This window comes from Schistocerca nitens, chromosome 11 (genome assembly GCF_023898315.1).
Source record: "Schistocerca nitens isolate TAMUIC-IGC-003100 chromosome 11, iqSchNite1.1, whole genome shotgun sequence".
Taxonomy (NCBI): domain Eukaryota; kingdom Metazoa; phylum Arthropoda; class Insecta; order Orthoptera; family Acrididae; genus Schistocerca; species Schistocerca nitens.
The window spans coordinates 60,967,952-61,040,040 of record NC_064624.1 but is presented as its reverse complement, the minus strand read 5'-3'; the positions used below and the strand labels follow the sequence as shown (position 1 = coordinate 61,040,040).

General features: G+C 43.5%; 1 non-coding gene across 1 annotated transcript; it reads left to right on the top strand.

The window, feature by feature from the left end:
* Positions 1-47,017: 47,017 nt before the first annotated feature.
* On the top strand, positions 47,018-47,092 carry Trnas-cga (transfer RNA serine (anticodon CGA)). The gene has a single exon. It is a non-coding gene; the product is annotated as a tRNA-Ser (tRNA).
* Positions 47,093-72,089: the final 24,997 nt, after the last annotated feature.

Here is a 72,089-nt window from a genome sequence, read left to right as displayed (position 1 = left end):
TACTACTATTGTTGGTGTAGCTGTGTACTGTCCATTCTTTGAGTATTGCCATGTATGGTATCACTCCATTTGTTGATTCCACGTTCTATTATTTTTCATGATTTTTATTGGCTGTTAGTTATTTCGTCAAGGGTTTAACTTTTTCGCATCGCTTGCTATGCTCTTGCAAGCACGAAAAACATTACTAGCTTTGGAATCGACAAGTACACTTAACCTAGCGTATATCAGACAATAAATAAGTAAATAATCCTAGAAGAAACAACAAACACTTTTGAAAAACCACGAAAAATAACGAACCGAGGGATGGAGAACTAGAATTGACCTATGTAACTGTCGTCTTTGGTTGCTGCCAGACCTCACCCTCGGCAATCGTGGCACATTCGGAAAAAAACGGCCAAATATTTGTGAGAAGCAAGATTATAGATGCAACTGAGGATCGCCTCACACGCAGCAATTTCTGTTACACTCTTTAAATTCCTGTCTAACCCCGCCTTCGGAAATCATACCGTATTAGGAAAAAATAGCCATATATATTTACGAGAATACGATTATAAATACGATTACTACTTGATTGACACGCAGCAACTTAAGATGTGCACTTAGGTTCTTGACTAACCACAACCTGGTAAATAGAGATATGTTTATAATAAACAGCGTAGTTTACGTCAGACACAAAGACAACCACAGATAAAATTTAATTACAAGCCACTTGAACATCGTAAACTCATGGCGCCCTTCACTCGGGATGTCATTGGTCAAAGCTGACAGGTAGAAACGGACACTAGATTTGTTTCAACATAGAACTTAATGCCTGAAATTCATTTAAAATGTGTGTTTCATGGCAGCACGGTGATGTACTGAACACGTCACGTTGTCTACGCGAGCGAATACAGCAGGCACTTCGGATGGGCATCCTCGTGGCACCATGTACAATTTGTAGTAATTCAGAGCTTACTCTAATTACAAGATTTATTAAGTTAACGGTTCTCCAACACAAACTGCTTTAGACGAACCGTAATAAAAAGTCTGGACGCCTGTTTTGCAAAACTAAATTACCTCGAATATAACTGCTGTGTCGCAGACCGTATTTACCCAACATACGTGATGTGAGAAGTAATGTTATGCGTCCGCGGAATGTTGGAGCGATTTAACGCCTGTGCTTTGGCTGCCAAGGATTGGCGGAAAACAGATGCTGGTTCAAGACTTACCAGAGACGGCTATTGGCGTTGCCCGTGCCGCTACAGCATTTCACGGTTTTTTAAGGTTTTGCTGAATGCGGACAGAACCATTCGTGATGCTCGCCATTCGACTCGTCTCAGACTGTTGCTAAGACACGACACGGGACGTCGAAGAGATTCCTGTATTGTTGAAAACTGCATCACGTCGCGATTGCTGTTGTTTACTCTAAGAGGGTATGAGGACAATTATCGCCATATAATTACAGGAGGCGTATATGGGCTGTGGTTTCCGGGGCAATTTCGCCGAAAACAACGCCCGCACAGCCTTACTTCCTGCCCCGTCTAACACTTTCCGAACATCACAGAACCTCTCCTGCGAAACATGCAAGACCGGCAGTCCTGAAAGAAAGGATATTGCGGAGACACGGCATAGCTCCAGGCTGAAGCCAAGCAACGCCTCCGCAAGTTTCTTTCTTCCAGGAGCGCCGGTCTTGCACGTTTCGCAGGAGAGCCTCTGTGAAGTTTGGAAGGTAGGAGCCGAGGTACTGGCGGAAGTAAGGCTGTGAGGGCGGGGCGTGAGTCCTACTTGGGTAGCTCAGCTGGTAGACCACTCGCCCGCAAACGGGAAAGGTGCCGAGTTCGATTCTCGGTCTGGCACACAGTTTTAATCTGTCAGGAATTTCACATCAACGCTCGCTCTGCTCAGAGTGAAAATTTCATTCTGGCAAGTAGTTTATTTTTTTTTTATTTTTATTTTACACGTCTAGTTCATTAGGACCAAATTTACGAGGAAATGTCCGTGCTCATGGAACGAGACAGTACATGAAATTAACATCAGAAACGTAGACAACAGATAACATCTACACGAAGATGAGCAAAAAGTTGCATAATCAACATTATAACACACGAATTTTCTTTCTTTTATCCGGGAACTCGCTGACACACTAGAAGGAGTGTGCTATTTTCTTCGCGGCAGCTTACTGAAAGTGGATGCACCGGAGTACAGCAGTAAATGAGGTGCGGGCCAAGTGCAGACTGGATTCCTGCCTGGTATTAACCGAGCGGAAAGCTGCTGCTTCTCGGGGGTAGGCTCATGTTGTTAACAGCGAACGGAACTGAAGGAAATGCCTGTTGAGAGGCCAGTGTCAGAATCCCAGGGGTCCACAAGAGGTTCGCGATCGTGTACCACATTTTGCTCGAACTGCCCATTTCTGAGTCAAAAATACGCTTTGAGAACGGGAAGAGTTACCCCAGAGAAAGTGATATTACATGCCATAAATGAATGAAAATAAACAAAGTAGACTAATTTCCACGTTCGACTACCACTTACTGCAGATACTGTGCTAATAGTAAATAAAGCAGCATCATGTTTTTGAACACGGGCTTTCCATGACCGCTTAGTTCTTAGGAATTTGGAGTGTTCAGATTCACTTATTATTTGCCCACGCTGTGTAGTCAGAACGACAGTTTTTATTGAACTGTGTGATAGAAAGTGTAAAATTTGAGTCTTATTGTGATTTAGCATCAGTTTTGTTTCTACAAGCTATGAACTTAATTCTTCAACTGCACCATTTCATATGTTGCTTATGTTGCACTCGACATCCTTCTCTATGAAGTTAGTGTCATCAGTAAACAGAAATATCTCATAATCACCTGTGATATGAACATATATCATTCACATATATAAGAAACAGGAATGGTCCCAGCACCGACCTCTCAGCCCCCCCCCCCCCTCCCCCACCGCCCCTGCTTTACATAACCGTCTCCCAGTCAGAGTCCATGTTATGCCCGTTCTTATTACTGTGGACACATCATCTTTCGCTGTATGTTCTTAAGATATGAGTAGAACCAGTTATGTGTTACTCATCTTATTCCATAATGGCCCAACTTCTGTAATAACATTTTGTGACCAACACAATCAATCACCTTAGTTAAATCAAAGAACATCCCTGGTGTTCGCGAATTTTTTTTTATTGCGTTAAGTGAGTCACAGAGAGAAAAGAATACAGCATTTTTTGTTGTTAAAGCACTTCTAAAATAAAGCTGATCGCTTGACAGAAAATTATGTGAACTAAAATGATCAGTTAAGCTTATATGTACAGTCTTTCCGACAACTTCAACAAACATCGATGTCATAGAAAAAGGTCTCAAATTGTCGACAGTATCCCATTCTCCTTCTTTATAAAGTGGTCTCACTTCTGAGTACTTAAATCGTTCAGGAAACTGACCATTACTAAAGGAAATATTACTAGTACAACATACGCATCACAGTGCTTTAGTATTCCGCAACGTACCACGTCATATCTACGAGAGCCCTTAGTCTGCAGCGATCTAAGTATTGACTCAGTGCCCCCTCTGTCAGTATTACTGAAGCGTGTTTCAGAAAGCAGTCTCGAAAAGCCGTTTTCTGTGAGAATTATGTGATTCCCCCTACAAACTAAATTTTTCTTTACTTCACCTTCTACATTGCTCAAATGGTTTTAATTTTATGCAGAGGATTAGGTATTGTATTTGCATATCACGCTTTTTGCCTCCATAATAACACTTTTAAGCAGTGTACAGTTCTGCTCGTAACGGGCTATTGCAACTCGATTGTGGCTGTTTCTAACATTACAAATTCCCACTAGTCAGCCACCTAGATTGCCTGTTAGTGCTAGTATCCTGTTTTCAGTGTTCTAATGGAAAGCGACTTCCAAACGCCATGAGAAATGTGATAAGGAAAGCGTTTATTTGTCAGTCGCCTATGTTACCAGCAGTGTAAAGGTCCTGCCACTCTTCTTCTTTAATGAGGTTCGAAAAAACGTCTGTTGGCGCTGGGTTAACTTTTCTAAATAGTTTGCAATTATATTTAACATTTGTGTACGCACAGATTCTTTTACCATTAACATTTGTGTGTCATGTTTTGAAGACAATTCAGCCTTTCACAAACAGAATGCCTGTCTAGCAATGAAGAATGAACCAGAATGTTGTCCTTGGTTGTGCTACCGTTCCCCTGCACTCTTGTCACAAAGAATATATCTGCATTAGATAATGTGAATTTAGGATATCTTTCAGCATTCTTTTTATTGCACAGTCACTTGTAAAATTAATATTAAAGTCACGACGCAAACTACAAGGTGTACAACTTTTGTTTCCGCCGTCTTTTTCCCCAACATTTGAGGCTTTCATCAAACAAATTAGTCACGCAAGTATCATTCAAAGTATTTTCCATCGCTGGCCACTACTTTCTCCCATCTTTCGGGCAGTGTACGAATCCCACGTTGAAAAAAATTGTTCATCTTTTGAAGCGATCCACGAACGGATCCAGTTTGTGACTTCTTCACGAGACCGGAAGTGTTGGTCAGCCAGGCCATGGGCCATTGATCTAAACAGGTGATAGTCAGAGGGAGCAATGACTGGAGAATACGGCGGCTGGGGTAGGACTTCCGATTTTAACGTTTCCAAGTACGTTTTGACTTCTTTTACAACGTGGGGTCGAGCGTTGTCCTGCTGCAAAATCACCTTATCGTGCCTCTCGCTGTATTGCGGCCGTTTGTCTTTTAATGCTCTGCTCAAACACATTGATTGCGTTCGATATCGAGCACCTGTCATTGTTTCACTTGGTTTTGAAACCTCACAGTACACTACGCCGAGCTGGTGCCACCAAATGCAGGGCATGATCTTGGAGCCGTGAATATTCGGTTTGGCCGTCGACGTGGAAGCATGGCCGGGATATGCCCATGTTTTTTTGCCTTTGGTGTATCGTAATCAACCCATTTTTCGTTCCCGGTCACAATGCGATGCCGGCCGAAGTGGCCGTGCGGTTCTAGGCGCTACAGTCTGGAGCCGAGCGACCGCTACGGTCGCAGGTTCGAATCCTGCCTCGGGCATGGATGTGTGTGATGTCCTTAGGTTAGTTAGGTTTAATTAGTTCTCAGTTCTAGGCGACTGATGACCTCAGAAGTTAAGTCGCATAGTGCTCAGAGCCACAATGCGATGCAGAAATCCCTTCCGTTTTTGCCTCTCAAGCAACTGTTCACAAACACACAAACGCCGTTCAACGTCTCTCGGTTTCACCTCACACGGGACCAAACTTCCTTCTTTCTGGATCATGTCCATAGCTTTGAGACGTTTTGAAATGGCTTGCTGTGTCACTCCCACTAATTGTGCCAATTCCTCTTGAGTTTGACGTGAGTCTTCACTCAGCAATGTTCCCAATTCTGCATCTTCGAAAACATTCTCTCTTCCATCACTATGCCGGTCTACGACGTTAAAATCGCCCTTCTTGAACCGTTGAAACCACTCACGACACTTTCTTTCACTAATAGCGTCTCTCCCAGACGTACTTGAGACCAGTCGATGAGACTCAGCCGCTGTTTTCTTCATACTTAAACAAAACAGTAACGCCTCTCGCAAATGACGATGATTATGCTGGTAAACTGACATTTTCAATCGGGAACAACTTTATGATGCAGACACAAATAGACTAATGTTTGAATGAGGCTGTGCTGGCCGAGGTCCAAGCTAACTGCCTGGCGTCTGCGATCTGTTTCTTTCGACCGCTACTTACCGTTGTAGCCACCTATCGGCAAACGGCGGAAGCAAAGTTGTACACGTTGTAATTTTTAGTGCTTTCTGTAAAGAGAACCAAGAGCTCTTCTTAGCTGGAACGAAAATGTCCTAAAATCAGAGTTAGGGGACCCATCAATAACTGTAATTAAAACTTAAATTTCACTAAATTCGACTGCTTCAGCAGAACACTCGTTGACATAATACGGTGCAGTGCTTTGCTGTGTTAACAGACTGAAATGGAATACCATTTTTCACGTACATGTCCATACCCCACTCTAAGAAGAGCTCCTTGAAAACTAGCCAGCTAATCTGTAAACTGGCAAAGGACGCCTATGAACTTTCATATTATTTAAGTGATGCTCTGATATTCCAGCAATGGCACTATCAACATCTATATGCATTTCACTTATTTTAACCCTATTACTTCTTATATTTGATGAAATGTGCTAATTCCTTCATTACGTAGATATCTCACTTTTTCTAAAGGTGAATTCTTGATTAGAGAGACTTCCCTTAAGCAGAGATACCTATCAGCCGACTTCAAAAATGGTTCAAATGGCTCTGAGCGCTATGGGACTTAACGACTAAGGTTATCAGTCCTCAAGAACTTAGAACTACGTAAACCTAACTAACCTAAGGACATCACACACATCCACGCCCGAGGCAGGATTCGAACCTGCGACCGTAGCAGTCGCGCGGTTCCAGACTGAAGCGCCTAGAACCGCTCGGCCACCCCAGCAGGCCAGCCGACTTCAATCCAAAAAAGGCACAGCTCTAGCACCAACAACTACGGAAATTTTCCCATAAGCGATCCCACCCTCCCCCACTACACTGTCACCTATAAGCTTTGCCAACTCCTCATCCCATACCTATCGACACGCAGGCTGTGCCTAGCAAAACCCGATCTATCGGTAGATTAGATTTGATGAGATTAACTTTCATTCCAATTAATCCGTAGTGAGGAGGTCCTCTAGGAAGTAGAACATCTCAGAAAAGCAATAACCAATGACAAATATTTACAACTAAAACAAATAAGCTAGTATACCTTCCACAGGTCCCAAGTGGAATGATTGTCATTTTATTTTTAATTTTTTTTTTTTTTTAGAAATGAATCTATATGAAACGAGCATTTTACAACACTCATTTACTAAGATCGCATTAATGCACTGAATTTAAAATTAAAAAAATTTTTATATATAAGTTAATTAACATACACTCCTGGAAATGGAAAAAAGAACACGTTGACACCGGTGTGTCAGACCCACCATACATGCTCCGGACACTGCGAGAGGGCTGTACAAGCAATGATCACACGCACGGCACAGCGGACACACCAGGAACCGCGGTGTTGGCCGTCGAATGGTGCTAGCTGCGCAGCATTTGTGCACCGCCGCCGTCAGTGTCAGCCAGTTTGCCGTGGCATACGGAGCTCCATCGCAGTCTTTAACACTGGTAGCATGCCGCGACAGCGTGGACGTGAACCGTATGTGCAGTTGACGGACTTTGAGCGAGGGCGTATAGTGGGCATGCGGGAGGCCGGGTGGACGTACCCCCGAATTGCTCAACACGTGGGGCGTGAGGTCTCCACAGTACATCGATGTTGTCGCCAGTGGTCGGCGGAAGGTGCACGTGGCCGTCGACCTGGGGCCGGACCGCAGCGACGCACGGATGCACGCCAAGACCGTAGGATCCTACGCAGTGCCGTAGGGGACCGCACCGCCACTTCCCAGCAAATTAGGGACACTGTAGCTCCTGGGGTATCGGCGAGGACCATTCGCAACCGTCTCCATGAAGCTGGGCTACGGTCCCGCACACCGTTAGGCCGTCTTCCGCTCACGCCCCAACATCGTGCAGCCCGCCTCCAGTGGTGTCGCGACAGGCGTGAATGGAGGGACGAATGGAGACGTGTCGTCTTCAGCGATGAGAGTCGCTTCTGCCTTGGTGCCAATGATGGTCGTATGCGTGTTTGGCGCCGTGCAGGTGAGCGCCACAATCAGGACTGCATACGACCGAGGCACACAGGGCCAACACCCGGCATCATGGTGTGGGGAGCGATCTCCTACACTGGCCGTACACCACTGGTGATCGTCGAGGGGACACTGAATAGTGCACGGTACATCCAAACCGTCATCGAACCCATCGTTCTACCATTCCTAGACCGGCAAGGGAACTTGCTCTTCCAACAGGACAATGCACGTCCGCATGTATCCCGTGCCACCCAACGTGCTCTAGAAGGTGTAAGTCAACTACCCTGGCCAGCAAGATCTCCGGATCTGTCCCCCATTGAGCATGTTTGGGACAGGATGAAGCGTCGTCTCACGCGGTCTGCACGTCCAGCACGAACGCTGGTCCAACTGAGGCGCCAGGTGGAAATGGCATGGCAAGCCGTTCCACAGGACTACATCCAGCATCTCTACGATCGTCTCCATGGGAGAATAGCAGCCTGCATTGTTGCGAAAGGTGGATATACACTGTACTAGTGCCGACATTGTGCATGCTCTGTTGCGTGTGTCTATGTGCCTGTGGTTCTGTCAGTGTCATCATGTGATGTATCTGACCCCAGGAATGTGTCAATAAAGTTTCCCCTTCCTGGGACAATGAATTCACGGTGTTCTTATTTCAATTTCCAGGAGTGTATAATAGAACTACAACAATACTTATTTACAGTGAACACATTACTCCACCAAAATGATGCAGAAGTTAGATTGTACTTACATATATACACTCAACTGGCAGCATTGTTTTGGAAATCTCTCAGCTGTTAAGGGGACCACATCCGGCCTATCTAATCCATGTTAATTTCTGCAGGTATTTGACCCATTTATGAAAAAACTGATTTCTGCAGGACCTTAATATTTTAACTGTATGTTACATGATTCTAATAGAGTCAACAGTACTAAAATCTACTATATCCATTTTATAGTTTTTAAGAAATACTTTTTTAAATTTATTAACAAAAATATTAAGTTTTTTCTGCAGAAAATATCTTTTTGTTAACTTCCTAATGGGGGAATATTAATGAATGTAATACCAGAGGTGGCTTTTTATGTTATGCAGAGTCTCTGAAAACTTCATTCATTTATCTATGATAGTTTCTGATATAATGCGGCATATGTGCTGAAAATTTTAGTTTGTGGGAAATTGACTTTAAAGAAAAAACTTTTGAAATATGTTACTTACAGTTAATTAAAACTGTCCTGCTGCATATGATGGTCCTTCTTTGGCCTCTAGCAGGTCTTCCAGCTTCTTTATCACCTTGCTGGATGTCTGTCTAGCTTTCTTGGCCATATTAGATGCAGACCTGTCTGCATCGGGTGTCCTCATTTTATCGCAATGTTGCAGCCCAGTGATCATATTTTCACCAGGACTAATTCCCAGCATTTTCAGTACCCAACACTTTCCAATATTAAAACAACTGAATGTAATAACAGCGTTATGAACTCCTAGTTTCATTTTATGTATGCCTACAAATACAGTTTTAGGAAGGCAGTTTCAAATTATGCTGTTGAAACATTCATTTGGGTTCTGTGTCTGTTCCTGCAGACATTTCGTTAGAAGGTCAGGATGAGCCAAGTCTCTGAAAATAAGTTTGATTGCTGTAATAACAGCAGCAGGAAGAGAATGCTGGTGAGAATAAGATTCTCCAGTTGCCTGAGCCCTATTGTATTTGTGCCACAAATTTTCTCCTGATGAACACAATCCATGACGTGGCCTATCATCAGTAGAGGACTTATGGAAGAATATAGCCCAAACATCTCTCTTCATTGCCTCCAGATTTTTTTTGTTTCTCCTAATTGCCTGCCCATAGTATACCTGCAAGTTTTCTATTTCAGTTTTAGTTAACCAACCCTGTCCAGTGAACAGCTTTACAAACAATTTTACGAACTGCAGAAACAAAAGAATACCGGCCGTTGCATTCCAAGGGTAGCAAACACACTTGGGAGTAAAAAAAATCCCCAACGTGCAATGCAGGGGATATAAAGATCTGAAATATATGCAGAAAAGTGGGTGACAGGGAAGTGGGCGTGGCTCATAAACACACGTGGTAGAAAAATGCTCTTTAAATGATGGGAAAAAAAAATTCCAGAGTACTTGAATAAAACCGTGATTATCGAAATATGATGAAAACCGAAAATCGATTTTTTTCTACTTGAACCACGGTGTGGTGTCCTTAAGATAGCAGAATCATTTACCTCTATTAGCCAGGTCTGAAACCGATCTCGGACATCAGTTCATTGGATATATAGAACGAAAGGCGTCCAGACGTGGGCAAGTGTTTTGGCCAACACAATGATGATGATGTTTGGTTTGTGGGGCTCTCAAGCGCGAGGTCATCAGCGCCCGTACGAAGTCCCATTTTTACACAATCCATTTTTTTACGCAGTCCAATCTAGCCGCTGTCACGAATGATGATGATGAGGACGAAATGATGAAGACAGCACAAACAGCTAGACCTCGGGCAGAGAAAATCCCCAACCCGGCCGGGAATCGAACCCGCGATCCACATTCAGCAACGCTAGTGACTAGACAACGAGTTGCGGACTGGCCAACACTATAACGGAACATTTATCATGAGTGGTGTAGAATATCTACAAATTTTTTGGTCTAAACGTGATACAGAGACGAGAAACAATGTATGGGCGACGTTTTATTTAGTCGGCATTGGGGTGGACAAGCAGGAGACAGAGGGGTACTCACTGTGGGTATTCACACCACGGTCCTCTAGACTGTACGTAGTTACGCTCCTGTAGCAGGTCCAATCTTTTTTGAAATAGTTGTGTTTTTCACTATCAGGTATCAGCATTGTTCAGGCACCACCTATCCCAGTATAGTGTAGCGATTAAGCGTTTCTTACCACATTTCCGTTTTTATGTATTTCTTTTACTGCAATATGAAACTGTGCTAGTTTTCCAATTAATAGTAATAATAATAATAATAATAATGGCAAACCGAAAAAATCCTGGATGACTGGAAGATTGCTCTATTCATCCACTACATAAGAAAGTAATAAATCATATGTAAACAACTATAGGCGAATCTCTCTATTACCAGTCACCTACAAAATTCTATCAGCTTGTCTCTTGAATACAACACAACAGCAAATAGAACCCTAAGTAGCAGAATATCAAGCAGAATTCAGACTGAACAGATCATGTCTGGACAAATTTTCAACCTCAAAACCACACTCAAAATGCGAGCTCCTAGACAAAAACGGGTGTAGTATGCACATTTGTAGATTTCAAAAAATCATACGATTCAATAGACAGGCCCTCACTATTCCAAATTTTAGAAGAGAGGGGATTATATCCCAAAACACGAGAAATAATAAAACAAACACTAATTGGCACGAAATCCGAATAAAAATTTATGGGAGTCGTCTCAGAATCCTTCAACATTCAAACAGGTGTGAGACAAGGTGATGGAATCTCTCCTATTCTGTTCAACGTAGTTCTAGACAAAGTCATGGAAGAATGGGGGAAAGAGCTCAAGAAATGTGGGTTTTGGGAGTCAATCCGACTGGGCGTTGCCAAAAACAACCTCTACATACCATATCTTGCATTTGCGGACGGCCTGGCGATACTAACAGAGTATGAGCAGACTGCACTCAAACAGCTGGAAATACTCAAATCATGTGCAGAAAAAGTAGGTTTACAAACTTCATTTGAGAAGACAGAATTTATTTGTTCAAAAACAGAAATTGCAAGCTTGAAAACAAAATATAGTAAACTTAACAGGATCCCATAGTTTAAATACGTTGCAGAATTCATCGAACCGACAGGTATTGAAGACATCTCAGAATAACGCCTCCAAAAAATTAAAAAACGATTATGGTTAACGCAAAACCTCTACAACAAAATGTCAGTGTGAAGAGGGGCAAAAATTCGACACTACAATACTGTCATCAAACCAGCAATCCTCTATGCAAGTGAAACACTAACCCCTAACAGAAAACAATAACTTGAAGACATCAAAAAATAAGAGATAAAGATCATCAGGAAAAATCTAGGAGGAAGACATACCCAAGACGGCTATAGGCTACAATCAATTAAAACAACAGAAAAGTTTTCAAACATCGAAAGTGATATTAGGAAAAGGAGAATTAGATTCCTTGGGCATCTCAGCCGATTACCAGAAAATCGATTGACGATGAGAATAGTAGATTATGTAACCGAAGAGAATAATAGATTATGTAACCTCACTTAAGAATTCCACACTTGGCTAGATGAAATTCGAAAGGACATAAATAATGCAAACATAAGACCAGCCGACATTCTAGAAAGAGACACCTTCAGACACAAAGTAGACGAATGGAAAGTTATATCAGAACAACCAAAAGAAAAACAGTACAGACCTAAGTGGTAGGATGAGCCTAAACAAGCATTTTCGGAAAGAATGGAAGCCTATTGGAATAATAAGAAGAACTCACAGAAACATTGATCGAGTTATTTGCTTAACGTCAGCCATTTCTGGGGAGAATTCGTCAATAATAATAATAATAATAATAATAATGCTCACGATCGGAAGTGAACTCTTGGTTTACAAATTACCAACCATCATTGCTAATATATGGGAAAACAGCATAATACCAGCTTTGGAAAACTGCTTTGATCCAGACACTACACACAAAGGCGTGTGATACAGATCCAAACATTTACCGAGGTATTTCACTTCTACCAATTGTTTCACATGCTCTGCTTACCAGACTGGAGCAGCAGACAGACCATTTGACAGGCAGGCTTCCAACCTGGCCGACCAGATGCGCAACAGATCTGGAACCGCAAGACGATACTGCAAACTGCAAAGTTTCTACTTTTATAGACTTCAAAACAGCGTTGCGTTTCATTCGACCGAATCACCCTGTTTAATGTACTTCCTGAATGCGGTGTGCATAACGAGACGACTATGTTAATCGAACAGGCCCTGACAGGTACAGCTCTAAAGTAACATTAATGGGCGAAATCTCCGAAACTTTTCAAATTAGATCTGGACTATCCCCATGTCTATTCAACAGCAGTCAATAAGATCACCAAACTCGGGAGAAATAAATACCTGCGATAAGTATGGGAACGGAAGGTAAACGAATGAACATCGAGTGCCTTGCTTTTGCTGACGATCTAGCAAGGAAGCCAGCCACGCCACGAGACTGCCATCAACACGGGATTCCAAATCTCTTACGAAAAGACGCAATACGTAGACTGCAAGAGCCCAAAATTCTCCCCACTTGCAACCAAATGTGGTAACACCACACAAGTAGAACACTTGAAGTACCTAGAGGAAACTGCTGGAAACACTAGCAACGAAAGAGTAGCTTACAAAACACGTGTACAGAAACTGCGCAAGCCTGCGCAATTACGTGGTATGTGTACAACAAGAAGTCGCTGCCCATCAGGGCCAACCTTTGTCACCACCACACAGTCGGCCTCACAGAAGTGCTCCACGCGACGGAGGGGCCTACCGATGTCAAAGACACGGAGAAAATAGAACGGCAAAACAGAAAATATTTAGACCCAAAATTCAAATGATATCTGGGAGCGCAAACGCTCGGAAGAACTATATTCGCTGACGGAGTGGTTCACCTCACTTGCACGGAAAAGGCGCATGGAATTCTACGGTCATATAGCAAGAGTGGACGACTCTCGCTTGATCAAGAAAATCCTCCACATCGTCAACAGAATCCGACTGTCTAAAATACGTTGCCTAGTAGACACCCGAAGTGATTTTACAGGAAATCGGTATTGACCTACTGACAATTACTTGTGCAATATACAAGAAGAAAATCAGTGCACATAACTTCATGCCCAAGAACTCAATAGGAATGAATTTGAAATTTAAAAACATATGGACGCAAGGAAGAAGACAAGTCCAAAGTGAAAAGATGAGGAACTTTTAATAATTATAACCTACACAAGTCCAAGGGGTGAATAATAGAGCTTTTTTTATTTTATCAAACAGTTTTGCTGCAAATGGCTGTGAAAAAATTGCCGTACGAGTAGATTCTCGACCGACTCTTTTGTGACGACGAAAGTGACGCTGGAGGACGAGACGAATGTGGATGCAACGAAGCAGACCAAGCTGACTGTAATTGTACAATCGCATTCGCAATTTGCAACTGCATTTCATTAATATTTAATTATTAACTGTTCCCCAGTTCAGGAGGATTGCGCATAAGTGTAGAACTGCACGGTTAAACAGTCTTGTTTGTATTAATGTTTGTCGGTCAGCTTTTGAGCCCCCTCTCTACGAGCGCCCTTGGTGGGTGCTTATCTCACCCCCCCTCCCCCCCTCCCTCCGCCCATCCCCACGCCACAGGTCCCAACGCATCCATATTGGGGTCGAAAACTGAATGATACAGCTGTCCAGTGTTTCGAACTTGTCATTCCTGGATTTTCCCTTTTTTTGACACATTTTATTTGCAGTTCTTAGTAATATTAAAACACAACTAGCTCTTTACTCGCATGAAGTGCTGAGTGCTATTGACAAGGGATTTCAAATTGATATCGTATTTCTGGATTTCCAGAAGGCTTTTGACACTGCGTGCTTGTGGAATATCGTCTTAGTAATGTGACTGGATTCGTGATTTCCTGTCAGAGAGGTCACAGTTCCTAGTAATTGACAGAAAATGATTGAGTAAATCAGAAGTGATTTCTGGCATTCCCCAAGGTAGTGTGACAGGCCATTTGCTGTTCCTTATACGTAAAAAGGATTTGGGAGACAATATGAGCAGCTGTCTTAGGTTGTTTTCAGATGACGCTGTCGTTTATCGACTAGTAAAGTCATCAGAAGATCAAAATAAATTGCAAAACGATTTAGAAAAGGTATTTGTATGGTGCGAAAATTGGCAATTGACCATAAATAATGAAAAGTGTGAGGTCATCCACATGAGTGGTAAAAGGAATCTGTTAAACTTCGGTTACATGATAAATCAGTCGAATCTAAAGGTCATAAGTTCAACCAAATACCTAGTAATTAGTTACAAACAACTTAAATTGGAACACGTATAAAATACTGTGGGGAAGGCTAACGAAATGTAACAGATCTACTAAAGAGACTGCCTACAGTACGCTTGTCTGTCCCGTTTTAGAATACTGTTGCGCGGTGTGGGATCCTTACCAAATAGGACCGTCGGAGTACATCGAAAAAGTTCAAAGGAGGGCAGCACGTTTTGTATTATCCCGAAACAGGGGAGAGAGTGTCACTCAAATCATACAGGATTTGGGCGTTTTCGTTGTGGCGGAATCTTCTCACGAAATTTCAATCACCAACTTCCTCCTCCGAATGCTACATAGGGAGAAACAATCACCATAATAAAATAAGGGGAATCAGAGCTCATACGGAAAGAAATGGGTGTTCGTTCTTTCCGCACGGTATATGAGATTGGAATAATAGAGAATTGTGAAGGTGGGTCGATGAATCAAATGGCTCTGAGCACTATGGGACTCAACTGCTGTGGTCATCAGTCCCCTAGAACTTAGAACTACTTAAACCTAACTAACCTAAGGACATCACACACATCCATGCCCGAGGCAGGATTCGAACCTGCGACCGTAGCAGTCGCACGGTTCCGGACTGCGCGCCTAGAACCGCGAGACCACCGCGACCGGCGGTCGATGAATCCCACTGCCACACATTTAAATGTGATTTGCAGAGTATCCATATAGACGTAGATGTAGATATGTACCTACAACGTTTATGAAAGTACTTGTAGCTAAGAGATTGAGATTAGTAAATCGTATAGGACAAAAGAATGGTAAAAATTGAAACACTGGAATATGCTGCTGAGACGCATCAGGAAGAAGAATTGGTGCAGAATAACCAGAGAAAGAAGAGAGAAAAATATTGAGGAAAATAGAAGGCTCGAAGGCTACAGCCTCGCAAACGTGTTTTTCGCCCGCGCCTGTGACGTAATTCACGCAACACTCAAGACTGTTCAGTGGTAGCCGCAGGGCGCACTTCTCACGCAGTGTGAAGCCCGGGGAAATCCCGTCAGCAGTGCGCCGGTGCAAGCTGCGGAAACATCTCCTGGAACTGTGAGTGGAAGTTGATTGAATAAGAATGCGGTTCTCGCATGATGTGCCGCGATAGTTGTCCACAAGGGCCAGAAACTACGATATGAGAAAACCCACCGGATTCATCCTATGCTAAGCGAGAGATCGACAAAGGGAAAATTTGTGCTTCTACACAGAAAACTGAAGGCAAATCCAGACAAATTTTTCGAATACTACAGCATGTCCGTTGACTGATTTGAAATGCTTCTGAGCATGGTCAGAGACGGAATTTAAAAGGAACACATCTACGTCTATGAGGCGGCGTATCAGTGCAGAAGAAAAACTCGCAGTTACTTTAAGGTACGTCTTATTTTTTATTTTCTATTCTTTGTGTCTATGATTGTTAAAAATTATTTAAATTAATATATAATGTTAAAGTCCATGAGCCCACAGAATTTACGGAATTTAATTAAAGGGCAATTAAAGCTCTAAAAGAGTAACAGAACATTCTTCTTCAACTTGTTCAGTACAATTTCATGCACTGCTTTCGTAGTGTCGTACTGCATGCTGTTTAACTGTGCTGCCACTTGGTGAAGATGATGGATGTTGTGTCTAGGAATCCTACATACTCGGTTCGGTAGACAAACAACCAAACAACTCGTATTAATGAGTTTTACTACAACAAAGCAAATACAAAACTTAACTTTGATAGATGTGCGGAAGCAAAGGGAGACATACAAAACAATCTTCTTCGTCTGTGCTACATAAAGATTCCTAACGAAGTGGCTAACGTAGAAGCTGCTACCGAAGTGGGCTCCCACCATTCGGGAGCGGCGCTTATGTCCCCTTCACGTAGGAGCCGCTGCTGTAGCGTTGTCGTCCTGGAGGGAGGTCGGTCAACGTGCGATTGGCTGTCCTCTTCTCACAGCCTTCTCTTCCCTGACACTGCCGACTGGCGTGCTGGCGTTGACATTACACCATAACAGTGAAGAGGAAGGCGTGAGCACTAAATAAGATTTTAAAAGCTGAATAAAATTAAACTGGAAGTCACGTGTCACGTGCAATTTCAGTATTCTAATCACAGGGATCTGCGATATGAAAAACATCCAATCCTTGTCACGTACAGGGGGTGTACATAGTAGAAAATATCGTTTTAACACTTGTCTTACATTTTTGCCTGAGCGTACTTCCTCCAGATGGAGACTGAGTTATCACTGTAATCAGATCACCTACAATGGTGTTCTTATTCCCACAAGTTCTGAAAAAATAACGTTTTTTATATAATTTAACGAATATTAAAAGGTGTACTACTTGGCTTCCGCCGTTTTTTCCCCAACATTTGAGGCTTTCATGAAACAAATTGGTTACACATCTATCATTCAAAGTTTTTTCCACTGCTGGCCACTACTTTCTCCCACTTTCGGGCAGTGTACAAATCCTGCGTCGAGAAAATATTTCATCTTTTGAAGCGATCCACGAACCGATCCAATTTGTGGCCTCTTCATGAGACCGGAAGTGTTTGTCAGCCAGGCCATGCGCCATTGATCTAAACAGGTGATAGTCAGAGGGGGCAATGTCTGGAGAATACGGCGGGTGGCGTTGGACTTCCAATTTTAACGTTTCCAAGTACGTTTTGACTTCTCTTGCAACGTGGGGTCGAGTGTTGTCCTGCTGCAAAATCACCTTATCGTGCCTCTCGCTGTATTGCGGCCGTTTGTCTTTTAATGCTCTGCTCAAACACATTGATTGCGTTCGATATCGAGCACCTGTCATTGTTTCACTTGGTTTTGAAACCTCACAGTACACGATGCCGAGCTGGTCCCACCAGATGCAGAGCATGATCTTGGAGCCGTGAATATTCAGTTTGGCTGTCGACGTGGAAGCATGGCCGGGATATCCCCGTGATTGTTTGCGTTTAGGGTTAACGTAATGAACTCATTTTTCGTCCCCGGTCACAATGCGATGGAGAAATCCCTTCCGTTTTTGCCTCTCAAGCAACTGTTCACCAACACACAAACACACAACACACAAACGCCTTTCAACGTCTCTCGGTTTCAGCTCATACGGGACTCAAGTTCCTTCTTTCATAACCATGAGACATTTGAAATGTCTTGCTGTGTCACTCCCACTAATCGTGCCAATTCTTCTTCAGTTTGACGCGAGTCTTCACTCAGCAACGCCTCCAATTCTGCATCTTCGAAAACATTCTCTCTTCCACCACTATGCCGGTCTACGACGTTACAATCGCCCTTCTTGAACCGTTGAAACCACTCGCGACCCGTTCTTTCAGTAATAGCGTCCTTACCTTACGAACTTGAGAGCATTCGATGAGACTCGGCCGCTGTTTCCTTCATATTGAAACAAAAGAGTAACACCTCCCACAAATGACGAGGATTAGGCTCGTAAACTGACATCTTCAATCAAGAACAACTTTATGATGCAGACACAAATCGCCTAATGTGTGAATGAGGTTATGTTGACCGAGGTCCAAGCTAACTGCCTGATGCCTGGGATCTGTTTCTTTCGACCGCTACTTACCGTTGTCGCCACCTATCGGCAAACGGCGGAAGCTAGGTTGTACACCTCGTATGTTAACTGAACGAGCTACTACAGCTCAACCAGTGGAGTTGTACATCCAACGACAATAATGTGTAATTCTCCCTTACGCCCTTTCTTGAAACACAATGTTCTTATTATTTATATTCTCCACAACGCGTTTCGGGGAACGGTTCTTATTTTCAGTTGCTTTTTCTCTGCGATACGCCAGTGATTCGTGATGTTTCGCATGTGTGAAGTGCTCCATTGTTCTGTTGTCTTTACTGTAACGTATAAAAAAAAGTGCAATTTTTAATTGGTATTTATATTCAGATCGATCATTAATTAAAAATTTCATGTGCTTTTATACATTACAGTAAAGACAACAAATCACTTAGCACATCACACATGTAAATCATCACAAATAAATGGCATAGCGCACAGAAAACACACTTTAAAATGGGGCTGATTTCCCGAAACTCAAAGTGCAAAAAATTAGTAAAAAGAAAATCCGCAGGCTTTCGCCAACCATTTATAATGCATCAAGTCAAATTTTACAGGTATCTAGGGCATGGGAATTCGAAGCTTTCTCTACAGTTTAAATTTCTTCTCGGCCGATTTACAGTTGCTGGCATTATTAGGCACACATGCACGATCATTTGGCAGATGTTAAAAGAGCAATACATGAAACAACTCACCACAGAAGAGTGGAAGAATATTAGCGACCAACATGAGAAGACAGCAAACTTCCCTCACTGTACGGGATCCATAGACGGACAACACGTCACAATCGTTAAACCGTGCAGAACAGGCAGCGGTTATTACAATTGCCAGAAGTACTTTTCTGTTGTACTGACGGTCATATCAGACAGCAATTATTGTTTCAGATTCATAAACGCTGGCTCATTTGGTCATCAAGGAGACTCTAACATATTCAAAGCTACTGCATTAGCTAAAAAAATTTAGAATCAAACTTTGAATTTGCCACTTCTCAGTGATCGTTGTGGCCGAAAATACGTCACGTGTTTGTAGCTGATGAGGTTTCCGCGCTGAGTAACAACTTAATGAGACCATATCCCACAAAAAACCTGACTAATAAACAAAAAGTCTTCAGTTAGAGGATGTCACGATGACGTCGTCATGTAGAATGTGCATTTGGCACTTTAGTTAATAAATGGAGAATTTTTCGTCGTCCAACCGAAGTTAATGTGAATGTGGTAGATACTGTCATTCAGGCATGTTGCGCACTTCACAAACATGATGGCTACAGTTTCGGTGACACACTGACATGCAGTATGGAAAGTATTCCTGCACATGAGACAAAAGGGAATAATAATGGGAAAAGTATCAGAGATCGTTTTGCTGATTACTTCTGTATCATGGCTTCGATCTGTACCGCTGCAAGATCGTTGCGGTAACATCCTCGAACAAAGACGTAGTTTTATTAGTGTAGCAATTCACTTGTTGGCATTTTATTCATGAATCTGTACACTGTTTATAGATACTAAAAAAACATTTTACTGTTAGTACTCGCCAAGATCTGATTTCTGCTTGTAATCTAGACCATCCCCCTTTCTGCCAAAACGGCTGCAGTAACTGCTCGCCACGACTCTCTCTTGTTTTCTTTGTTTTTATACTCTTCGTCCCGTGTGTCGCACGGACACGATGATGATGTTTGGTTTGGGGGGCGCTCAACTGCACGGCCAGCAGCGCCCGTACACATTCCCAATCTGTACACAGTCCAGTCTAGCCACTTTCACGAATGATGATGGAATGATGAGGAGAACACAAACACCCAGTCCCCGGGCAGAGAAAATCACCAACCCGACCTGGAATCGAACCCGGGGGCCCGCGATCCAGAGGTAGCAACGTCAGCTACTAGACCACGAGCTGCGGGCGTCGTACAGGCGGTGTCGTAGGGTTTCCTACCGAGGGGTTTCCTAGGAGCAGTTTCGCACTAAACCTGTCACAGGCCCGGGCCGGCAAAACAAACTGAGGCTCCCCTTGCCTTCCCCTCCCACCCTCCTCACCTCACATGAGTTCTCTGAGAGTTTCAAACGCAAACGGAAGGAAGTCCCACATTGCTTATCATCTTCATTTTGTGTCGTGATAATTTACAATGTATAACGTTATTTTACGTAACACTGAAAGTGACTGCTCTCGTAATCTCGTTGCTATTATTTAATAGCTATGTTGCCCCTTATACGACAGAATTCATTACATGATTTCTGTTGTTCGAATCTATTATTTATGTTTCGCAACTAAGTCGGCATAGAGCTAGCGGGGTGCATAAAAATGAATCCCTATTTCCCAAACCAAGAGGAAGGTCATTGTCTACATTAAACTTCGTTCAGTGCATGGCGGAGGATACTTTACTTACGGATTTCAACAAAAACCACAGTGTTGCTCCGATCTTGATGAAATTTTGTACATTTGATCTTCAAAACGAGGGGAACCTCACCGTCTACGTGAAATTTCATACGGTGTATGGTGGATGGAGGGTACCTTACAACATAATTACACACCGTTTGACTGATCAGCTTGGGAGTTGGCTCAAGTAAGTATGTTTTCGTGGGGAAGGCATTTATAAAAGCCAACGTATGCTGGATGGCGCAGGGTTGGCCTACCTTTAAATAAATTCAACATCGTTTCGTCAATCAGCATGAAAGTTGGCAGATATACGTATTTTTTCATAGACAGGGAAAGAGGAGATGGCATGACAGGCGGAGGAGGAGATATACGGAGTGAGGAGAACGTGATGGGGGCGGGGAGGGGGGAGGAGGTGCATCCAGAGAAGTGAGAGAAGCAGATTAAAAGATAGAGGGAGCAGCAGGTAAACGGGGAAGGTGGTGAATGACTAATGGAACACTGTAATAAATACATAAATTAGGGGTGTTATTGTGAATTCGATGTGCTATTAGAAAAAGCGGAAGAGGAGGTGGACAGAGACGGGAAGGTGGATGGAAAAGGAGAGGAGGATGGAGAGGAGGAGGATGTGTTGTGAGAGAGGGGGCAGATGGAGGAGATGGAAAGGGAGACGAATGGGCGGAAGGAAGAGGTGGATAGAGAGACGAGGCAGGGCTAAGTGTACAAGAGAGATGAGGGAAGAGGGGATGAACTGACATAAAACTGGGATGAATAAATATCTGGGCAACGCCGGGTTTCTGTTAGAAATTAGATAAAGATTTACGCGGCAATGGGCGTGTTCAACTGAAAGAAATTACAGAATATTTTCCTACGGTTCAATGAGGCGTTTAAAGTCTCGATAACTAGAGTGTTGTTCTTGATGTCTACAGATGATAAAATTCGTAGCTTAATACAGATGACTCCACCAAAGTTCATCTAGTTGGAATTTCATCTTTATAAAATGAACTACATAATAATCAGCTGAAAAATGCTCCTGTTGGAGCACAATAAAGGCAAATATGTTCGTGTTTAAAAGACTCTGACAGAAAAGTGGGCAACCAACTGTCTGAGTCCTCATTCCGCCTTCCTCACCAAAAATTCTGTAAGCTTCGCAGGACGAGTGACCATGTTATGTAAGAAATTTACCAAGTAAAATTTCAGTTTTGTTGAGTTAAAAATCCAATAAATAGCAGATTTTGTATTAGAACTTCAGAAATACCGTTAAAAGCGTACTTTTGTGAATGAGATCCACCAAGTACAAATAATTAGTTTCGTATGACATATATGACGAAACTCCAGAATCGGCAAGTTAACTTTGCGAAATTATTGATGCTGGTAAAATGTGTGCTTTATTTACACATACCGTTTTGAAAGAACAATATTTTTAAGGCCCACAGCAAGCTCCAGAATTATTCACACAGAACATCACGGTAATTTTTTTATCATCCAACTTTTCGTGTCTCTAGACCCCCTCCGTGGTGATGCTCGTATTTCCGACTACAAATAAATATCGTAACAGTGAACTTTCCGACTGACATGAAAATAAGAACATCCCTTCACATTTTATCCAGGCTTAGGACTGGCTATGCACGTAGTACATAGGCATGTTTAAATTCATTTTATTTCTTTTTATTTATTTCTTCTTGTTTTGTTGTTATTGTTGTTCAGAATTACAGTAGCAAATTAAAGACCTTTTTTTTCTTATCAATCGTAATTTCTTATTCAATTTTTTGTAAAAAGGCTAGAGATTTTAAACACCTTTTTAAATCTCCAGAGTGTTCATATGTTTTCATAATGTCTTTCAATCTTTTGTCAAGATCTAGGTACCTTTTCTTTCTTTTCTGAAGAGGTAGGCCAATGGAATATTTTTTAATTTAAAAAATAGCATTCACTGCCTCCTCCTTCAGCTTCTGAATCAGAAAGTATACATTTGGATGTTTCTGATTTATTGAGGAGCTCAGTTTTCTATGCCAACCTTCGACAGCATTCGTCGTTCTGTGTCGTTGGTTATAAACATTCCACAGTTCAATAGATATATCAGGATTTTCCATCCACTGATCAACCATATAGTCTGCAAATGCTGTGATCTTCTCTCCACTGGGCATTTGTTCCATTATTAAAATCCATGCTTCATCGACAGTGTTAAGTGGAAGATGTGCCATTGCAGCACACATGCGACAAAACAATCGGACTTCCTCCCTATCCCTGTAGTCTTCCTTTAATCTCAGTTCCTGTATCTTTTTCCACAGACACTGGTTAAAGTGAAAATTACAACCGGAAAGTTGTGTTTCAGGGAACACTGAATTCATTTCTTTAATTGTAGCCATTTCAAAATCTAGCACTGCAGTTTTTTGTGACCACCCAGGCATCTTAGATTTCAATCCAGAAAAAAGTCTTTCGTATAAATTTTGACTTTTGTCTGGCAGCAAAGCAAATAAAACAGGAAATATCTTAGTTGCCTCTTCTGTACTTCCGATGTCGACATGGATTGTGTACAATTGTTTGAACTGTTTCGAACAGCTGTCAAATGTCCCATCCATAAGCACAGTTCCATTGTCACAAAGGATTTTCTCTGCTTCTTCACAAGCAAATACTAGAAGTCTCTTGCCTGGAACAGAGCCATCATCAGTCTTCAAAAAACTATTACCTTCCGTTAATTTCAAAAGGTCTTCGCTAAAGTGAATTTCCGAACTAGAGCCAGGGTTCTGGGTTGTCCCAATAGCTCCTCTTCTCGCCTTACACAATTGAGTCTTGGAGCTGTCATAATTCGCAATATTTGCCACGAATTCTAACCCTTTATCTTTCAAATCTTGAAATTCCTGCTTAAAAATTTGGACTACAGGCACTGTCTTTTCTTCACGAATTCTTTTTCTGCAGTTATGTAGTCTTTTCTCATCGACGTGGTAGTAAGTCTGCATTCTGTCTTTAGAATCTAACCTACTTGATACATAGTATAGTTTCTCCTTTGGCCCAGTCAAAAAATGACGAAGGAGATCGGGCCCAGTGTGGGCACGCTGTCGGCTGACTCTGTCGGGCGACGTCTGGCGACGGTGTCTGACGACCGTTGTCGGTGCCACTGTGATGGCAGCCGTACGGCTGGGGACGTCGCTGTCTCAGCAGTTCCGTACCGTTTCTTACGCCGTGTGTTTGTTCCTCATTTCTGTCAGCATTGTTAGTAAAATAGTACTGATCACCTTTCCCATTTTGTATAATAAAGCAATATTTCGAACTGATATTGCGGTGCCGGCCGAAGTGGCCGCGCGGTTCTGGCGCTGCAGTCTGGAACCGCGAGACCGCTACGGTCGCAGGTTCGAATCCTGCCTCGGGCATGGATGTGTGTGATGTCCTTAGGTTAGTTAGGTTTAACTAGTTCTAAGTTGTAGGGGACTAATAACCTCAGCAGTTGAGTCCCATAGTGCTCAGAGCCATTTGAACCATTTGATATTGCGGTTTTTTACTCTGTATTCAGTAAAAAATAAAAGAAGCGCCTGTTACAACGGAGACCAAAGGAATACCGGTTATTCGGAACTAAAATACCGGTATCGGCTTTAACCGGTCGGTTTTTCCCATTCCTGCCAGGCGCTACTGTGCCACCAGCCTTCTATTGACAAAGCTGTGAGCTGTGCAGGTAAAGTCGTCGCTAATCACCCAGGGCTCCCGAATGCCACATTTCCAAACATTTCAGTCCGAGCTTGCTTTATTCTCAGGACAGAGTTAACGATAGTCTGTGCGAACGCGCAGGTGTAGATTACCTAAGTTTAGCGTAACAGAAATGAGCATTTATGATATGGCTGTGGACAGAGAGATTTCGCGTAAACGACAACATGACAAACGACGCGAAATCGGCGATTTTTACGAAAAGTCGCGAAATTTGTCATTTTCCTCGTTCCACCGTTTCTTTTAAGTCCGAAGCCGCTAGTTTACTGACTTTGTAAAGTGGTAGCTATTTAATGTCGACATTAGACCTGGATTTTTGTTCTGAAGACTGAGATGCTGACGCCGCCCTTTGAGGCGACCCTTTCGCGGAGGAGCTCGCGATCGGCGGGTAGCACAGACGCTGCCAGGGCGGCCACGCTCCACTCCAGGATGGGCCGCACGTGTGATTCGTAAACCAGTCTCGGACCGGCTGCACTTCCTCTGTATTCTACCAACAAATCGATGCCCACCACCTGCTTCACTCACTACAGAGCCTGCGTGCTCATTCCATTCCGTATCCCTACAACGCGTGACACGCAGCCATTTGTTAAACGATTCCAGCTCTGACTCATCGATAATACAGTCACAGGATACTACGTTTTTTTCGTTTTGTGAAGTACATAATACTACATTTCCGAACATTTAAAGCAAGTTACCGATCTCTGTACACCTTGAAATCTTTTAAAAACCTGATTGAGTATTTTATGCATCTTTTGTCAAACACTACTTCCATACAGAGAATTGCATCATCTGCAAAATGTTTGAGGTTACTATTAATACTGTCTGAATGGTCATTAATGGGACATCACGATCTCAACACAGTTCCCTAAGGCAAGAAGTTACTTCTACATCCGCCGATGAGTCTCCAATGCGTGACAGCTTTCTTCTTCTTCCCTACAAAAAATGCTCTATCCAGTCACAAATTTCGCTCGATACACCGTACAATTCTACTTTTGATAATAAGAGTAGACGAGGTTCTGATTCAAATGACTTTCGGACATCGAGAAGTACTGGGACTACCTGACTGCCTCCACTCGTGGCTTTTAGTATGCCGTGAGAGAAATAAGTGAGTTGGGTTTCACGAGATTGACGTTTCCGAAATCCGTGCTACTTGACATAGAGGACCTCATTCTGTTCGAGGTACCTCACTATGTTTTAACTCAGATTATCTGCTAAAATTCCACAACAAATCGATGTGGAGCATAGTTGGCGGCAGTTTTATGAATCGCTTTTGCTGTTCTCCTGACCTCCGCTCTCTTCCGACAACTGGGGACGGTTTTCTGTTTGAGACATTATAATTAACAGATTACACCTTATAAGAGAAAAGATTATGAAATGCGTCAATGCATAGTAGACGTGACAGAAAAGTTGATAGCGACGCGCTAAAACGTCCAGGTGCGGACTTTTCGCTCATTTTTCTCGACAACAATAGTAACCAGTGCACACAACACCGCACGTTAATCAACAATGTCTACTTTATTGCTACAAGACTGTTGCATATTTAAAATTGAGAGCGAGTCTAAACGTTCCGTAGTGGTCCCACGTCATCCGAATTTGATGCATCATAAGACGAACACTTTAAATTTTGCGATTAAAGTGATTTTCATTTTCTGTTTAAAAAAGTGCTGTGGCGACAACTGCTGAAGAAACTTTCCTCACCCTACTGTACGACAAATCGCAGAAAAAACGTCCCCTTCTTGACAGGTCTCTAGTGCGGTGCATTAATTAAACTGCATATTTTCGTAGTATGCAAGTATACATCCACCAAATAAGGTACTTTAGCTTTGCAAACACGTAAACAAACGTGGCGGCGCGTCGCTTTGCTTCTTTCAGCCACCCGCGGTTTGCCACACATCAGGCCGTCACCAGAAACTTCATTTGACAGAACAGTGAAAATAATACCGCACGAATATTGCGGTGAACGTCCTCGGTGCTGTGTCGTACCGCCAGAAGCACGTCCGTGTGGCGTCACGTGTCCCGTGCTGTGACCGGCCGACAGGAGAACAGGAAGCGGCTGCCGTGTCGATATAAGGTCCGCGCACTTATTTGTCAATCGTGAACCGACGAGTCTGTTAATTTAATCTCACTTTTGGAGCAAACGCTGTTTGTCTCTGCTCCAAATGCAGGTAAAACATTTCTAACATACTCTGGCACTGTCTTTACAGAAGAAGAAAGCAAGATGCTGGTCCAGAGGTGACTTAGAATGAGAAATACACAAGCTGTAACCTGTTAAAGGGAAATGTTACACTCGGAACGTGACGGCTACGTCAGCTTTCTGCGAATGGACAGGGGAACTTCTAATAACCTGTTTGGAGCACCTTCCCACTCACATTGAAAAAGAAGACACAAGTATGAGAAAACTTATTCTCTTCTATTTGGTATCCTATGACAGATTATTAAGGGACCACAATGTGGGAACATGAAGCCTACATCGCCCTTGGAAGAATTTCGACTTTTTATTTTACTGCGTGTTGTGCGTAGAATGCTGATTTTCTTCTTAACCTTATCCTGCGTAAACTATGGCTGGGAAAGATGCGACACGCCTACTATTTTGGTAGCTGCCAGTGCTATTTTACTTTCTTGCTTGATCGTAGCTTGCACGGGTTGTGGTGACTCACGATACACTCATATATAAATTCTAACAAAAGTATTCCACTAAGCATGTGCGGCAAAACACCAGCACACTAGTCAGCCACGTTTTCAAATTTTCCATCAATCAAAATTTCGCTCAAACACGTCAAACACACCCCGTGTCAAACAAAACCCTACACGTTCAAATATTTGGCACACAGAGTAAAATTTGGTGCCACTATTTGATTCTGTAGCGTGCCTTTAGGTGTTTTTAAGGATGAATTGCGTATCTGATAGTCTCAGCAGTTATACGTACGCCATACGGAAATGTGCAGCGTAACTCACGGGCAGAAGTAGAGATCTCCCCAAAGTGTACAGATTTGGCCACGATTTGCTGTGTAAAAGTTTCGGGAAATATAACTTCAGTAGATTAACCGTGTTGCAAGTAAAACGCTTTTAAGATGGGTTCATTATTACGGGGAAAGCAATTTTTAATTATGAAACTAGCAAACTTTCAAAAATATTGAGAGAAGCACTACCGCAGAAGAGGTGAAGGGAAGGCCAGAAGAGATAGAAGGGGGGGGGGGGGGGAACAGGGGGGGGGGGCAAAATCCCCGGGCATCAGGCGTCATGGGAGACCCCACGTCTCTCAAGGCTTCGGCGGCCCTAGAATACAAAGCTGGCAAATATGAGGTTGCTTTTGTAAAATAATTTCTTCATCCTGCACCTGCATAGCCAATCCGGCTCTTTCTTGTCACTTTTACCATTCTTACAGGTGAATTGCACGCATTTCTATTTCTTGCTTGACTTGAAAGCACGACTTTTTCTTTAGACACTATACATTGAAACCGCATTACTTGTGATGGAATCTGAAGTGTGCTTCCTTTAAATGCTGTCGGAAAAACTGCCAAAGCATTTGCGTAACAAATGTACACAGCAACAGCTGTAGAATGTCGCTATGATCTGTTACGATTGCCAGCAACATTAAAATCTAAGGTAATCTGATTGTCTCACAAGGTGATTTTACACGAAATATGCAGAAAATATTTTCATTCGAGAGTGGACACAAAATAAAGTACAGTAAAATTTGATCAATGCAGAACGTGTATAAGTCGGAAATCTGCTCAAACTGTAGAAGTATTTCAGTCCAGATACATTCAATACACTTTTACAAGCTAACTTTTTTTTTAAATATATACAGCGGAACGTGTCTAAAACGGATCGCAAATTCTACGACTTTATTAAGAATTTACTGTGTAATGCCGAAAGTTAATTTTGACACAAAGACAATACATGCCTGACTATCTGCTGAGCGGCGCAAAACGAGAAAATAGCATATGTGCTGCAGGTGTGGACATCAGACTGCTCCGCTCTGTGCAACAAGGAACAGGTTAGCGAGTAGTGTCGGTGCATCAAAGGAAATGGTTCGTTCGTGAGCGCTCGGTTTGGCGGGGTCTCTGGTTTTCCATTATTATTGACGCATAGTGGTGTGGTGGGGGGGGGGGGCGCACGCTGGAACACTGTGGCGCAACTGTGGACGCTGCTGCAATCGGTGGAGTGAAGGAGACGATTGTTGTTCCGATGACGCACTAACAGCATTATTTTCTGTCCGTTTCATTTGACTAGTAGCGCCTTAAGTGATAAAATGATTCGAAGGAAAAGTACAAGTCGCAAACACTTTCACTTAATGAAAACAGTAAGATAATCGAGGCGAGTGAGATAGACCAACTCTCTGTACACGAAATAATGCTGCGTTTCAAATGCGGTAAAAAACGAATTTACGATGCTTTAAGAAACAAGAAGAAGATACTGGATGAATGGATGATTGGGATGGGGCAAATGAAAAGAAAGGCGAAGAAGACGGGAGATGAAGAAACTAACGGAATAATGTGGGAATGGTTCGTAAGTGCGTGGGAAAATAACTTACATTTTTCTGGACCCACGTTACATAGTGAGCCAAAGAGCTTGGAAACACCGGGTCTATGCATACATGGGAAGGCTGTACAGTTCCAGAGCTAGGCACAACATCGTGTGGAATGAAGTGTGTGGGGAAACTAAGGATGTGCAGCAAAGTGTAGCAAAAGAACGGAAGACAGTATTGTGCGACCTAAGTGCGGATTATGATCCGAAAGACGTGTTCGGAGCCGATAAAACGGGTCTGTTTCGTCGCGCACTGTCTTCAGAATCTCTAGCAATTCGAGGTGAAAATACTCTTTCCACAACAGCAGTTGTGACTAGTGCAGCAAGAGCAAAACTCACAAGCGTCTCTCTATTTTTACATTAAGTACCTGTACTTTTGAGGGGATGGAATACATCACACGATCTCTTAGCTGTTTCCAAATTAGCTTCTTCCCAATCCTCAAGTTTCTGCAACACAATGTTGTTCACACATCGTATCTTAAATGTTGCACATCAGTCTGCTGTCTTCAGAATTATCAGAAAATTTAAAAATTCAGCCCAAGAAACAGAATTTTTTAGCGTTGTACAATGAAATGATGTCAGAGGTTGAAGTGGAGAACTCCATTTTACCAAATAAGTCAATTGAGTGTCTTAAAATAAATTGATAACAGGCTCGTATTTTGACTGAGTAAAAATACTTCCTTTCCCAAGTTAAATAAAAATGAAAAAATTAATGAAGTTTGAAATTTACCATACTTTCTGTTAATGATTTTTTTCTTTAAGCACGCTGAAATCGTGGTTATTTGCAACTTTTGGGTTGAATTTAAAAACATTTTGAATTGACGTTGTGTGAAATGAAGCCAAATAAGTGACTGTGGGTTTTCGAAAAATTGTTTCAGCAACGTAGGGCACCTACCCTGAGTTAGAAAATAAGATTTCCAAGGTTCATACATATCAACTCCTCTTAAAAACTCCTCTGAACAATGTCAACAATCTAGTTTTAATACTCCCTACAACTTTTTTGTATTCAGTATCAACGAAGTCACAGAATGATTTCAGTTCACCCATGTCACAATACTGAAGAAATTAATTCACTGTTGTTTCTGTGTCAGTGGGAAGAACTTATTTCTGCACTTGATCTCCAGTGTGTACCACATGGACTGCACAGCGGGTGCCTTCCATGCTCACCTCGAGAACACTGTTCAGTTAGGAACAGACAATGTTTACTCCACTCATCTTGTGGCACCAAAGGTGGTATCACAATTACCTGCCAAAACGTGACAATCGTGTCAACTATATTTTTAATTTTTAAAATATGCAAGTTATATCCCAGCTAATAATCCTGCTGTTTTTCCACCGGTGCTCGGAAGACAAATTACTTTGCACTGCACACCTATCGCAGTAATAACTTTAAGCTTTCGTGCATCCAACATGACAGACACACACTTAGCATTTTTAAAACGCTCACTAAAATCGACTCCTACTTTGTCTTTGAACATTCAAATTTCTTCTCAAACAGCCCTCTGACGAGAACAGTGGGCTGTCCATTGAACGGAAAGAACAATTGTGTTTTGTGGTATGGAAGCCGAGCAGGACTTCTTCCGCAGCGATACGTTTCTGTTCCTCTATTTGTAGTATGTGACATAAATTTCAGTTTGATACGTCAAACTGTCCCACAGAAAAAGACTCTACGAAGAACGAAATGAAAAACGACTAACGGATAAAAGAAAAACCAAAGCACTTTTTCGGGCTATGTAATTACAGATTAAAAACTCTCCGTTACTTTCCTTTAATGGCACCGTGAAGCATTGTTTCTTTCCAAGTCTCATGTCTTCATTGTTATAGGTCAACACAAAGAACGCTACTTCCTTCGGCTGTGCGTCATTTCGACTGTCAAAACGTGTCACGTAAGTGGCCGTAAGTTTTCCTTGGCTTCACCTACAAGCACACAACGTTTCCACCGCTAACATTTTCAACTTGATACGCCAAAGTCTTCCTCTGTTTGTAGTTTATCCGTACTTAAAAAGAAAGTTATGCTGCTAGAAATTCTCGCAGAAACGGCGATCAGTCGCTTCTTTTTATTTATGTGTTGCGTTTTGTCGACACGTCCCCCATGTTCAATGAAAAATACTGAACGACAAAGCGTACATTGTACCATCGTATAGTCGTGGTTTACTTCGACAGGGAACTCTCCTTTCATGGTTTTAGAGGAAGAACACTTTCTTCTACTCGTATTAACGGGCACGAGTTTCCCTCACATGCAGCAAACAACAGACAATGGAGGGCACTAAAGCGAGCCTGCCGAACCCTGTGTTGCAACTGACGGCTGCTTCTAACTGTTGTCCCTAACAGTCTGAAGACATAGTGTCGGTTGCATCTGCGCGCCTACCCCGTCGGAGGTTCGAGTCCTGCCACGGGCATGGGTGTGTGTGTCATCCTTGGCGTAACTTACAAGGGAACCTCCCCATCGCACCCCCCTCAGATTTAGTTATAAGTTGGCACAGTGGATAGGCCTTGAAAAACTGAACACAGATCAATTGAGAAATCAGGAAGAAGTTGTGTAGAACTGTGAAAAAATAAGCAAAATATACAAACTGAGTAGTTCAACGGATGATATGCAACAATAAGGACGATAGATACGCAGGAGCGCCGTGGTCTCGTGGTAACGTGAGCAGCTGCGGAACGAAAGGTCCTAGGTTCAAATCTTCAATCAAGTGTAAATTTTAATTTTTTATTTTCAGTTTATGTGACAAACTCTTATGTTTTCATCACTTTTTGGGAGTGATTATCACATCCACAAGAAAACCTAAATCGGGCAAGGTAGAAGAATCTTTTTACCCATTCGCCAAGTGTACAAGGTAGGTGGGTGGACAACATATTCCTGTCATGTGACGCACATGCCGTCACCAGTGTCGTATAGAATATATCAGATGTGTTTTCCTGTGGAGGAATCGGTTGACCTATGACCTTAAGATCAAATGTTTTCTGTTCCCATTGGAGAGGCACGTCCTTTCGTCTACTAATTGCACGATTTTGCAGTGCGGTGGCAAAACACAGACGCTAAACTTATTACAGTGAACAGAGGTGTCAATGAACGAACGGACAGATAATAACTATGCAAAAATAAAGAAAGTAAAATTTTCAATCGAGAGAAGACTTGAACCAAGGATCTCTCGTTCAGCAGCTGCTCACGCTACCACGGGACCACGGCGCTTCTAAGCACTCTTCTTCCATGATGTTGCTTATGTGGCCCATGGACTACTCAGTTTGTATATTTTGCTTATTTTGTCACAGTTCCACACAACTTCTTCCTGTTTTCTCAATTGATCTGTGTTCAGTTTATCAAGGCCTATCCACTGTGCCAACTTATAACTAAATCTGAGGGGGGTGCGATGGCGAGGTTCCCCTGTTAGTGTAAGTTGGATTAAGTAGTGTGTAAGCTTAGGGACCGATGAGCTCAGCAGTTTGGTCCGATAGGAACTTAACGCCACCACCTCGGTTGCATCTACTACAAATTTGTCAAACAACAGTGAATAGCTAATGGGTAACTATGAAGACAATTGAACATTGATAGCACTTTAACGTTCTTTAACGACAACTTGTTACATCCGTCCTTCACTTCCGGCGTAGCAAATGATCGAGACGAATCGCGACGGAAAATCATCTGTTCACACCCGTCCTCAACCCGTGACCAAAATACAGCGTCATCTTTGCGTTCTCAGGAAGCGGTATTTGCTAATCGGTTTACGAAACCCGGTTTTGGGAGCCCCATGTAGGAGGGGGTGTGTGTTACCAGCTGTATAGCGCGGAACGAGATGAACGGCCTGTGGCGTGGATGGGACGCAGGCTGCCCGGCCGTGCCGACACCGACGTCGACGCCTCGCCCGCCCTGCCGCAGCCGTCCCCTCGCCTGCCTGGCAACGCCGCCCCGTGACGTCAGAGCTGGGTGGGGGCAGCCGCGCGCCCCGGCTGTCGGGGCGGCCCAGTTCACTGTTGACTGTTGAGGAAGCGGCCGATAGGACAGGAGCGTGCGACCTGACAAAGGTAAGGCGGCCAGCAGGCTACTGGAATTTCTGGACGCTGCCCATGTTCTGCACGCTTTTGGGTGGTTTGTCGCGTAACTCAATAAGGGCAACGTCAAGGAACTGCTCTTGTCTAATGTATTGTCTTACTTTTAAAAATCACGATGGCTACGAGCAAAGGGGTCGCGAACAGGGCGTTAAATTACTGCTCTGAGTGTTCAGTAATTTATTGCTCGTTATTTATCGCCTTGCTCGAGCCTTTTAACCGGTGAAAACTTGAGCAAGAATAAGGCAGAACGGATGGAAAATACCGCCACATTCAGTCGGCTAGTATTTCGATGGCAGTGTAGATTTCTCCAGAATTCTCGTACCAAAGGTATTTAATATGAAAACCTCGCGTTCTTGATTATGTTCGTAGGACGCAAGTTTCCGAAAACCATCAAATTCGGCAGCTGTGACTGGGTGAGTTTTATGGCGGCACGGCGTCTTCTGCCACTGAATCCAACAGCCGTGGTTGTCTGTCACACTGGACCGCTAGACTGGAACCGGAGGTCGGCTACAGGTTGCCTATCTAGCGGTTTGCAGGGATGACAAAAAATTGTTTTTCAATATTTCGCTTACTTTTGCCGACTTTAAACATCTAAAATGTTGTCCTCCCGTACTCATTCAGAGGTATAATCTGACATTACGGGGTCCACATAGTAACATAAGTACCACAGTTGGTAACTTGGCGTGTCTCGAGGTGACATATTTCATGGCGCTGAAATACGCGGACGTTATTCAGCCAGTCTTGCAGAATGACGGCAGTTAGCGATTTGCAATAAACTCCGGACGACATTTAAAACACTTAAGATATTTTTCGGTACCCCCCCCCCCACCAAGATATTTTTCGGTAAACCCCCCCCCCCCACGCACACACACACATATACGTGAAGTAGCACATATTCGCCGCTCATGCGGTCACCTTCCGCATCAGACTTAACGTTTTAGTTTATTACTTCATTGCAACTGACTCTATATTACCAACAGTTTGCAGGCAGTGTCCACACACACCATACAAAGTGTCGGCAAAATTAACATCGTCGTACAGTTATGACGTCACACATTTAGCCGTGCCAAAAACTGGCTTTTGTTTTGGCGACTTCGAAAACACGATAAGAATAATTTCAAACCGTCCCTAAACTGTTTCTCGCCTACAGGCTTAACAAGTATTTCACACGTTAAATCGTCTGGAAAGTAATCAGACGTCGGAAGTTGTTTTGTGCATGGGCATTCCGAATACTGTGTAATCCACTCGCGGATCACAACACGTGGCGCCATGCCGACGTGCTTCTGGCTATGAAACGCAGCATTCGCGTTCATTTCACTACTTTCACGATTCTCTGGAGTTCAGATTGCGATGCGCGAGCGATCTGTTGCTTTGCTTAATATCCTGGTTAGACTGAGGCGGAGATTTGATTAGTAGTTGGCGAATTTTTGAGAATTTATCGTAATGTTTGTGCCTCTTGAAGTAAACCTTTCGTATTCTTTATCGTTCTGTGACGTCATGTCTCCTAGTTTGAGATTACTGATGAAAGGGAAGCGATAACACACCACAATTTTTCTGCACTACACGACGCTGCAGCGCTTTGTCTGTCCGTTCTCGTGTTAATATTTGTCTGATAAGAGGGTCTGGTGTGCCGACAAAGCAACGCATCGGCGATCTCTTTGAGACACATCGTGTTCTGTGTGCCTTGTCGTGCTTGCGCATTAATCGCATCGTAAGTGACGAAAGAATGAATATTACCGATTGTGAAACTGTCACAAACTTCTGTACTTCAGGTTCAAATGACACGATTAAAGTGCTGTGTAAATTTTTGTGTGCAGGCTATTAACGACGCTAAAGTCGAGATTTAATTTCTCATTTCCAGTGCAATAGTATCGAACGTGGAGGTAGATTTCTGTTGTCACTTTCCGTCAGAGGAGTGAATCACGTCAGAATGGTAACATTTGTAGAGAGATTTGCTAGTTATATTTGACCGAAACCTATAGTAAATACTTCGTTTAGCCACTTACTGTTAATGAAGCCCTACCCATTATCTATTATAAGTCTCTGTTTCGGAATTACGGGCTGGCACTAACGTCTTACTGACGCAGTGCTGAAAATGTGTATCAGTTAGAGTGCACATCGCCATAAAACGCAAATTTGAGTACCACAACTATATAATTTTCAATTTGGACAATCGGTGTGTTGATGTACCGGTTTTCGAAGTTAAGTTTTCTTCCCTGTCGCAGGAACAGTATGATTTGATAAAAGTCGCACTAATTATGTGAATAATAATTACCCCGATATCGGTGCTCTGAATTGCTTTCTTTTGACGTTGAAGTTTGTGTGGTGGCTTTCGTATTTATACTGGTCTATCAGAAAATATGCAACGCAATTGATGCACACCGTATTAAAGACCTCTCGAAAACGTCTCGTGTGTAGCGAGATTAGTTGTGTCAAAGTGTGGGGAAATGTGACGTTGACGGATGAACAGTAGCCGCAGCAGAAAAAGTTTCATAAATAGGCCGCCAGCTACTCGCGAATGCGTGGAATCCACGCTTTGTCACACATAGATTGTCCATAATAAGGGACTAAGATCACTTACGTCTTAAGAGTGAGTACAGTGTTTCTTGGTGCTTTTAATTCTTTAGGTGTTTTGTCCACGAGCAAAGTGTGACAGTTGCGTAACTTTTCTCAGTACTTGGGCCGGCAGTAGCCGCGACTCAGGCGGAGACGGTGGCGAGGCAGCGCCCTGACGCGAGGCTGCTGGAGTGGCGGGGCTCCCCCACTGGGTGGCCACACTCGGACGTTCAGACACCCGCGGAGGTCCGGCGTTGGCCGTCAGCTGTCGTATGGCCGCGAAGCTCGGTAGCTATACTGATGCGTCAATGGGGAACGGATTTACACTGGAAAGAAATTATTTCCAAGTTGAGGAACGCAGAATGTTGATTTTATTATTAACCGCCACTTGCACAATTCGTTCAGTATGAGCACTGGAGACTTCGGCGAGATGTTGCACAGCGAGAGATTCGCACCTGCTAACCAAAACTGGAACAAATTTTTTTCAGCGCAGACTGGTATCGCATTAACGCGTTAGCATATCTACCAAGTTGCGTTGCCACACGATAATTACAGACCACAGTGGACATCGGCGAGTAGGTGCATTTTACTTCCGACCAGCCGCCTCTGTCGAAGAAAAAAGCGATTGGCGAAAATTTCGCTGTCGCCTGTGTGGCCCGTTTGGTCATAAACCATTCAGTAGTCAGACAGTTAAAAGGAATCTACAGTTGTCTGACTTCCGTCGTGTGTTTCATTTCTGTTAAAGCACCAACTCTCGGTACGTCCTGTAAATACCCGTATCTTCAGTACAGGCGGCTGTCTGAACTGGAGTAGGTCGCAGCTACCGACACCGGACTTCTTCATTGACTCGTGGCGTAATGATGTGCAGTGTGATGTCACACACACTTACGGACACAACAGAACGCAGTGATGTTCTCATAGCTGCCATATTTTTTGTAATGTATGCTGTGGTGGAAAAGTCATGTGTTGCATAGCCCGAGGTCTAGGCTAGGCTGACAGGTTACAGTATCTTTGTAAGTTACTGGAGCCAAAGAAATACAATGTTATAGTAACAAGAAATCTTGCTGTGGCACGTATTTTACGCATGTTAGATTTCGAAGAGTGTTCTATGTCCATTTTGATGTCATGGGTCGAAATAAGTTGGAATCGGTACTATTTTTCACTAGTGGGCACCGTTCGTCCCTAGTGTAAAGGCACGCCGGCCGGTGTGGCCGTGCGGTTCTAGGCGCTTCAGTCTGGAACCGAGTGACTACGGTCTCAGGTTCGAATCCTGCCTCGGGCATGGATGTGTGTGATGTCCTTAGGTTAGTTAGGTTTAAGTAGTTCTAAGTTCTAGGGGACTGATGACCTAAGCTGTCAAGTCCTACAGTGCTCAGAGCCATTTAATGTTGGACAAGACGCGCGCAGCGTGTGCACGAAGAGGCGTCGGTGCAGCCAGCCAGCCCCGCACGCCTCTGACACGTGAGCACGGCACCCCGGGGGAGTCCCCACGTCCCAGGCGAGTACAGTAGAGGTGGGCAAACGGATACACGTACCTGTTTCGAAACAAATAAAACAATACAATGTAATGTTTCGATACGCTGTTTCGAAACAGTTTGTGTTTTGTACTCGTGTAGACCTAACATTGTCATCTTGAATGTCTACTGTATAAATATTTCCGTATAAACACAAATGAGATGTGAGAGTGCTATTTAAATCGCAGAATGTATGAAACTTTCACTTAGGTGTCTTGACAGTTTTATATTTCCTGCAGCAAATGCGCTGCTTTCGTGTCGTGTGACTTTTATACGTTCCAACTGGCTGAGGACAGAATCGGTATTTTTGACTTAGCATATTTTCCCAAACTCGCTTCCCTGTATTGTAGCTCCTAATTTTGATAGTTTTATGAGTGAAAATCTGTATGGGCTCTTGAAAAGGCATATCATGAGATGTAATTTATTGAGATAGCGTTCTGGGAAGCGAGGCACTGAAATAACATTTATGAGTGTGCCACTCACTCTTTTCTTACAGTTAAATTTACCATTGTTTGTCTCACAGAGCAGGCCTGCAAAGTGACTGATTCACACAGATCAAAAAATTGCCATAACAGACTGGAGCATATAACGCAATGGTCAAATATGGCAGTTTTTCATCAAACATTAGTCAGCTGGGTACAGCTCATAATATGTAACCTGATAGAACTGGAAAACATGTTAAAACATGTCAAGATGACTGAAATGCAGAGATCGGTATGTTTCCATGAAGTATAAAATCCAGACTAAGATTTAAATAATTCATACAGGCAGGTACAGATTCCATCCTCAAGTTCAGCAGTTCCTGTATTAATGGCCTCGTTGCTCTAATCTGAGTTTTTAAGTCTGACAGTGACTGTAAACCTTTGCTTGATAAGACGACTTTTGGCAAGGTTGCATTTCTTTCGCTGCTAATTTCTGTTGTGACTTGCACAAAAGGAGATAGTATTTCACAAGATTTTTTAATACCTGACCGTTGGACAGTTTTGTTTGTAAATCCGCACTGAAGATGGCGAGGGTGTAGAGGCTATTTGATTTTCAAAAGCCTGTCAAACATCTCATACAAGGAATTCCATGTCGTAGGGCAATGTTGTTTCGTCGTTAAAATATGGACACCCATTTGCTTCCGAATATTGTGTAATTTCTCAAATGCTTGAGGACTTATTTTGAAAAATTCCGTTACTGACTTTACTTTTGCTCTTGTCTCAGTAATCGGTTCAAGGCTTACTTCCACAGTTAAATTCAGTGTATGTGCAAAACAAGGTACATGCCACCATTTGCACTTCATCACTGCCTCCACCATATTAGATGTATTATCTGTAGTGCAAGCTATAATTTTATTGGTAATACCCAAAGCTGATACCACATTTTGTAATTCACTGGAAATCTTTTTGGCTGTATGTTTGTTACGGAATTTAAAACTAGATATCAAATATGACTTAAGATTGCAGTTTTCATTAATGAAGTGAGCAGTCACTGCAATATAATTCTCATTGCTCACAGACGTCCATCTATCCGTCGTAATGCAGATGTAGGATGTAGCTTGCACTGCAGCTCGTACTCATGTTAGGGTGTTGGTCGAACACTTGAGAGAGTAAACTGTTGGAGACGGTTTTTCTACTGGGGGTAAATAGTTTTCGTTTATAAATAAGTCACTTTTCTAAACTCTTCACTCTCAACTATACTTTAACAACACATCTTAACATCTATTCGTCTATTTTGCCTCGTTTGGATGAAGGTACTGCTCTTATTGCAAATCCAGCCATCTCTGTGTACCACACCTACCCAGAACTGAATCGGCAGATTCCTGAACAATTTCTGTGGAAGTTTAACTGGCTTCGTCAGTTTCCAGATTCATAAAAACTGGTTTCGACAGAGTTTCACTTAAATTGACTGTTGGATGCTAATGTCCCAAAAGTCTGTTTAAGTAAGAGGTTGAACTATTAAACGACAACACTGCCGAACGTTTCCTCAGGATTCATCCTCTTAAAATAATCCCACACAGTGCTTCATAGCGCCATAGCTGAAGACAGAACCACCACGAACGGAACTGGAGGCGGGAGCAAACTGCAGAAAAAACGGATACGCTTCTGGGATTCCCACATCCCGTTAGTACGGGTAATATACCCATCCACCTAATTTCCATGCACACAAGGGAAATCATTGTGGAGAATAGGCACATTAACTATACTCACAAATAACGCCACGTAATTCGAATATATAACGGGAAAAATTTTTGCCCCTCAAGGTGTTTCGAACCATTACTATCTAAATTCACCCCGCTTCCCAGCCCTTCCCGTTCACCAGAACACCTCCAGTGATGCATCAGGCAGCTTGCTTGCAGTTATACCCACATCTGATTTACGTATGTGTCTTAAAACTGCCGCTCCACGCCTATTTTATTGAATATATTGTAGGCTTACTTGCGTTTTTCGATATCATTACTGTACATGAACAGAGAAGTGTATGTTACAAAAGATGTGTAATTTAACTGAATGATTTTCACACATTTTTATTTTGAATGTCAATAGTGTGCGTTATTTTATTGTTTTGTTAGTGTTTATAAAGTAGATATTACACCATTTCGGAATCGGGCAGTCAGCTAGAAACGAAGTTTTATTTTCGGAAGTCTTAAGCTTCATGCTGCTGTTCGTGAAAAAGGTTTCGACACTCTTGAAAGTGTTTCATGAAGTGATACGCTATATGTGTTTCAGTATCTGTGCCCGAATCTCATCCGACCCAGAGCGGAATGAAACATCACTGTTTCTATACAATTAATCCGTGGAGGGAAACAGTTTTTGTGTCTGGCTCGAGATCGAATCTGGTTTCGTTATTGGAGACAGGGCAGAATGAAACACCACTGTTTCGGAACACAGAACCACAACCGTTTCGAAACACTGAAACAGTTCCACGTATCGATACACTGTACCGAAACATAGAAACAGCGGCCAAGTCTAGAGTACAGATCGGGCTGTTCCGTCATCGGTTTTGTTTCGTTTGCTCTGTTTTATTGCGGCTCACTATTAAGTTACCCTTTTTCGCGTGCTTTCAAATTTTCGTTAGCTCATTGGCCGAGTGGTCTAAAAAGAAACAAAATGGATCTGAAGAATATTCCCGCGCGTACTTACGACGCGAGTTATCGGTAACAATCAGTATGGCTTCTGAATAATACAAAAATAATTGAGTTGAACTTTTTACTGCTGCTGTTACGACGAAACGTGCTTTCCAATGCAGTGGCAACACATATTGATTACTAACGGCCTTCTGTATAATATTCATGTTGATTCTAGAAACAATATAGTGGAAATAATAGTCCACTGAAGCCCTCTTTCTATCGCTACATTCCCGAAAACAAACATCGTGAGAAACTATAGTTCAGTTATTTTATCTTGGCGGCTCGCGCATGCCCGCCCAGACGTGGGAGATTGCTGCGTTGCCAGTTGCAAACGACGCACGCGCCAAGAGAAGCAGCGCCATAGTATAGTAACTTACTTTTAAGCCTTTCGCTGCTGCAGACACGTGCTCCCCGCATTCCGCGCTATGGGCGATTTAGTCATCATTGCACTGCTCGCCTGTGCTGACACATGGTGTTCCCACTGCTTTCACACACTTATCATTCGATTTCACAAAAACTATTGGGCCCAAAAATTTGATTTTTACACGTCTTCTTGACTGATACCTTCCCCCCATAAATGACTTAATTTTGTTTCCATGTTCAACGCAGTTATTGTGCAGCGTTAAATGAAATAAACCATTGCACAAAATTTTGAACAGTTTCCAGAGGTAAAAGTCCATAGCGTATACTTTCCGTATGGTCTATTTTAGTTGCCACAATGTTGAAAATGAATTCTGGACAAGATGTCTAAATTTCGTTAAAATTTACTGTATAACAATATCTCATTTAATTTAAGTACCAGATAGGTGTCGTATGTAATACTGAGAAATATTCCGTCTTTCGCTACTGTAATAAAAGTTTTATTTACACCGAGCGTTTGGCTTTATTTTAAATCACTTCAATCAATCAATCAAAAGGAAGTAGACAAAATACATTAAACAAAACTTTGGACTTACAAAACCATTAGGACTTGAATATACTGTCTATCAGTGAAATGCTCTGAGCTATGTCAAATATAATTTTTGTGTGTGGCACACACAAACAGCGTTTATATGCTAAAACACTGATCAGCCGACACAAACGTTGAATATTGTGTTACCGCAGCACAAAACTACGAAAGGTGACTTGGCAATGGAGGAGACAAAATACTGTCCACTGAAGATGCTTCAAAAGAGAAAAACGCGTCTGGTCTAAATAAGACGCTTATTACAGTTGCAGAAGAGGAATATGTTTCAATACCATTGTAAAACTGCGACTGTGTAACAAAAACAAGAAAGAATGTGAGTATTATTGTGTATGTACCTTACCTTCCATTGTTCTGCATCGCTGTAGTCGGTGTCGCATTCCGAATCATCAGGTCTTAGAGTGATGACGATGCGTTCAATCAGATTGTCAATTACAATTTCCCTTTCCATGTCCTCCTCCTGTAGCCTTTGTGCATGCAGAACACATTCAGCCGCCGGCCGCGGTGGTCTCGCGGTTCTAGGCGCGCAATCCAGAACCGTGCGACTACTACGGTCGCAGTTTCGAATCCTGCCTCGGGCATGGATGTGTGTGATGTCCTTAGGTTAGTTAGGTTTAATTAGTTCTGAGTTCTAGGCGACTGATGACCTCAGAAGTTAAGTCGCATAGTGCTCAGAGCCATTTGAACCATTTGAACAAACACACAAACTATGCACCCCATAAGAGGCGTGGAGATGGTAAAAAACACTAACATTAAAAATTATTTGCTTCCGAAAGTGCAACTTGTTTTTAAAAGAACTCTTACGGTAGAAGGGTGGCAACTTTATATACTAAAATGACCATGTAAATAAAATCCACGAAATGCAGTTTACATAAAATGTACCAACATGCCCTACATTACACATGTACCACCTCGCAAGATGATAGGCAATATAAAAACATATTTCAGGAATTAGGCCTTTACACCTTAAGCAATTGATTCGTTAACAACTGAATCCGACAAACATGACAGAGGCAGCTATTAACGTACGGCAGACCTACAGACAGACACTAACTGCCTAACAAATGCGGACGAGAGACAAACGCGCAAGCTGGGGACGAGAGACTGAACAGGAAAACAAGTAGAATTTAACAAGTAACTGAAACAATATATCACGAGTCACTTCTAAGAAGTGCAATTTGTGGCGACTTGGCGCAGCACCCCCAAAACGCTGCCAGCCGCTTCAACGGACGCAGGAAGGCGCGCCGATCTCCCGTCTCACGGCGTCGCAGCTCGCCCCGGCCAGACGATGTCGTGGGTTGACTCCTGTTGCTCTCGTGTCGGCCGCGAAGCCACTATCCCTCGCTTATACGGCGCGGCCCACTGGACTCACGTGGCTACCTCACATGCGCCGACGCTCAAGGCGGACAAGTCGTCTTGGAGCTCATAGCGCCCCTTAAATGCACGTGAACAGGCATCTTTTCCCATTTCCCACCAGAGGGAGACACAAAAGCTGCGATTGCCACAGCGGCGCCACCGCTAGAAAAGGAGGGCGACTGCTTTACACTACGCGCTGCGGCGCGCTCTTCAAACCAGCAATTTTTTTCCACGGCTCATACATGTTGAGCACTTCACGTATTACAACATCTTTGTCGAAATTATCTCAATTGGTTACAGTCCTCTCACGAGTGCGATATTTCCCTGGCGATCTGAAAAGTGGGCTTCCACCGGTCTCTGTGGATAATTTTCCTTCATTGGCAATCCGCTGAACGGTTCTCAAGCTAACGCCTGTCGCTTCTGCAGTGCGTTCCTGAGATCTGGCGACGTCTGTGATAGGTCCACCGTTTTCTGCTCCGCGCTTGAAAAAAGCATGTATCCTGTGCATAACGTCCCTCACCTGTTTATGGAGAGTTTGTCGCTTACCACCATCAGCCATGACAACTTGCAACAAATGCGGTAAAAATTCACCAAATAATAACTACAATCACAATTAACACTCGCACTCGCTAAGACATTCAGAGCAGACCGCTCAGAAAATTGCTGAACACTCATTGGCTGTCAGCGGATGCGTGACGTCAGGTGCGTAGAACGAGCCTTAAATAGACCGCAGTCGTTCATGGTTCCAACTATACAGTGTGTTCATTTTAATTGGAGACATTGAAATATCCGAAAATCTACACATCGGATCAAACACATTTATAACTAAAATTTGTTTGTCACCGAGGGGGACATCCAATGATACCAAATCCGACGAATTTGTGGTCAAATTTGTTATAATAGGATGCCCCCTTCCGAGAGGAATTAATTTTCATTAGGATTTCTTTTGTTTCTGTGTGTCAAGAGATTTCAATGTCCTCGTTTGAAATGAACATCTTTTATAACATGAATAGTGTTTATAAATTGGGAAATATTCCATCTTTAGCGGATGTAATAAACCTTTTGTTTATACCAGAGTCATTTCGCTTTTTTCTAAAACGTTTTGATTAAAACAAAGTTGGCGAAGTACACAAAGCTGAATTGTGGACGTAATAAAACACAGAAACTAAAATATATTGTCAGTGAGGTGCAGTGCCTCAACAATTTGTTTGTCACAACGGACTGCAAATACTTGCCAAAACATCGATCAGTCGACGAAAACATTGAATATGATGTTTCAAAGCAGCGAAGCAAAGAATTGCGTCAGACAATCAAGGACAAAATTAGAAAAACCGAAAACTTATTATGATTATAAAGAAGAGACAAAGCACCAGAAATTTCAAAAAATTACACTCAGACGAATAAAATTCATGAAGTAAGACATTTCGATATTGTTTTTAAATAAAGAAGATATCAAGCACCCAACAAGGTTTGAACTGGGAACTTTTCGATTAACAGTCAGACACCTTAACCATTACACTAGCGCATTTTTTTTCTCATTTTGTTGTATATTGTTCGTTGAATTTGTTCGGGGCGGTCGTCCGATGACACTCGTTCAGGTTCTCTCAGTTTTTTATTACAGAGGGTAGCTAACGCTCTGACCGAGCAAGCTGAGCAACCGTGTCGGCAGCTCTTCGTTCAACACAACTCCTGGAGGACTCGAAAATATCACGCAAAATACCGACAAACGCTGTTGGTATTTCGTCGAAGTACAATAGGAAATAAACAATTACCGCTGTTCTTTATTGCGAAAAAGCGGTTCGAGGGAAGATACAAACACCTTTCCTTGCTATCGCCTGATTTAGGAGGCTTATTGCTTGTTTGGTTTAATTAATTAATAGAATATGAAGCAATTGGTGTAAAGAATGCTTTTTCCAAACTTTCTATAAAAGAAAGTCTATCAAGACATTGATTTTGTTCAGTTGCTTTATTTATGACTAAACGTTTCTAAAACTGAAGACACTCAGTTCTTGTGTTAACCGCCATTTAAAAGAAAATTCGTTTCTGTACAAAATATCTAATCCTCACAATCGAAACTTCCTGGCAGATTAAAACTGTGTGCCGGACCGAGACTCGAACTCGCGACCTTCTGGTAGAGCACTTGCCCGCGAAAGGCAAAGATCCCGAGTTCGAGTCTCGGTCCGGCACACAGTTTAAATCTGTCAGGAAGTTTCATATCAGCGCACACTCCTTTGCAGAGTGAAAATTTCATTCTGGAAACATCCCTTGACAATCGGTTTTTCTCTGGAGATGTGAAACTATCGAGAAAATTTTTCCATGCAAACTGGTACTTCGGAGCTTCGTGTTCGGACACCACACTTCTAGATGGAAGCCAACAGTGAACTAAACTACAGATTCAGCATGTTTTCAGTGAAGAATAAATAAACGAGAGGCAGAATCATTCGTGAGTGGTAACGAAAATTATGTATATAATGTGTAGAAGTCTGCTCTATTGTAGAGGTCCATCTGCTCTTAAAAGAACTATGAATCAGCTTCTGTGGCACTTCGTATTTTGTAATGGAAATTTCAGATAAGGAAAGGAGCCATCCGTCACTGATACTATAAGGAAACTTAGGTGTCAGTAGGACGTGAACTACAATTAATGAATAGCGACAATGATAGGTCACCATACGTGCTAGAAAACACTGATATATAAAATACTGAGCATTATTTTGCAGGAAGAGTAAAGCCATTGGTGTATTTTTCGTACTTTGCACTGAATGAAGTTCTAGACATTAATTTTAGAATTCAAACACTCGCTACCTATTAATGATACCTGCGTCTTTGTCTATGAGTACGTTAGTCAGTAGCGAAATTGCGTTGAGTTGGATGTACGTACTTAATAAATAGTGTTCTGGAAAGGAGTAATATAGTTCCGATACATTCACGTACGTAATCGTTGATTGCTTACGGCAAGATGGCAGATGGTAATGTACGCAGTATAGATACGAGCATTGAAGTCACTACATAGTTTTGGCGTTGTGTGGTCAGTTAATACACAAGTGCTACTACATTCTGTGAATCGAAATATTAGGCGCTGCAGTGATTAATTGGAGACGCACAGAAGTACTGTGATAACATTGTAACGTGCATCCTTGGAGGCAGGTTGTGTGTGCAACTATTATCTACACTCCTGGAAATTGAAATAAGAACACCGTGAATTCATTGTCCCAGGAAGGGGAAACTTTATTGACGCATTCCTGGGGTCAGATACATGTCGGCACTAGTACAGTGTATATCCACCTTTCGCAGCAATGCAGGCTGCTATTCTCCCATGGAGACGATCGTAGAGATGCTGGATGTAGTCCTGTGGAACGGCTTGCCATGCCATTTCCACCTGGCGCCTCAGTTGGACCAGCGTTCGTGCTGGACGTGCAGACCGCGTGAGACGACGCTTCATCCAGTCCCAAACATGCTCAATGGGGGACAGATCCGGAGATCTTGCTGGCCAGGGTAGTTGACTTACACCTTCTAGAGCACGTTGGGTGGCATTGTCCTGTTGGAACAGCAAGTTCCCTTGCCGGTCTAGGAATGGTAGAACGATGGGTTCGATGACGGTTTGGATGTACCGTGCACTATTCAGTGTCCCCTCGACGATCAGCAGTGGTGTACGGCCAGTGTAGGAGATCGCTCCCCACACCATGATGCCGGGTGTTGGCCCTGTGTGCCTCGGTCGTATGCAGTCCTGATTGTGGCGCTCACCTGCACGGCGCCAAACACGCATACGACCATCATTGGCACCGAGGCAGAAGCGACTCTCATCGCTGAAGACGACACGTCACCATTCGTCCCTCCATTCACGCCTGTCACGACACCACTGGAGGCGGGCTGCACGATGTTGGGGCGTGAGCGGAAGACGGCCTAACGGTGTGCGGGACCGTAGCCCAGCTTCATGGAGACGGTTGCGAATGGTCCTCGCCGATACCCCAAGAGCAACAGTGTCCCTAATTTGCTGGGAAGTGGCGGTGGGGTCCCCTACGGCACTGCGTAGGATCCTCCGGTCTTGGCGTGCATCCGTGCGTCGCTGCGGTCCGGTCCCAGGTCGACGGGCACGTGCACCTTCCGCCGACCACTGGCGACAACATCGATGTACTGTGGAGACTTCACGCCCCACGTGTTGAGCAATTCGGCGGTACGTCCACCCGGCCTCCCGCATGCCCACTATACGCCCTCGCTCAAAGTCCATCAACTGCACATACGGTTCACGTCCACGCTGTCGCGGCATGCTACCAGTGTTAAAGACTGCGATGGAGCTCCGTATGCCACGGCAAACTGGCTGACACTGATGGCGGCGGTGCACAAATGCTGCGCAGCTAGTGCCATTCGACGGCCAACACCGCGGTTCCTGGTGTGTCCGCTGTGCCGTGCGTGTGATCATTGCTTGTACAGCCCTCTCGCAGTGTCCGGAGCAAGTATGGTGGGTCTGACACACCGGTGTCAATGTGTTCTTTTTTCCATTTCCAGAAGTGTATATTGAAACTTCCTGGCAGATTAAAACTGTGTGTCCGACCGAGACTCGAACTCGGGACCTTTGCCTTTGCCTTACTGGCAGAAGTAAAGCTGTGAGTACCGGGCGTGAGTCGTGCTTCGGTAGCTCAGATGGTAGAGCACTTGCCCTCGAAAGGCAAAGGTCCCGAGTTCGAGTCTCGGTCGGGCACACAGTTTTAATCTGCCATGAAGTTTCATATCAGCGCACACTCTGCTGCAGAGTGAAAATCTCATTCTGGATTATCTAGATTATATAAGGACTTGTAAATACAGTATTGCCAACCTAACTAATAGTTAAGAGAACTTGTGGCCGTACATAAAATTAGCAAGTGGATCGAAATCATGAGTTGAGTCGCTTAGTGACCACACCGGTACGGAAACGGAAGACGACAAACAGAAGGCGAAATACAGGACTACCATAAATGATTCACTCGTTTCCAGAATTCTAAATTTCCAAAGTATGACAACTACAGATACGACTGATGGGTGGATGTAAACTCAGACTCAGCGAGTTTAAACTGTACCCACCACCCCACCGTACGAATGCAGTGCTTTTACTAAATGTCGACAAGGCGACGGAAGAGTTTTCCTTTGCTGGAATACACGAGATATTTGAACAAATGTGGCAGCTACAACCGTGAACGGGGGTGAAGGAGATTTTTGTACGCAGTCCAAGTAAGTCAACAGCAGGCACAAGCCGCGAACTCGAAATACCGCAGCAAAGTGTTCGGAAGATCATGCGTCGGCGGTTACACTTCGCACGACAATTAAAAGCGGAAGGTTGCGGCCGGAGCCTTCAGATTCGCGCCACAATGGAGGCAGCACTGGAGGATGAACATGTCGCCCCCATGCTGAACTTCAGTGACGAAGCAACCTTCCATTTATATGGAAAGGTGGCTTCCTCTTTAGGGGGTGCATCAGGGGACAGCGTTTTCCCACCCCCACTGCCAGAAACGCTGCCACATCTCAGAGAAGGCGTCAGCGTTTCTGTGCTGGCCACTGACAGCGTTTTGCTACGCGAGGTACGGAACGAACTTTACTACCGCTTTTGTGTGTTTCGTGCCAGAAGTCCCTCACAGAAGATTTGCAGTGTCCGAAATGTAAACTTGGTGGGTTTATGCTTCTATTCAAGCACGGATCCTATGTGTACATGCGGTACTTCGTAAAATAAGGACCTCTGATGGCTAATTAATCGCTTATACTGTTTTCCGAAGTTATTTCACAGTCGAAGATCATCTGCCGGCCGGGGTGGCAGAGCGGTTCTAGGCGCTACAGTCTGGAACCGCGCGACCGCTACGGTCGCAGGTTCGAGTCCTGCCTCGGGCATGGCTGCGTCTGATGTCCTTACGTTAGGTTTAAGTAGTTGTAAGTTCTAGGGGACTGATGACCTCAGAAGTCAAGTCCCATAGTGCTCAGAGCCATTTGAACAATTTGAACTCATCTGTTTTCGCACTAACGCCCAAATAATGGCAGATGTGAAGTGGTTGCGGAACATAAAATCACCTAAAAACACTAAACAGTGGAAAGGCATCTGCACTGGGTGAGGTACCTTCAAGATTCTGCACAAATTTTGAGGAAGAACTTGCTCCCGTCACAGAAGCTGTTTATCGCAGACCGCTGGAACGATGAGTGGTACCAAGCGATTGAAAAAATAGCCGTTTTCAAGAAAGGCCAACGGACGAATTAAAACAAGTTTACGAGATAACGCTGCCAACACGTGTGTGATGTGACACGGCCCTTAACTGCTGAAGTCCAGAAGAAATTCAACGTGCACAGGTGTCCATCCGGAGTCTGTTTATTGCGTATATCTGCCGTCCACGTCGACGTTCTGAGCGCTCGATGTGACGGCCGCAACAGCAAACACACTGGCAGCACCCGAGTCTCCTTACAATGGTACAGGAAAGTTACGAAGTTCCAGTGAAAAACTAGTCTGTGTCATAATTCCACAACTGTGGGCATTTATTATGCAATCAGAACTTTGGCCACATCATCCACCGTACGTTAACGAAACCCGCTGCCCGATTATTTTTAGTCATTGTTGACGTCTTTGTGGTGACGTCTCTCAATGTCAGCATGGAGGCGAAATGTCCATCTTAGACTGCTCCCTGCCTTGTGGCGCAAATCTGAAGGCGCCTCCGGCCCGTGTGTCCGCTGTTGCTGCTTTGAATTGTTGCACGCGATGCAGACGGTGTGGTTCGAAGCGTAACCGCCGACGCATTACCTTCCACACACTTTCCTCCGGTATTTGGAGTCCGTGGCTTGTGACTGCTGTTGACTCGTTTGGACTGCTTACGAAAATTACGCTCACCCCCACACAGCGGTTGCAGCTGCCACATTTGATCAAATATCTCGCGTATTCCAACACACGAAAACTCTGCTCTCGCTTTGTCGGCATTTTGGCAAGGCGCTGCATTCGTAATGTCAGGTGGCCGGCACAGTTTAAACTCACTGTGTTTGCCGTTATATTCGTGCTCCAACCATATTTGTACAAGTCCGCAGCTCGTGGTCGTGCGGTAGCGTTCTCGCTTTCCACGCCCGGGTTCCCGGGTTCGATTCCCGGCGGGGTCAGGGATTTTCTCTGCCTCGTGATGACTGGGTGTTGTGTGATGTCCTTCGGTTAGTTAGATTTAAGTAGTTCTAAGTTCTAGGGGACTGATGACCATAGATGTTAAGTCCCATAGTGCTCAGAGCCATTTGAATCATATTTGTACATGTAATACTTCGGAAAATTTAGAATTCTGGAAACAAATGATTTGTGGTAGCTCTGTATTTCGCCTTCTGTCCGTCGTCTTCCCTTTCTGTGGCAGTAATGTCACTGAGCGACTCAACTTACGGCTTAGATCCGCTTCCTCGTTTTATATAATGCCAATTTTTTTTAAAAAATTCTTATCCAGATCGGTTCAGCAAATTATATTTACGAATTCTTTGAATGACGTAGAAAATATTTGCACACATAATCTGCCTCCAAGAACACCCCCGACAGTGTTTACAATCCATGTACTTCGGTGCCCTTACTATTAGTCACTGCTGCGCGTAATATTTCTTTCACAGAAAGTACTAGCACTTCGGTAGCTCCTGACCACTCAATGCCGACACTCAATGTACTGACTTTACTGCCAGTATAAATGCTATGTAAATTATTGTCCGGAATATTTTCGTAAGCTATCTACGATTACGTACATAAATGGTCAGTATATGCCTCCTTGTATCGGAGCCGCATTACTCTTTTATGGTACACAATTTAAGTATGTACTTATATGGAACCAACACAGTTTCGCGTCTGACTGACGTATACATGGACAAAGACCCAGGTATCGTTAACAGGTTGCGTGCAAGTGTTTCAATTCTGAAATTTGATCTAGAAGTTTATTATGTGCAAAGTCACGTACGAGAAACCACTGCACCGATGGCTTCATTCTTCTTGCAAAATAATTCTGAGAAATTTATATATCATATTGTTTTCTAACATGTAGAGTGAGCTATCAGTGTTGCTGTTCGTTAACCTGTAATTCACGTCTTACTGACAGTTTACTTATATTATCATTGAATCGTGGTTCCTTCGCTTCTGCTAATTCTGAATACAACATACGAAACGTCAAAGTAAGTGATGTGACGTTCTTTAAAGCACCGTTCGACCTCTACTATATTTGACTTATACAGATAATACAAAGAATTTTCGTTACCACTCATAAATGATTCCGTTTCTCGTTTATTCACGGTTAAATTGCTGAATACTTTGGCAAATCTGGTGTTAGCAAATATTGTTCTACTTATAAATTATGAAAATAGGCCCTTCGACATTCATTAATCCTTTCTTTCGTCGGGTGAATTTTTCCAATTCCAAGTGGATATGTTAACAGCCAAGTCAGAGATATAATTTTGGTCTCCTTATTTATCAGGTTCAAACAGCCATTTCTCTTCATCTTTTCCTACTTTGAAAATTAGTATTGAATATTTCTTTATACCTATCGCCTGTACGAATTATTCCCTCTTTTTACTTCTTTACATAGAACAAAATGCAAATTATCATTACTGCCTAGGTAGAGTTAAAACATGAAGATTGTATCTGTGGTCAGTTACTCTGTAATGCGCCTAAAAGAGAATTACTATCATCTTTGTAATCCCTTTTGTTTGAGGTTTTCCAGAATATTTTTCTTGGAGACTCAAAATTAATTAGGGAGGAATTCTTACTTGAAATGAGGATGAGGGAATCGATTTTTAATTTTTATTAATGACATCTTTGTTTATCTTAACAGCAGTTAATCATCAAATGGCTCTGAGCACTATGGGACTTAATATCTATGGTCATCTGTCCCCTAGAACTTAGAACTACTTAAACCTAACCTAAGGACGTCACACAACACCGTCATCACGAGGCAGAAAAAATCCCTGACCCCGCCGGGAATCGAACCCGGGAAGGTTAATCATCGGGTGTGAACGAATGGCAGCAAAGGTAAATACTCAGACCTACAACGATAGTGAATGATAACCAAAAATGCAAAAAAATAAAAAATTCCTAGGCCCTAACAGATACTGCAGGGCCTCCTGCACCCCACATTCTTGCACACCACGGCGAGGCACGGATTTCTGAGCGGAAGAGAACCCACGACCCCTTACATCGGTCCAGTGCAGTCAGGACTCAGCAGCCGACACGGCAGTCAAATACTGTCCCAACATGTGCACAGGTCACTGAGGAGACCTCGAAGAAACTATAATAACAGGTGTAGCCGTGTCTGTTCTCACAGTTAGATACAGTACCCAATCTTCAAATGACGAATGTCGCAGTTTTTATAACTTCAAGCAAAGCTTTATTAACGAAGTTTTTCTCGAACGAAACTTTGCAGATAGGACTAAACAAAACTACCATGACGTCAACAGTTGTGTGTGGTGACCCACAGTGTTGACGTTACTGTAGTTAATTTGAAGCGGCAGAAATCAAACTTGGTATTTGACCTTAAAGTTACTGCAGCTTGCAGGCGTGTGTATACCGATATGTCGCCTTGTTATGTTGTGAGAAACCGCACAGGTAACGGAGTGTTCGGTGGATTTTGTTCTTTGCACGTAAGTTTCGATACAAAGCCACTAAATGTGGCACCAGTGCTCCGGTAGTATAAAAACCGAATATGGCGACTGCTCAGTCTGTTCGGCATCAGCCAATCACAGCCCAGATAACGCCCGCGCATTACGAACTGTTAAAAATAACTACCGATTGCTACAAAAACTGCTGCCACAGAATAGCCGTTCAAGCCATCGTACTCGGCGCAGCCCTAGTGAGCAGACAGAAAAATTCGAGTACTCGGATAAATACCAGGGCAGCCAACAGTCAACGGAATCGATAAAATGTTCTGAATGGACAGCTCATACGAATTAATTACGTTAAAAACTTGCGACGTATAAGCTTCTCTGTAAGACTGATATGAAAATAACTTTGGAAAATACAAGCGGAGACGATTTAGAGTTAAAAGCCCTTGTAATGCTGGAAATGACAGTAAAGTGTTTGTAAGGATACATTCTGAACCTATAATTTGCTTCAGTCTTGATGATCGTATCCCGTCTACACGTATGGCGTGGTGAAGGCAATTTCTGTACTGTCCAGAAATAAGGTGGACTGCGCAAAGTATTGCTTGCGTTAAACTGCAATGTAGGGCCTCAGGTATTACGACAGGGGCTTACAATCCCAGCCGTGTCGTTACTCAACAATGCTGAACGGACGTAGAGGCAAGTGGAGGACGGAGTTGTTTACTCGGAATGCAGCGTTTTGTAGCAGGAAGCGTTGACCGTGCTCGCTTCTTGGAAAAAATTAAATACGAAACTTACACGAAGCAGTACACAATGGCCACGGCTTGCAGCGTGACGTGCCCCGCCACTTTTGGGACATTTGCTTTCCTACAGCAGGGCGTGTGTGTGTGTGTGTTTGTGTGTGTGTGATTGTCCGCAATGGCACTGATAATGTCGTACTTGGTTGTCAGTAATGTATTGTTAAGTAACTTCGTATGTCGCAATCTCACTTTCATGTTGTCCGCGGCTCGTGGTCTTACGGTAGCGTTCTCGCTTCTTGCACGCGGGGTCCCGGGTTCGATTACCGGCGGTGTCAGGGATTTTCTCTGCCTCGACATGACAGGGTGTTTTGTGTCTTTCTTCGTCATTTTGTCCTCATTCCCTCGCAAGTCGCCGTAGTGGCTTTAAAGAACTTGCGGATCGGCGGCCGAACCGTCCCAGCCACCAGTGCCATACGCTCATTATTTATTGCTTTCATGTTTCACAGTGACAGTTATCTTTCAGTTATTTTTCTTTGATGTTACGGTGGGAATTGTCTTAATGCATGCAATCTAAATGTGCCGCTGCCCTATCGAAATGATTTTTAAAGCTGAATACAGTCGTGTTGCCTTCCCAGTCTCGCCCAGACACAGAATATCGCGTATCCAGTGACGTACTTACGTGTACGACACGTATCACGTTCTACTGTCTGAAGTGTGGAAGCTTTGTTCACAAAAAAAAATGTTAAAACTGTTGCCGGTAGTAATGTCAGATTCTACATAGAGAGCGGCAAAGTACAGACTAGTATTCTAATTATCAGTATGTTCTCAGTTTTAATCTCAGAACAAAGCAGTTTTCTCATTGTTCTAGTCATGTCAGAAGGCAGCAACATGCAGCTCACACTTTTATCTAGCTCTCTCTTTTTCTTTCCTTTTATTTTCTTTCCTTTTATTTTTTTCCTTTTCTTTTTTTTCCTTTCCTTTTTTTTTTGTTGCATTTAGGTAGCTTGGTACTAAGTGGCAGAATAGAAATTAAAGAAAATTACGGATTCCCTCAGAATTGATCGCTTCGGAAACAGACGTTATTCCATGTTTAGTAGTGAAGCTATGACACGGTACTCCCGATGAAATAGGCAGGATACTTCGGAGTACGTCGTGACTGAACAAAAATTCCCTCGTATTTAATGCATGGGTGTCTGCTGCATCCAAGCCCTGAAAACCAACCAGTGTAATTCTTCCGTAATTACCGACGGTATAGGGGTCCTGTTTGTTTCGGTTATCATCACAGAGGGCATTAGTACCTACTAAAACACTGTTCTCAATAAGATTTCTCTTCAAAATATTATCTGTTTACACCTACTCCGCTCGCGAATGCCGCGTGGGTGGGGAAATCGTCGATTTTTCTCGTCGTGGTCATTTCACTGCAAGCCTGAAAGCTTCGAGGAGGCGCTTTGGCACGCCACTTTTTCAATTACAGGCCACACGTCCTGTGGGTACATTCAGTCGAGACCGTTTGTAGCGACATCACTTTCAACAGCTTGTTGCCTATAACACCGAAATCCAATGGTTCCATCTACACCTTATGTGAATCCTATATTTCGGATACAACACCGACCTGGTAGATAGTGTCGGAAGTTCCAAGCGACTTTTCGCGGAGGATGCTGCCGTATACAGAGAAGATGCAGCATTAAAAAATTGCAGCGAAGTGCAGGAAGATCTGTAGCGGATCGGCACTTGGTGCAGGGAGTGGCAACTGACCCTTAACGCAGACAGATGTAATGTATTGCGAATACATAGAAAGGATTCTTTATTGTATGATTATATGATAGCAGAACAAACACTGGTAGTTGTTACTTCTGTGAAATATCTGGGAGTATGCGTACGGAACGATTTGAAGTGGAATGATTATATAAAATTAATTGTTGGTAAGGCGGGTACCTGGTTGAGATTCATTGGGAGAGTCCTTAGAAAATGTAGTCCATCAACAAAGGAGGTGGCTTACAAAACATGAGTATTGCTCATCAGTGTGGGATCCGTACCAGATAGGGTTGACGGAGGAGATAGCGAAGATCCAAAGAAGAGCGGCGCGTTTCGTCACAGGGTTATTTGGTACGCGTGATTAGCGTTACGGAGATGTTCAGCAAACTCAAGTGGCAGACTGCAAGAGAGGCGCTCTGCATCGCGGTGTAGCTTGCTCGCCAGGTTTCGAGAGGGTGCGTTTCTGGATGAGGTATCGAATATATTGCTTCCCCCTACTTATACCTCCCGAGGAGATCACGAATGTAAAATTAGAGAGATTCGAGCGCGCACGGAGGCTTTCCGGCAGTCGTTCTTCCCGCGAACCGTACGCGACTGGAACAGGAAAGCGAGGTAATAACAGTGGCACGTAAAGTGCCCTCCGCCACACACCGTTGGGTGGCTTGCGGAGTATAAATGTAGATGTAGATGAATCTAATGGTCCCATCTAATCCCTATGTGAACGCTATAATTGAAAAGTCCCTTAGTACGTCTTTCTTACGACTTATCGAATAAAACTAAGTATTTTTATTCCATTTTGGGAGAAATGCATAGGCTGTAAGATCCAATATTCGTTTTTTTCTGCCTTTTTGTTGCTTTTTTCGGGAGTTAACGCTTATTTTCAAACTGTTTTTGCAGGTTGTTGGTTTCAAATCAGGCGTCACAACGAAGACATCGTCAGATGCAAAATGAGTACCCACATCTTAGATGCGAAAAGCAAACAAATGTAACAGATTACGTTAAGTGGGACAATGTATTGTAGTGAACTTTTACTGTACAGCATATACTTAAGAATCTCTAACAAGAGATTAATTTTTTGCATTCAGATGATACAATTGTACGGTCAGTAATTTTCGTAACTTTTTCAAGAGCGAAAAATTTTTTGAATGTTTCTAACATATTTCTTTCCCAGCGGCAGTTATACGCTGATTTTTGTAGACTTCATGGCGCAACCACTTTTACATATTCTTGGAGCTTCTTCTGGACGCACTCTGCTAGATCTTGTAGCATATTTGGAGTGTTACCTGTGTGGATTGTTTCTTCATTGCTCTCCTTATCTTCTTTGCACGATTTCTCTTCAACTTCTATGTAATTGCACTCTGAATCACTTAACACTGATAATTTTTCGTCCACTGAAAGTTACTCAAGAACTTACGCTTCATTCAGGTCTCTGTAACTCATAGCAGAAAACCTTTAGAAGAAACGCGTTTTCTCTATCGTGACAAAGGGCTAATAATAGTCTTAGCTTATTAATAGACCACCAACTGAAGCTAAACTAGACACTCCCAATGCGCCATGAAGCTTACATTCCAAGTTGGCAAATGAATTGTTGAGCCAGTTAAGAGTTGGCGCCAACCCAGTGCAAAATATACCCTTCAGCATTAAAGTTACATTTTTCGCTGTTCTATGTTAAAATGTGTCGATAAAAATCGTAGTTCAAGATCGCTGAAACTCCATTACTGATTAATAGTTTCAGATCATTGACGAGTCATCTACCAATCTAAATATACAAAAAGCAGCATATGAGGTGAACAATAGCATAATACGTTTTGTTCTAAATTACATTCTACGATACATTCATAAGTAAGTAGTAATATATATTGGTATGAATCAGCCACCAGGCATTACACAGCGCCATAATCTGTTGAGATGAATCGCTCTTGCTGTCACGCACACACTGAAAAAATTTTATAGACCGTGGCAAAAATAATTCACGTACGAAGAGCATTTGGTAAGTGGTACACAGCTTTAATCTCAGGTAGTACATGATTTGTGTAAAAATGTTTCCGATACTGACTTTCCAGGGTGGGAGTAAGGGGTGTGTTTCTGAAATTTAGACGTCTTAATACGTCATTTTAACGCTTTCCTGTGAATTTTAAGCGTGCCAGTTCAACATTTGCACTTGTATAAAAATAAAAGTTCCATCATACGATTTCTCAAAATCTGAGGTTCTGATTTTTTTTTTTTTTTTTTTTTTTGCGTCAGAGACACAAGTAGGGAGTACCTATGTGTCACGTCATAAATCAAGCACGTGTCTTGCCGAAAGTAGGTCATACTGGATACATAACGTACAACAGTGGGCATATAGGTGCTCATATTTGCACTCGTGTGTTTCAATGCAAGGAGACTGACAGCGGTAACTGTCACACAGTCCATGTGTGGATGTAGATACGGCCCGTCACTGGCAACGCTGCAGGAACCAGGGAGTCGCTGCACTGCGACCTTCAGAGAACTGGCCGCATATGTGTATGTACGTACGTATGTACGTATGTGCGTTATTACTACACGAAAACGCAGACTGCCAGACTGCGCCGCTAACCAACGAAGTCGTGTCGCGATAATAATATAAAGAACTGCAACGTAACAAACACTACTAGATTTGCGTTATGAGAAATGTAGGAAACTATGTTAAGTTTCCACAGCCTGTAGTAACCAGTACACCGAACGTAAGCTGTTCGTCAACCTGTACAAAACGAGGACATACAAGAAAAGAAGGAACTTAATGTGGCCACAGCCGAAAGCAGTGCAGTATTTTAAGGTACAGGAAGGTATGTGCAGTACTGATGAGCACGTGCAGTACGTAAGGCTGGGCGCAGATTCAGGTGCGTATAGCGCGTGTGGCGCAGCGCAGCGCGCCTTTCTGTACATTCACAGGTTCAAATGGGTCCGCCGCGCTATTGCCGGGGGGGGGGGGGGGAGGGGGGGTTAAGGGCAGTGCAAGTATTGCCCATCCGAAAATATATGGCCCATCTCTTTCCGTTCCTACACCATAGTTTTCAGTTACATATATCTGTATTCTTTTTTTCTTTTGTTTATTCTTTTGTCAAGAACAATGCACAGTTCAGTAACTAGAGCCAAAGTTTTAAACATGGCTGCTTGGTTCAGTGACGGTTTACAAATTAAAGTTGAAACAAATGAACCCTCGGTCACAATTTTGTCTCATTAACCAGGTTACAATACTTCTAAGAGTGCCTTCTTTCGAATTTAAATGTTTAAAGTGGTATATAACATAATTACAGATTTATGGGAAAAGGAATTTGTTTGTAAATTTTTATATAAAAGTAGAAGTTCTGACTAACAATACAAGACAGACAGTACTTAGAGGTCAAGTATAAAATGAATAACAGGCCAAAAGGACTTTAGTCACAATTTTTTTTAAAATAATGCATGAAGGCGAGCCACTATGACTATGGGCTGCTCACACCTGTAAAGCCACAGGTGGCAACAGACGGAGGCGCCCGCGTTAACAAGTGCGGGCAGGTGAACACGACACCACGAGTGCGATCTGGTAGCCGTAAGTACAAGTAGCTACTTGGCATTTAAAATGCAGACAGCTGACTGTTGGAAGGAACAGTATTTAGTACTTGAACTCACAGGCAAGTTTTATGACAACAGCAGGCATGGTATCATTTTGCTAATGTGAAAGCATAGAAATACAGTTTGAAAACTGAAAACTGATTAACAGTACAGAAAGAAACAGTACTTACACGTCACGTATAAAATAAAGAACACCTTTTAAGAAAAATGGCACTTGCACCCAAAACTCGTCTTTTGCTGGCCAATCTTCTGATTATAAAAAAATGGCTCTGAGCACTATGGGACTTAGCTTCTGAGGTCATCAGTCCCCTAGAACTTAGAACTACTTAAACCTAACTAACCTAAGGACATCACACACATCCATGCCTGAAGCAGGATTCGAACTTGCGACAGTAGCGGTCTCGCGGTTCCAGACTGTAGCGCCTAGAACCGCTCGGCCACTCTGTCCGGCTCATGATTGCAGGTCACGTGCCTAAAGCTATTTATGAAACCAAAATATTTCAAATTCAAATGAGATAACGTAAGAATTTTAGGTACTGCGCAGTTCCGCTTCTCGGTAGCTTTCGTGCAGATTGTTATGACCAATTGTAGTGAGCAGTCATTGTTGCGAGCAGCTGTTATTTTGACTTGGGAGGTAGAACAACTTGCTGTCGTCGGCTGGCGAGATCACGTGACGTGAGGTATGACAGGCTTACGAACGCGCATCGCAATCACGATTTCAATGTTTTGGCAAGTAACATTCGGTGTTTGGTGGAATTCGAATTTATACTTTCGTAATAAGAAAATATGTAGTGTACATGTTGCTGCACGTCAGACATCTTCCCAAAACGTGTTTTGTTCCCTGAGTTTCGTTGTCTAAACTGCCGGGAAATTCTACGCCGTTGTATAAAACCATAACCATTCAAAGTCTGATAAGTTGTACAGTTCCGAGGAAAAGTATACTCTCACTTAACACGGAAAAACGGTATTTTCACCCGGGAGGAAGTGTGCCTTTAACGGGGAATCGCGGGAAAAATTGGGGAATTTTTTTTTCCTCGTCCACGTATACACCCTGCACTTTCCTTTGGCACTGCATCTGTAATTCCATCACTGACGCAAAATTTCCGCTGTAGCTGTCTATTGCGCTTTCACGGGCTCGCTCATTTGCGAGTTTGCCTCCTAACTCATTCGCAGGACGGCCTACTTTTACTTGCGACCATTCCTAGATGAAGTGCCACTTCCCCTTGCACAGTACTCGTGTATACCCTTATTTATCTAAGATTTCTGGAATTTTTCGGGGAATCCAGCGTAGCTGGACTGCCTATGCGTATCTGTCGTGAGTCGTCCTAAGTTTCTGTGCTGACAACTGGAACACACAGAATTTTGTAACTATATTTTCCGTTTCCAAAACCCCTTCTCTGCTCCGCGGCTCCAAATGCCTCCCTAATGCTCACACACAGCTGATACACGATGTCAACAGATATTTATTCTAATCGTTTCCAACGGAAATACCGGTAGATTTGCAGGTGTGTGTGCAAACAGAGGAAGTAACTTAACGAACGATGATCGTTGCCCCTCAGAATTCTCACGATGCCGAATTGACTTTCAGGTGGGGGAAGATAAAACTTTGCCGCCAGGACACAAGTGGCTCCTCCACTAGTACAGACGTGTTCGTAAGGTACAAAGAACGGAATACAAAACGACTGACACATTGGAAAGAGTGATACAAAAACTATTTACTGCTAGTTACACGGTATTGACCATGAAAAAGTGTTCATAGCTCATAACGTACGTGTTTTAGGACTTTGGTTTACTTGACCTTTTCCTGTCACTGCCCTTTTTAGAGATGTCCATTCTAAGTGGCTAATGAGCTATACATTACTGCAGTATCTGTAGCCTCACAGACCTTTAAGCGTATCTCTTCATTCCTTAGTGCTTTCCACTTCTTTGCACATTGCTTCTTCCCGACTAGTCTCCTAAACTTTAGCCTGCTCTTCACCACTACTAAATTGTGATCTGAGTCGATATCTACTCCTGGGTACACCTGACAATCCAATACCTGATTTAGGAATCTCTGCCTGACCATACTGTAACCTAACTGGAATCCTCCTGAACGGAGTATTTGCTATTACTATCTGAATTTTATTGCTGAACTCAATTCGTGTTTCTTCTTCCTCGTTCCTATACCAAGCCCATATTCTCCTGCTACCCTTGCTTCTCCCCACTCCCCCTACCACCGCAATCCAGTCCGCCATTACTACTATAATCCGTTCATCATAAGAATAAACATGATGTAAACATTGCACTATGTATTCTTCCGCGTTTGCTGGAACAAGCATTTCACTTTGACAGCACTGGCCGGTCAGCTTGTACAGCTAGCCTGCAGTGGCGTGGTCAGCTGCAGTTCACACGTAGAGAGGGACGAGCAGAGGAGCAATACAGCTTCGAATGTCATTTAATTCTTAAGCGTGTTGAAATAATATACTGCAAATTTCCCACAACACGCTCCTTTGGCGACTAGACGAAAACCGCACCACGTTATCGTTTTTAGCTTACGTACGATTGTAATTGAAAACACGAATGATGAAAATTCCTCACCGCACGATAATTTTTCTGCATAAGCTGTGTGTAACGTAAGAGAGAATCGAAGGATTTCACCGTATAGTTAAATATTGTAGCCACTGCCTATCATCATCAGAATCCCCAAAGCCAACCAGGCGCAGCGATTTCTCTTCTTTTATGACGAGCCATTCTATATCCCGCCAGCGTTCGACAGTGACGTGCGAAAAAGATGGGTCCGTTAATTCCGGTACGTCCGGCAGCTTAGCAGTCTTGTTACTTCTCGCGCCAAATCGCGCAGCTTGGCTCCAGGTCAGTTCTGTTGGGTTCATACTGTAATGGTGCAGTAGCAAGTGTAATTGTGCAGCATTTGTATTATGTGCTCGATGCTGTGAAAATGACTGTTTTTCTCGTTTCTGTGATACTACGTCTGTGGTATAAAACGATGCACCTAGTCCAAATATAGAGAATTTGGTTTTTATTTTTGCCTTAAAAATTAAATTGTTATGATTTCTTAATTTAAACAACTTGTATGAACAGTCTTTCATGAAACATCCATAATTAAGAATTTGTATTTGAAATGGAAACAGGAATTTCGAGTCCATTATGTAATTAGAAACAAGAAGACGTGCATTATTCATGAAAAATTGTGAGTTTTATAATTAGGAGGTGTAGGTATTTCAAATTGAACGAGAGATTTTAACTAGCGAATAACCGCATTTGGTTCATATTCCATTATGCTACGAGCCGCCGGCCGCTGTGGCCGCGCGGTTCTACACGCTTCAGTCCGGTATCGCGCTGCTGCTACAGTCGCAGGTTTGAACCCTGCCTTGGGCATGCATGTGTGTGATGCCCTTAGGTTAGTTAGGTTTAAGTAGTTTTGAGTCTAGGCTACTGCTGACCTCAGATGTTAAGTCCGATAGTGCTTAAGAGCCATTTGAACCATTTTCCATTACGCCACCGACTGCGCTATACGTTCAATAAACATTCGTTCGTGACCTGCGTTATATATAACGCCGGAGAAACTTCAAAGCCGATAATCTCCGTAAATTTATGAAAAAACATTACCAACAGCCTATTTCTCGGCACTTTTTAGCCGTATTCCGCATGCGTGTTTCGCCACGGAACAGAAAGCAGCCTCAGCCATTTTCATAGTGCGCATTAAGAGCGCAACAATCGGAGCACAACGCTGCAGAGGCTGTGACTGTACACGATTTTGGAAATAAAAACCACGTAGCTAAAGCATGATTACGAAAAACGTTGATGGTTGTTAATATATTAGAATATCTTACTTTCATTTAACTCAACTTAGTAATAAGATATCTAATACATAAGTAGAACCTACTTCTAAGAGTGTTAACAACACCAGTGTACGTGTGCTACGGCTTCTGACCAATCATCGCCTTTATTCTTATGATGAATGGATTATACATTTTCATCTCCCTTTATATACTGAATCGCCGCTTCAGCCATGAAAACTGCCCTGTCACCGAACGGTTCACAGTAATTCACTCTGTCCTACCTTCCTTTTCATAACAAATCCCACTCCCGTTGTACCATTTTCTGCCGTTGTTGATACTGCCGTATACCTGTGTGACCGAAACCCATGTCTTCTTCCCATTTCGCTTCACTGAACCCCACTGTATCTATATTGAGCCTTTACCATTTGCCATTTCAGATTTTGCACCTTCCCTACCACAAGTTCAAACTTGAGACATCTCATGCCCCAGGTCATACAACGGAAACCTTTCGATCGTTTTCCCCCTTTTCCTTTGGTCACCTCCCCCTAGACAGTCCCCTGAAAGGGATCCGAATGGCTGACCAATCCGGAATCCTTTGCCAATGGAGAAAGCATCTGGCCACTTTCTCGATTACAGGTCACACGACCTTGCGTATACATACGTTCGAGACTGTTTATAGCGACATCACTTTTAACGACTTGTTGGCCGTGACACGGAAATCTAATGGTTCCATCTAAAGCCTGTGTCAACGCTATATTTAAAAAGTCGCTTAGTGCGACATCTCTTTTTGCGACTTGTATAAAAGTACGATGTTTAATCCGGTGTCGGGGAAACACATCGGCTGTAACGCCCAATGTTAGTTATTGGTTGTTGCGTATTCGTAGACGTAACGCTTATTTTGAACTTTCGATTTCAGCAGATTGTTGTCTTCAAATTAGGCCTCACAACGAATTCATTGTAAATGCAAAGTGCGTACGCATATCTTAGATGCGAAAAGCAAACAAATAAAACAGATTACCTTAAGTAGGACAGTATATTGTACCATGTGTTATTGTACTGCATCTAAAGTTAAAGCAACTGAGTTGGCTGCGGTCATAGAAAACTAGAAAATTAAATCCCAATGTGTGCTCTTTTTTCAAAGAACAGAGATGGAGTAATAGGGTATTCGTCATTCATGTTTTGTGGTTATGTGTGTTAAGTACACGATTGGCCATTAAAATTGCTACAGCACGAAAATGAAATTTAACCGACAGGAAGAAGATGCTGTGATACGCAAATGATTAGCTTTTCAGAGCATTCACACAAGGTTGGCGCCGGTGGCGACACCTACAATGATCTGACAATAGGTAAGTTTCCAACAGATTTCTCATACACAAACTGCAGTTGACCGGCGTTGCCCGGTGAAACGTTGTTGTGATGCCTCGTGTAAGGAGGAGAAATGCGTACCATCACGTTTCCGACTTTGATAAAGGGCGGATTGTAGCCTATCGCGATTGCGGTTTATCGTATCGCGACATTGCTGCTCTCGTTGGTCGAGATCCAATGACTGTTAGCAGAATATGGAATCGGTGGCTTCAGGAGGGTAATACGGAACGCCGTGCTGGATCCCAATGGCCTCGTGTCACTAGCAGTCGAGATGACATGCATCTTATCTGCATGGCTGTAAAGGATCTTGCAGCCACGTCTCGGTCCCTGAGTCAGCAGGTGGGGACGTTTGCAGAACAATAACCATCTGCACGAACAGTTCGATGACATTTGCAGCAGCACGGACTATCAGCTCGGAGAGCATGGCTGCGGTCACCCTTGACGCTGCATCACAGACAGGAGCGCCCTCGATGGTGTACTCGACGACGAACCAGGGTGCACGAATGGCAAAACGTCATTTTATCGGATGAATCCAGGTTCTGTTTACAGCATCATGATGGTCGCATCCGTGTTTGGCGACATGGCGCTGAACGCACATTGGAAGCGTGTATTCGTCATCGCCATACTGGCGTATCACCCGGCGTGATGGTATGGGGTGCCATTGGTTAACGTCTCGGTCACGTCTTGTTCGCAGTGGACGTTACATTTCAGGTGTGTTACGACCCGTGGCTCTACCCTTCATTTAATCCCTGCGAAACCCTACATTTGAGCAGGATAATGCACGACCGCATGTTGCAGGTCCTGTAAGGGCCTTTCTGGATACAGAAAATGTTTGATTGCTGCCCTGGCCAGTACATTCTCCAGATCTTTCACCAGTTGAAAACGTCTGGTCAATGGTGGCCGAGCAACTGGCTCGTCACAATACGTCGGTCACTACTCTTGATGAACTGTGGTATCGCGTTGAAGCTGCGTGGGCAGCTGTACCTGTACACACCATCCAAGCTCTGTTTGACTCAATGCCCAGGCGTACCAAGGCCGTTATTACGGTCAGAGGTGGTTGTTCTGGGTACTGATTTCTCAGGATCTATGCACCCAAATTGCCGGAAAATGTAATCACATGTCAGTTCTAGTGGAACATTTTAACGAGAAACATAGGAGCAAGTGTAGGCCTTCCTGTAATTTATGTTACAGAATACTGTCTTACCATTTTGGTACTGTTGATTAAATTTTGTGATTCAGTAACTGAAGCGGAGGTGTGTGCTTCCTGGCTGCCCTACCTCACAGCACTCACTGCAAGTTCTAAAAGTGCTCAACACGTTACCTCGTTCAGTCCAAGACCACCTTCAATATGAGTGAACCGTTCACGTAGTTGCTCCTTCTTCACTTATTGAAGGTTTTTGCATTTTGATGGCATTCTATTGCTGTACGTAGCGGACAAACGTAAGAAAACTTCCTCTTCAGTCCCTCTCCACAAATACCGCACTGTAGAAACTGTATGTAGGTGCACCGTATTTCTGCTGCGTTTCCGAAAGTCAACTCCAAGACAGCCTAAAATTTACAGACGTGAAATTATTATTGAAATCCAAAGCAAAAACCGGTTTGTGCGAGTGTCAGCTATAACTACCGTAAACCGTCGGTCCCTTCTACGTCGTTACAACCGGTTTCGACTGTGTGTTGTATCTGATGCGGTGTACAATATACACTCCTGGAAATGGAAAAAAGAACACATTGACACCGGTGTGTCAGACCCACCATACTTGCTACGGACACTGCGAGAGGGCTGTACAAGCAATGATCACACGCACGGCACAGCGGACACACCAGGAACCGCGGTGTTGGCCGTCGAATGGCGCTAGCTGCGCAGCATTTGTGCACCGCCGCCGTCAGTGTCAGCCAGTTTGCCGTGGCATACGGAGCTCCATCGCAGTCTTTAACACTGGTAGCATGCCGCGACAGCGTGGACGTGAACCGTATGTGCAGTTGACGGACTTTGAGCGAGGGCGTATAGTGGGCATGCGGGAGGCCGGGTGGACGTACCGCCGAATTGCTCAACACGTGGGGCGTGAGGTCTCCACAGTACATCGATGTTGTCGCCAGTGGTCGGCGGAAGGTGCACGTGCCCGTCGACCTGGGACCGGACCGCAGCGACGCAGGGATGCACGCCAAGACCGTAGGATCCTACGCAGTGCCGTAGGGGATCGCACCGCCACTTCCCAGCAAATTAGGGACACTGTAGCTCCTGGGGTATCGGCGAGGACCATTCGCAACCGTCTCCATGAAGCTGGGCTACGGTCCCGCACACCGTTAGGCCGTCTTCCGCTCACGCCCCAACATCGTGCAGCCCGCCTCCAGTGGTGTCGCGACAGGCGTGAATGGAGGGACGAATGGAGACGTGTCGTCTTCAGCGATGAGAGTCGCTTCTGCCTTGGTGCCAATGATGGTCGTATGCGTGTTTGGCGCCGTGCAGGTGAGCGCCACAATCAGGACTGCATACGACCGAGGCACACAGGGCCAACACCCGGCATCATGGTGTGGGGAGCGATCTCCTACACTGGCCGTACACCACTGGTGATCGTCGAGGGGACACTGAATAGTGCACGGTACATCCAAACCGTCATCGAACCCATCGTTCTACCATTCCTAGACCGGCAAGGGAACTTGCTGTTCCAACAGGACAATGCACGTCCGCATGTATCCCGTGCCACCCAACGTGCTCTAGAAGGTGTAAGTCAACTACCCTGGCCAGCAAGATCTCCGGATCTGTCCCCCATTGAGCATGTTTGGGACTGGATGAAGCGTCGTCTCACGCGGTCTGCACGTCCAGCACGAACACTGGTCCAACTGAGGCGCCAGGTGGAAATGGCATGGCAAGCCGTTCCACAGGACTACAGCCAGCATCTCTACGATCGTCTCCATGGGAGAATAGCAGCCTGCATTGCTGCGAAAGGTGGATATACACTGTACTAGTGCCGACATTGTGCATGCTCTGTTGCCTGTGTCTATGTGCCTGTGGTTCTGTCAGTGTGATCATGTGATGTATCTGACCCCAGGAATGTGTCAATAAAGTTTCCCCTTCCTGGGACAATGAATTCACGGTGTTCTTATTTCAATTTCCAGGAGTGTATTAACACAGAAATCAAAAGTTTTGCTCAGTTCAGGCATTCGCCGGAAGTCGCGAGGCCATCTCACAAAAAACAGTAACAGAAAAGGATCGTAAAGATTCCCGTTTTCTCTCCTTGTCTTGTTTTTCTGCCATTTTCAATGAATATAATGCTTCTTTTATAAAATCACAGTTAAGTTTTTGCAACAAATACGTACTTTCTCTTTCAAATTGTTGCAATGACAAAATGTTTTACCGCCTATCACAAGTGCTTTCCATCGCCTCCTGCATCCTCGTGCTGTTGATCACTGCTGACTCTTCGACATTTTTGAAGCAGTTTCGCAGCCATCCTCTGGCCTCTCTGACAAGGCCGCTGGCGGAACGAATGTGACTTTTTGTGCCGGAGGTCTTTGGCCGCCATTGCTGATTGTTTTTATTCTAAAATTAATCAGTGGCGAGGCTGGAACCGAAGACCAGGGAAATCGTGGTTATTAGTGAAATACGCGATGCGTAGACCACGGGTGCAGTAATCTACACACAAACACACACACACACGCAAACGCACAGCGAGGAGGGGTGGGGCCGGGGGATGGCGGGGGGGAGAGGGAGAGTGCCGCTCCCAATGGCACGAAAAGTAAACAAAAAAAGGAACGCATCCCGCAGTAACAGAACAAACTACACGAAATGGCGCAAGGAGGTAGGGAAAGGGGTGGTGCAGAATGTCCGGGGGCCCCCCTATCACCCAAACGAAAGTACTTACGACGTAGGTACCATGTACTGAAATTGAAAGATATTTTGATTTCCAATCACACGACGAGAGGGGGTTACGCCCTGTCAGTAGTCAGTTAGGCCAAAGATAGATTTGTACCTGCCTATAGTAGTTCAGTGTTAGCACTGGGCCGGCCGCGGTTGTCTCGCGGTTCTAGGCGCGCAGTCCGGAACCGTGCGACTGCTACGGTCGCAGGTTCGAATCCTGCCTCGGGCATGGATGTTTGTGATGTCCTTAGGTTAGTTAAGTTTAAGTAGTTCTAAGTTCTAGGGGACTAATGACCACAGCAGTAGAGTCCCATAGTGCTCAGAGCCATTTTTTGTTAGTACTGGAGTCGTTACTCGGAGGCTGGTAGAGCTTTGGGGTTGCCATATTTCAGTATTTCACAAGGCAGCGAAGCGGTAAATATCATAGAAAATAACATTAAATTATAATCAGTGCACAAAAATACTCTCGGATTCAGCTGTGCCGCCCAAAAATCGCTTTCATCAAGAAAACTATCGCCTAAATGGCGATGGCTGTATTCCTTTCAAAAATGTTGCCCAGTTTTCTGTCATTAGTGGACAAAATGCCGAAAGGTGACCCAATCTTATCACCTGGGTAGTATCAGTTATGAAAGTCAGTTCCGATATGGAATCAAAAAAATGGCTCTGAGCACTATGGGACTCAACTGCTGAGGTCATTAGTCCCCTAGAACTTAGAACTAGTTAAACCTAACTAACCTAAGGACATCACAAGCATCCATGCCCGAGGCAGGATTCGAACCTGCGACCGTAGCGGTCTTGCGGTTCCAGACTGCAGCGCCTTTAACCACACGGCCACTTCGGCCGGCGATATGGAATCATTTTTTTTGGCTGGGGGGGGGGGGGGGTTACAGGATGAGACAGCGCATTTTGTAGTTCGTTTCCAAAAGCGCGCTGCTTTAATTCCTCCGAGCCAGCAGGGCCCTTCATCCCTCCCTCACCCTTTCGTACAAAATCCGACCCTGGGTAGTTCTGCGAGCCGAGCCGCTGAGCTAGCAATCCCTGGATTCGGGAGGTGAGGTGGTTTGAATCCATCCGCCGTCAGCGTTGAAAATGATTTACAGTGGATTCCCATTTTCAGTTTAGTCAAATGCCAGGGTTGGTTCCTTACAATAGCGCACAGATTCCTCACAGGTTCCACTTCCCTTAAAGACGCAGCCCCTCTGCTTAAATGAAAGCAGCTGCATCCAAGGGCATGCCAAGCATCTCTTTCGAGACACCCGGCGCTAAAAGCAACATGACAAATAAATGATAAGCCAAATGCTCATCATTTAGGGTCCCACATGTCTGCTGGATTGTTGTGCAAGGCAGAAAATTATTTCCCTTATATTGCAAGAAGTGACAGATGCATACTTAAATGAGAAAATTTGGGAAAGCGTAAGACTGGATAATTCCAAATCGTTTGCATTTTCGCCGCCAGAAATTATTCTACCTTCTCTGTCGAACAGACGTTTCTCTACTCCTTTACACTCACAAGGGCAGCTCACCTGATCCATACAGATTTATGGTATCTGCAGGGCTAGGCCAGAAGTCAATGTGACATAAATGCGGGCTCCAGAAGGCCAAGCGTTTAGCAAACAGCAGGTGTTTTGGCGCGGGTCGGACGAGGAATGAGTCATTTGTCAGCACAGCTCCCAGTCAGCGGTTGGCGCACAAGAGAGAGTTCAGAGCGGTAAACCGAGGGTCCTGGGGCCGAGTCCCTACATGCAATCTTTTTAGCTTTTTCCTTTCATTTTGTGTGTCACATGCACTACAAATAAAACGGAATAATACTCCAGACATTGTATTTATTAGTATTTTAATAAAAGGCACGAAAACGAATCGGAAAGTAAAATTTGAGATTGCGAATGTAAGGGCTAGCAGAAAAGTAATACCTCAGAAATTTGTTGTCTGATAACTCTTAAAGTGCTTTAAATAAATCAAACTTTATTAACGTTCTACATTTCCGCTGGATGGAAAACTAGTGTAAATGTTCAGTTATGTCCCATTTGTTAAAAAAATTACTGTATTTTCATTAAAATTTAATCTCCCTTTATATTGGTTAAGGAGATCTACACCAATTGGCATTTTTATACATAGATCAGAGATTATAAGGACGTTTTGGATTACTTGCACACCATTTTTTTACTGGCAAGAGTACTTCGTGTTTAACACGTTTTTATAACTTTTCTGAGGCTACAATTATCTGCACCCCCATTACTGGCTTTATTACAAGTTCATTTCTATTTGGCAACGATTCTAACCAACATAAACCACTGCCACTATCTGCTAAACACTGCACTTCTTCGTTACACGCTTGCAGAATACTTACTGGCTGACTCAACACCTTTCTTTCATTGCTGGTGTTAGAACCCTCCTCCAACAAATCGTTCACAGCCTCCATTCAATCGAAACCTTCTCTGTTTCCAGAAATTAGACACATTTTTGCAGAATTACCCTTTTCACTTTTCTCCCTATTCTATTCACTAAATGAAAGCTCAAATTTTTTCCAGCGCTTCGTCATTCTCCCTTTCCTTTCTGTCTCTCCCTTTTTCCCCACAATTACTTGGCTGACCCCGATTTGGTCACCATTTTCCTGCCTCTCCCTTGTAGCCTCACCAATGTCGTCATTTATAGACGCTAGTATTTCTTCTACACTGACATCACTAATCTCCTGTAATTCTGCACCTTCTGTACTTTCTCCTTCCCCAGAACATGACTCGACTTCAACTTGGTTACTAAAGATTTTCTGTCAATCGTGTTCTGTCGGATTTTCCGCAAATACATCACCCACTTCGTCTGCAACACAGTGCTTATTTTGTGTGTCCGTCCAAAAAATCCCCTAAACCTCCGTTAAATGTACAGATTTGTATATAGCGCGTTCGGCCTGTTACTACCTTCTTTTGCTCCTCACTCACAATTCCTGTCTGTTTAGTTCTAACAAGTACGTAGGGTTTTGCTAGCGGGTTCAAATTACTACTTCCCATCTTGTAAACGCTAGCCCTTTCACAGATGGCATTTAGATTAACGGATTCTCGGATTCTGTACCATTTCTTATGTACACCACCATTTGCTGTCGCCTTGGCGCATCATCCTCCTCTCACACCGGAGAATACGGTCGATAATAGTGCACCTGCTCCCCATCATTTGGTGGATAGCGCCACCTCTCGGCACCTCCGCCCCTGCTATTTCCACGGTACTCGCCAATTGTGTTAACGTTTACACTGTGCCGCGGTTCTGCATTGTTTGGTCGTTCGATACAACATCTACTTCTACGTGATTACACTGCTATTCACAATAAAGTGCCTGCAGAGGGTTCAATGAACCACCTTCAAGCTGTCTCTCTACCGTTCCACTCTCGAACGGCACGCGGGAAAATGAGCACTTACATTTTTCTGTGTGAGCCCCGATTTCTCTTATTTTATCGTGATGATCATTTCTCCCTATGTAGGTGGGTGGCAACAGAATGTTTTCGCAATCGGAGGAGAAAACTGGTTATTGAAATTTCTTGAGAAGATCCCGTCACAACGAAAAACGCCTTTGTTTTAATGATTGCCACTCCAATTGACGTATCGTGTCTGCGACACTATCTCCCTATTTCACGATAATACAAAACGAGCTCCCCTTCTTTGTACTTTTTAGATGTCATTCGTCAGTCCCACCTGATACGGATCTCAAACCGAACAGCAATACTCCAGAACAGGGCGGACAAGTGTGTTGTAAGCAATCTTTTTATTAGACCTGTTTCTCCTTCTAAGTGTTCTGCCAATGAATCCCAGTCTTTGGTTTGCTCTACCCACAATGTTATCTATGTGATCGTTCCAATTAAGGTTATTTGTAATAGTAATCCCTAAGTATTTAGCTGAATTTACAGCCCTCAGTTTTGTGTGACTTATCGCGTAATCGAAATACAGCTAAATTCATTTAGTACTCATGTGATTAACGTCAAACTTTTCTTTATTCAGGGTCAATTGCCACTTTTCACACCATACAGCTATCTTACCTAAATCATATTGCGAGTCAAGGCGGTAAATGACAGCATCATCTGCAAACAATCTGTGATGGCTACTCAGATTGTCTCCTATGTCGTTAATATAGATCAAGAACAATAGAGGGCCGATAACACTTCCTAGGGGAACGCCGGATATTACTTCTGTTTTACTCGATGACTTTCTATTACTACAAACTGTGACCTTTCTGACAGGAAATCACGAATCCAGTGGCACAACTGAGGCGATACTTCGTAGGCACGCAGTTTTGTTAGAAGACGCTTGTCAGGAACCGTGTCGCAAACCTTCTGGAAACCTAAAAATATGGAATCAATTTGACATCCTCTGTCGATCGCACTCATTACTTTATTAGTATAAAGAGCTAGTTGTGTATCACAAGAATGATGTTTTCTGAATCCGTGCTGGCTGTGTGTTAATAAATCGTTTCCTTCGAGGTACTTCATAATGTTCGAATACAGTATGTGTTCCAAAACCCTACTGCAAATCGACGTTAATCAGATGGGCCTATAATACAGCAGATTACTCCTACTTCCCTTTTTGGGTATTGGTGTGACTTGAGCAATTTTCGAGTCTGTAGGTACGTATCTTTCTGTGAGCGAGTGGTTGTATATAATTGCTAAATGTGGAGCTTTTTTATCAGCATACTCTGAGAGGAATCTGTTATACAATTTGGACCGGAGGCCTTGCCTTTATTAAGTGATTTGAGCTGCTTTGTCACACCGAGGATATCTACTTCTGTATTTCTCATCTGGGCAGTTGTTCTTGATTGGAATTCAGGGATATTTACTTCGTCTTCTTAGCTGAAGGAGTTTCGAAAAACCATGTTTAATAACTCTGCTTTAGTGGCACTGTCATCAGTGACTTCACCGTTATCGCGGAGTGAAGGTATTGATTGCGTCTTGCCACTGGTGTGCTTTATGTATGACCAGAATCTCTTTGGGTTTTCTGCCAGATTTCGAGACAGAATTTCGTTGTGGCAATTATTAAAAGCATCTCGAATTGAAGTACGCGCTATATTTCGAACTTCTGTAAAACTTTGCTAATCTTGGGGA